Source organism: Mixophyes fleayi, chromosome 4 (assembly GCF_038048845.1).
Source record: "Mixophyes fleayi isolate aMixFle1 chromosome 4, aMixFle1.hap1, whole genome shotgun sequence".
NCBI lineage: Eukaryota > Metazoa > Chordata > Amphibia > Anura > Limnodynastidae > Mixophyes > Mixophyes fleayi.
This window is the reverse complement of record NC_134405.1, coordinates 327,893,089-327,955,512: the sequence shown is the minus strand read 5'-3', so window position 1 is coordinate 327,955,512 and position 62,424 is coordinate 327,893,089. Positions and strand designations below refer to the sequence as shown.

The window sequence follows — 62,424 nt, the reverse complement described above, 5'->3', positions numbered from 1 at the left end:
TAATTGTCCAGAACGATTCCTTGTGTGATAAATGCACTTTTTAAGGTGTGTTTAAGAGATCCAATCACCATTGTACTCAAGCTTCACGTCATGCTCATCTGTCTGTACCATTTTGTGTAGATCATAGCAGGAGAGGAGAAGACCTGTCTGGTAAGAGGGGGCTGCATGTGGTTTAGTGCCATGATGTGAGGAGGGGGTAGAAGTGTTCTATACGAGTAGGAGCAGGGTCCCTTCCTGCATTGAGTAGTGATGTCAGGCCCCTGGCAAAATGATGCCGGAAGATTGTGGTGGCAAACGCACCTCTATATGTAATGAAGTTCGTACATCCAACTTTTTGAAATTGCCTAAATAGTAGTTTATCCTACAGGAGAAATGAACTAACATTACTCTCCTTTCATCCAATATGGAACCTCTGCCTCAAACCTCTGTTTTCACATCTTTCTCTGTGACACTAGATTTATAAATGACTGTTGGAATCCAGCACATGGAACACATACAGATTTGCAACAGTGTTAGACAAGTACAATACAACCATCTTTAGCAAAACATTCCTACAATAATACCCATCCTGTATACGGATGACTAGAAAATGCTTGTAAAGGTCACAAACTTTTTCTGTAGCCAACAGTCACCCCCGGCAGAAGGTGAGCAGACACTGCGCCCTATCTGCAAAATATGTTTTATAATTATATAGGAACTGATTCATCAATGAACGTAACAAACTGTTGTTTTTTTTTTTTTTTTAAATGGAAACAAATTCTTCAGATCCGCTTGTACTTGAATACAGGTGATTCAAGGACAAGCGGATCTGAAGAATTTGTTTCCATTTGAATCTGAGTATAAGTGCGCTCTGACTGTGTATTACTTGCTGTATGCAGAAAGACACAACACAAGGGAGGATACGCACATGCAGATGGCCAATATAAAGTTTCAGCAGAACGCACAGTAAGAAAAAAATATTAAATACATTAACAGCTGTTATTACTATAAACATTAATAAAATACATGTAAAAACACTATTTTTCAACATGAAATACATATATCTGGAATGTTATTAATGTCTATTGTACATAAAATGTATTTTTACAGCTACTCCTGGTTGCAAACACATGTTGTAGCTGCATACACAGCCGTCATCATAGTAATCAGCACTTACACCCGACCTGTAACTGGTGCAAGTGATACAGCCGGAAATCACGTACCCGAGAGATGCCCAGAGCTTGAATCGGACGTATGTGCGTGCACGTGACCTTGGCACGCCCTTAGTGTACATCGCCTACATGCATACGCCCCATCCCCTCACCCATTCTGCCCTTCAAACCGTACACAGGCAGAAGCGTCACTGGCATTGGAGCCCCAGCAGCACAGAGAATATCAGGAGATGAGTGATGTGTCAGTGAGGACAGGGCTGCATGTGACAGGGGCAGTGACATGATGTGAGGAGGGGAATGGAGGCAGCAGGAAGCCACAGACTGAGAGTTATATAGTGGAAGGAGCAGGGTCTCCCAGCAGCACAGAGTATATCAGGAGACGAGTGATGTGTCAGTGAGGACAGGACTGCATGTTACAGGGGCAGTGACATGATGTGAGGAGGGGAATGGAGGCAGCAGGAATCCACAGACTGAGAGTTATATAGTGGAAGGAGCAGGGTCCCCAGCAGCACAGAGTATATCAGGAGACGAGTGATGTGTCAGTGAGGACAGGGGCATGTGACAGGGACAGTGACATGATGTGAGGAGGGGAATGGAGGCAGCAGGAAGCCACAGACTGAGAGTTATATAGTGGGAGCAGCAGGGTCCCCAGCAGCACAGAGTATATCAGGAGACGAGTGATGTGTCAGTGAGGACAGGGCTGCATGTGACAGGGGCAGTGACATGATGTGTGGAGGGGAATGGAGGCAGCAGGAAGCCACAGACTGACAGTTATATAGTGGAAGGAGCAGGGTCCCCAGCAGCACAGAGTATATCAGGAGATAAGTGATGTGTTAGTGAGGACAGGACTGCATGTGACAGGGGCAGTGACATGAGGTGAGGAGGGGAATGGAGGCAGCAGGAAGCCACAGACTGAGAGTTATATAGTGGGAGCAGCAGGGTCCCCAGCAGCACAGAGTATATCAGGAGACGAGTGATGTGTCAGTGAGGACAGGGCTGCATGTGACAGGGGCAGTGACATGATGTGAGGAGGGGAATGGAGGCAGCAGGAAGCCACAGACTGACAGTTATATAGTGGAAGGAGCAGGGTCCCCAGCAGCACAGAGTATATCAGGAGATGAGTGATGTATCCAGGGCTGTGCAACAGGGGCGATTCCCCAGGGTGCAACGCTGAAGGGGAGCACAATTTAGGAATATTTTAGGTTCATTTGGTTAAAATTTAGTGCTAGGGGGGGGGGACGGCATTTGTCTTTCTCGCCCTAGGTGCTAGAATTCTACGTTACGGCTCTGGATGTATTAGTGAGTACAGGGCTGCATGTGACAGGGGCAGTGACATCATCAACATTTATTTATATAGTGCCAGCAAATTCCCTAGAGCTTTACAATTGTGTGATGTGAGGAGGGGAATGGAGGCAGCAGGAAGCCACAGACTGAGAGTTATATAGTGGAAGGAGCAGGGTCCCCAGCAGCACAGAGTATATCAGGAGGTGAGTGATGTGTTAGTGAGGACAGGACTGCATGTGACAGGGGCAGTGACATGATGTGAGGAGGGGAATGGAGGCAGCAGGAAGCCACAGACTGAGAGTTATATAGTGGAGGGAGCAGGGTCCCCCAGCAGCACAGAGTATATCAGGAGATGAGTGATGTGTCAGTGAGGACAGGGCTGCATGTGACAGGGGCAGTGACATGATGTGAGGAGGGGAATGGAGGCAGCAGGAAGCCACAGACTGAGAGTTATATAGTGGAAGGAGCAGGGTCTCCCAGCAGTACAGAGTATATCAGGAGATGAGTGATGTGTTAGTGAGGACAGGGCTGCATGTGACAGGGGCAGTGACATGATGTGAGGAGGGGAATGGAGGCAACAGGAAGCCACAGACTGAGAGTTGTATAGTTGAAGTAGCAGGTCCCCCAGCAGCACATACTGATGTTAAACTGATAACAGTTGTGTCAGTTGCATCTCTGTATGATACTTTCTACATTCCTTGTATGGTTTCTGCATTATTAATGTGTATTTCCCAGCCACAGCTGGAGCAGAGCACAGATGCCATGTGTACATGTTATAAGCAGATATAATTTCCTGGTGTCTCATGAAGTGATACAAGTCACGTTTATTTTACAAATAACCCCATATTGTGAGTAGTTTTAATTTAATCTATATATTTATCTATCGTTTTAAATACTAACTTGATGTCTGCTTATGAATAGTCATTTTGATGTTTAGCAGAAGCAATAACCTGAATGGTCTCATTAACAGTAATGTCTCCAATTCCACACAGACATCAGTGATAGTGATAGTGATAGTTATATATATATATATATATATATATATATATATATATATATATATATATATATATATATCAGATATAGGAACACATCCCACTGACGCCTGGTGCAGTGTGGGAGCCCAGGGCACGCTTGGACTTGTAGTCCCCACCAGTCTCCCAGCAGCCCCCGCTCTCACCCAAGATGGCGGCGCCCATGCTGCACGTTCTCCGGCCCATCTCCCGGCTCTGCCGGCCCCACAGCCGCCGCCTGTCCGGCTCCTCCGAGCCGCTGGTGTCCGGGGCCCGGCGGGGGCTCTTCAAGGACGTGTTCCCGGCAGAGACCGCCGGGCTCCGGCTGCCCGAGCTCCTGGGCTCCGGCCCCCAGACCGTCTACTGCGGCTTCGACCCCACGGCCGCATCCCTGCACGTGGGGAACCTGCTGGCCGTGCTGGGGCTGCTGCACTTCCACCGGGCCGGGCACCACGTCATCGCCGTCATCGGAGGGGCCACGGCCCAGATCGGGGACCCCAGCGGCCGCAGCCGGGAGAGGGAGCCCCTGAGCCCGGGGCAGTTGGAGGGGAACGTGCTGGGGATCCGGGACACCCTGCACCGGCTATTCGGTCACCACAGCCCGGCTCGGCCCGGGGCCCGGATCACGGTGCTGGATAACAGCGCCTGGTACCGGCAGCGCTCGGCCGTGGAGTTCCTGGGCTCGGTGGGAAGACACTTCCGTATGGGCACCATGCTGGGCAGACACAGCGTGCAGAGCCGGCTCCGCTCCCCGGAGGGCATGAGCTTGACCGAGTTCACCTACCAGGTCTTCCAGGCCTATGACTTCTACTACCTGCACCAGGAGTATGGCTGCCGGATCCAGCTGGGGGGCAGCGACCAGCTGGGCAACCTCATGTCCGGGCATGAGCTCATCCAGAGGTGAGAGGGGAGCATGGGAGATAGTCCATGGGGGTCATGTGTGTGTCATCATGGGCATAGTCCATGGGGGTCATGTGTGTGTCATCATGGGCATAGTCCATGGGGGTCATGTGTGTGTCATCATGGGCATAGTCCATGGGGGTCATGTGTGTGTCATCATGGGCATAGTCCATGGGGGTCATGTGTGTGTCATCATGGGCATAGTCCATGGGGGTCATGTGTGTGTCATCATGGGCATAGTCCATGGGGGTCATGTGTGTGTCATCATGGGCATAGTCCATGGGGGTCATGTGTGTGTCATCATGGGCATAGTCCATGGGGGTCATGTGTGTGTCATCATGGGCATAGTCCATGGGGGTCATGTGTGTGTCATCATGGGCATAGTCCATGGGGGTCATGTGTGTGTCATTATGGGCATAGTCCATGGGGGTCATGTGTGTGTCATTATGGGCATAGTCCATGGGGGTCATGTGTGTGTCATTATGGGCATAGTCCATGGGGGTCATGTGTGTGTCATCATGGGCATAGTCCATGGGGGTCATGTGTGTGTCATCATGGGCATAGTCCATGGGGGTCATGTGTGTGTCATCATGGGCATAGTCCATGGGGGTCATGTGTGTGTCATCATGGGCATAGTCCATGGGGGTCATGTGTGTGTCATCATGGGCATAGTCCATGGGGGTCATGTGTGTGTCATCATGGGCATAGTACATGGGGGTCATGTGTGTGTCATTATGGGCATAGTCCATGGGGGTCATGTGTGTGTCATTATGGGCATAGTCCATGGGGGTCATGTGTGTGTCATCATGGGCATAGTCCATGGGGGTCATGTGTGTGTCATCATGGGCATAGTCCATGGGGGTCATGTGTGTGTCATCATGGGCATAGTCCATGGGGGTCATGTGTGTGTCATTATGGGCATAGTCCATGGGGGTCATGTGTGTGTCATCATGGGCATAGTCCTCAGGTCATGTGTGTGTCATCATGGGCATAGTCCTCAGGTCATGTGTGTCATCATGGGGATAGTCCATGGAGGTCATGTGTGTCATCATGGGCATAGTCCATGGGGATCATGGGCATAGTCCATGGGGGTCATGTGTGTGTCATCATGGGCATAGTCCATGGGGGTCATGTGTGTGTCATCATGGGCATAGTCCATGGGGGTCATGTGTGTGTCATTATGGGCATAGTCCATGGGGGTCATGTGTGTGTCATTATGGGCATAGTCCATGGGGGTCATGTGTGTGTCATCATGGGCATAGTCCTCAGGTCATGTGTGTGTCATCATGGGCATAGTCCTCAGGTCATGTGTGTCATCATGGGGATAGTCCATGGAGGTCATGTGTGTCATCATGGGCATAGTCCATGGGGATCATGGGCATAGTCTATGGGGGTCATGTGTGTCATCATGGGCATAGTCCACGGGGGTCGTGTGTGTCATCATGGGGATAGTGTGTGGAGGTCGTGTGTGTCATCATGGGGATAGTCCGTGGAGGTCATGTGTGTCATCATGGGGATAAACCACGGAGGTCATGTGTGTCATCATGGGGATAGTCCACGGAGGTCATGTGTGTCATCATGGGGATAGTCCACGGAGTTCGTGTGTATCATCATGGGGATAGTCCACCCATGTTGTGTATATGTCATCATGGGGATAGTTCACCCAGGTCGTGTATGAGATAATTGTTTTCCCTTCACAGAGGTCAGAAGTGCTGAGAAGTCCTGTATGTAATAGTAAGGATCCTTCTATAGGGGTCAGAGATGCTGGGAATCAGACATGTGATTTTGTGGATCATTTATTGAGGTGCTGGTCACCCCAATCATCAGACTTATTTATAGTTATTGATGTCACAGAATTAGGTATCTATGTAATGTACCATCTGGTAATCCAGGTGCTGTTTTAAGTATTTGCACCTTAGTGGTGATGTGCAACACGGTGGCTCAGTGGTTAGCACTTCTGCCTCACAGCACTGGGGTCATGAGTTCGATTCCCGACCATGGCCTTATCTGTGTGGAGTTTGTATGTTCTCCCCCTGTTGTGTGGGTTTCCTCCCACACTCCAAAAACATACTGGTGGGTTGATTGGTTGCTATTACATTGCCCTTAGTCTCTCTATGGTCTGTGTGTGTGTATGTTAGGGGATTTAGATTGTAAGCTCCAATGGGGCAGGGACTGATGTGAGTGAGTTCAGGGCTGCAAAATTAATGGCGCTATATAAATAAATAGATGATGATGATGACTATCCCTCTGAGCCACTTAGTAAATAAATTACTTACACAAGTAACTGAAGAGATGTGTTCTGGTGATTTGCATTCAGTTTATTCATTGTCTGATTATATTTCCTGCACAGGACAACGGGGGAAGATGTATTTGGGATCATGCTGCCGCTTATAACGAACACCTCTGGGGATAAGCTGGGGAAATCCGCTGGGAACGCAGTGTGGCTGAGCAGAGATCGAACGCCCTTGTTTGACTTTTACCAGTTCTTTCTCCGGCAGCAGGACAGCTGTGTAGAGAGGTGAGTCTGGTGTTTACCGGTTGTCTTTAACTATATGTCATTCCGTGTTGTATGGTGATGTCTGACGACTAAAAATCTTCAGGTGCTGGCAGAGTTAACTTTGAAATGATAAAATATGTTTTGATGCAGTACCTTCTAACTGCCTGTAGGTGGTGTCATGTGCTTTGCTGTATCCAGAATTCTGCTAGTGAGAAAATATCTTAATAATATTATTATTTTTTAGCAGCACTGTGGGGTTACAGAATGATTAACCAGAGGTGGAGAAATTGTTACTTCTCCGCTTGTAGAGCTATAAGTCCCAGGTAGTTCTGCCAGTGAGAGGCTCCCTGGGACTTGCAATTATTTCACTGTTTGAGAGCCACTGTTTACATAAACTAATCTGAACACTGTCACAATACAATAATTGTTATATAATAATTTGCCTTGAGCAACAAAACTTATTTCAATCGAGTCATACTTTCGACCTGACAGTTATTGCAATTTATCTTTGTCTCCTAATTTGCTTTTATTTTGAGATTCTGGAACCTGTATTTAAAAATACTGGCTTTAATTATTATGTCATTGTTATTTAGACACAAAAGTCCTAAATAACAATGACTAGAGGAATTGTGCTCATGGTTGAAAGAGAAAGTAAAACATTCTTTAAATTCTTCTCAACTTTACAACATGACTGTGTCATGCATATAAACCTGTTATAAACTTGGTTCTTTGGATTAATTGCTGCAAGGAATAATATCTCCTTTGCTTCCAGCTATTGAGCTGAACTCTCTCTTTGCATCAATAGGAAACGTTTAATCTATGGAGTTTTTTCCATTCCTTAACAAGCTCGTTAAGGGACACTGACATTTGGACATCATTATGGAGGTGTCCAATGTATTACATTTAATGTGTGTCTGTTTCCAGGTCCCCAACCTAAGAGATTCAGAATTATTTGATTGAATGTTTGATTCATTGGTGACCACCTTGAATTATGTTCAATATTGAAACCTTACCACTATAATTGATGCTATTGTGAGCTTCAGGCACTTGGAAAAAGGCAGGATCAGCAGAAAACTCTGCGCGCCCCCCTCCATTAAAGTGCCCCCTCCGCTCGCCCTAGTCCTTGGTGCTCTGCCCGTTCTGTAATGCATATCAATTAGGCTAAACATCTTTAAATGGAGGAGGGGTCGTATTCTATTGGCCTTTAGTCTATGTAGCCGCATATCATCTGACACTAGAACTCCCAGGTCTTTCTGCTCTGTTGGGGGCAGTGGTGATGTACAGTATCTTGTTTCTTATTACTTTCTTCTGTATTTGTGTTATTTGGAGGATTCGGTTAATCTGAATCTTCTAAATGTATCATGTACATATAGGGGGGAATTCAGTCGGAAGTGATGTGCCGACACACATTACCTCCTATTACGGTAAGGAATCTCACTATCCTGCTCACATCTATGAGCGTCGATACATAGCCGCGGAGAGCCGTCACAGTTCGTTCCACGGCTCAGCATTTCTGATTGAATTCCCCCCATAGTAGCAGAGTGAGGTGAGAGAGCATTTTGCCATTTCCTGTAGCTTGATATGAATCTTCCATCCTCTGTAGCTGTATTGGATGAATATCAAAAGAAACAAAACTGCTTTTCATGGAGTGGGAAAATCACATAGAAAAGTGGTACAATGTGAAACTTAAACCTGATCAAACACGAATGTTCACCAGATCAGTAACAGTCCGATCTCTTGACCATATTACCGTCTTTGCTTATGTGATTTTTTTCTAGGTTTCTAAAACTCTTCACATTCCTCCCGCTCCCTGAGATTGAGCACATCATGCAGCAACACGCCAAGGAGCCGGAGAAGAGGCTACCGCAGAAGAGACTGGCGGCAGAGGTCACCAAACTGGTTCATGGTAAAGAAGGGCTGGAGTCCGCCAAGAGGTGAGAGCGGCGTCAGATCTGTGCCATCTAGTCTAACCCGGTCCAAGTGTTCACCCATAGCCAGAGCGTGTTCACATGACGCGCACACGGGTACCAGGGCTGTAAACATGTAGAGGAGCCTGCAGTGATCTAGTAAAGCACCAATGTACACGAGACCCAACTAGTCCTAATATACTGGTGTCTATTCTCTATGTGCCGTTTTATCATTCCACGGATAATATCAGGAGCTCTGCCATTATTACGTGACCAGTGCTCTCTCCCTCTCCGCGTAGATGCACCCAGGCTCTGTATCATAACAGCATTGATGCCCTAGAAGCGATGTCTGACCAGGAGCTGCAGGAACTCTTCCAAGGAGCTCCGTTTGCCGAACTGATGCTTGAACCTGGCACCAGGGTACTGGACGCTTGCTTAAAAGTATCTGCCATTCCAGACGGTGCCCGTGGGTATGTAGTTTATAATGTATATCATAAAGAGCAATTCTATATGCTAACCCTCAAGTCATTGCAATGAAGGGGGACTCCTGTTGTTGGACTGATGGCCAATTAATACACTAAGGACACAATCCCCCACGCTGCAGTGTTTTACAAAACGCACACGGAGCTGTCTATGCTAGTGGACAAAACAAGTACTAGAGGTTGGCTGATGGGACAGGAGTTCCCTTTGCACCTTACCAACCAATCCAATACTATATTCCTTCCACTGCAAAGTTCCCTTCTGCTATGAACCACCACTGATTAGTCTGACCAAGCCCTCTGTATACACTGACTGACTCTTCATTTTAATTCTTAATCGACTCTAACTCCTGTTTCAGCTATGAAGTCATCAGCACGGGAGGCGTAAGCTTTAATCACACTAAGGTCACCAACCCTGATGAAGTCCTCGTAGTCGGGCAGCACATCCTCCGCAACGGACTGTCCCTCATCAAGGTCGGGAAGAAAAACTTCTACGTTGTGAAGTGGCTGCACCTGTAACCAGCTGGCGTTCTGCCCTGGACAGATATCGTTCTTTATTCTCACTACGTGAGACGTTGCGTTGTAAATAAATGAATCAATGAAAACTTTCTAATAAATAACTGGATCAGTTAGATATTGGTGTCCGAGTTCTAAGGATTGCTTAGTAAGACACAGAGACAAAATGACATGTATGGGCTCATGGACACCCCTCAATATAGCGTAAGTGGCTGCAGCTCACTTACATTCTGCTTTATTAAACTAGATCTACTGAGCCCTCCTGCACGGAGATGCTGCAGGTATCAGTGGGGATATCCCGCCCCCTCATCGAGAGGAGAGGGTACTGTGTTGGGATAAGAATCCCACCCAATGTTCCAATGGCTAATTCAGCACCAACATGCCAGAGAGACTGTCACTTCATTCCTTGCATCCCCCTTCGTTACAGCTAGGTGATGATAGCATTAACTTGGGCAGCTCAGTGGTTAGCACTTTGACCCCAGTACTGTGAGAGAGGAGTTCAATTCCTAACCATGGCCTTATCTGTGTGGCGTTTGTATGTTCTCCACGTGCTCCAGTTTCTTCCCAAAACATACTGGTAGGTGAATGGGCTGCACACATACATACACACAATGTGGCAGGGACTGATGTGAATGCGTTCTCTGTACAGCGCTGCAAATTTTGTGGCGCTATATAAATAGTCTGTGGATTATCATCACCACCTGATTTGTGTAAGGAAGATAATCTATACATAGGATGGACTCTAGGGGGCACTGTTCCAGAGTCAATAGCTGAATATTCAGACACATGGAGTGAGCATGGTATACTAAGTTGGGAGAATATAATGTACACATTGCTGCTCGCAGCAAGCAGTTACATTTGGGTCATTTTGTATTGTGTAAATACTTTTATGATCTAACAATTATTTAATAACCACAGTGGCTTAGTGGTTAGCACATCTGCCTCACAGCACTGGGGCCATGAGTTTGATTCCCGACCATGGCCTTATCTGTGTGGAGTTTGTATGTTCTCCCCGTGTTTGCGTGGGTTTCCTCCCACACTCCAAAAACATACTGGTAGGTTAATTGGCTGCTATCAAAATTGACCCTAGTCTCTCCCTGTATGTATGTATGTATGTATGTATGTATGTGTGTCTATATAAGGGAATTTAGACTGTAAGCTCCAATAGGGCAGGGACTGATGTGAATGAGTTCTCTGTACAGCACTGCGGAATTAGTGGCGCTATATAAATGATGATGATGATGATGTAAACTTGACATACAAGGGTAGATCAATGCAAAGCACTATCAGCACCTGGGTGTGATGTCTGCCCTGAAAATATACACTTTGCTCATTTTTTGCAAAAAAAAATTGAGATTCCTCTATTGTAATAACCAGAAGTGTACGTAGGAGCACACACACTTGAATTCCCCATATATAATATGAGATAGTGTAGGCTTAGGCATATTGGTTCTGTAGCTGTTGCTGATAGAGCATTCTGTGACTTCTAGTTCCACAACAGCTGGAAAGCCAAATGGTGACTGAAAATAAATGAAGTCGTTTCTCCTCCCCCCCCCCCAACTAGACACAAACTGCTGCCCAGGTCCGGTGAGCAAGTCAGAGAGACAGATTTCTGCAGCACCAATTTATTTACAATGATAAACACAGACATCTCAGAACATACATTATGTCTCGGTACGGAGGACGAGCGGAGCGCGCTGGACCTGGCTGCAGGCGGTGGCTCCCCTCCAGCACGCACACTTGGTGCAGAAGCAGACATATCACAAAACATTGAGTGAACTCCTGATCTGGTGCAGGTCCCTTTATTGTATTACACAACTGTCAACACCGCTGGAGGTAAAAAAAATAATAGACATGTACAACACACAGAACTTGCTCGGCGATAAAGCTTTCTTGTGTGAGGTGAAAGTTTCATTACAAGTGACGTGTTTAAATTCTTTACCCAAGACACGAAAAAGAAACTGTAGGTGCCCTCTCTAACTTTTACAAATGCATGTGCAGAAAAAACAAGATGGCCGACACCTGACAGGAGGCAACTTCCATCTTGGAGATAATTTGCCTGACTGAAAGTTTTTGACACTAGCATTGGGGTTAACGTTACAATTCTGACAGAAATATGTGCCAATTCCATATTCAAAACAAAAAATGTGGTAGACACTGAAAGCACAAAATGTGACATATTGCATAAAGCCAGAATTTTTTTTTTTTATGGTCTCTATATAATTGTGTAAAGCTGAGTCCTCTTGACAATATAATGAGCACATACACTGGGGGCAGCCATGTTATGGGCTAAAGGGGCAAATATGGGAATGTAACCTCAATTCACATCACTGCGGCGCATTGAGGTATGAAGTAGCTCAGTGATGTCATAGTACATTGACAGACTATGACATCACTGGCTTATTGCTGTGTGAGATCACAGCTCATTACTAACTGACCTAGGAAGTGGATGTTATTCGACTGACTTTCACCCTATCCAGGTATTTAATGGGAGGGGTGGAGGGGATGTTTCAAATATTACTACATGAAGGTCAGTGTAAATATTTCAGTGCGATAACATGAAACTCCAGGTAGCTGCATAAACCTACATCACCTATATACAGCCAGTCAGGTGAGCGACTAGGGATTTCCCAGCATGCTTTGTTCCATGGTCACAACAGTGGGTCAGCTTGAATCACAACAGGAAATCGGGATGGGGAAATAGTTGGACGTAATATTTATTGTGTAGATTGTATAACGATTCCTCGCTAAATACAGCAGTTTCCCTCCGGGACATCTGTTCTTCCCGTACGTATAATATACGGGTAGAGGTTGTATTTTTTATAAATATAATTCTGCTAAATATACGCTGCCTGGCAATCTCCTCTATCAGTTTCAAGTTGTGACTTTTCCTCAAGCTCTTAGGTTGTCTGTGGATCCCCCGGTCACCACAGATGCGTCTCCCGGATTTCAGCGAGGATCTGACTCGCTCTCTGTAATGCCTGGAGGACAAGACGGACGTTATTTGTACGTGAAAGAATATATATATATTTTTTTTTAGAAACAATTTCTAACCTTCACAAACATGTATTACGTTAATTAGAGGTACTCCCGAGACATAGGGCCAGTAAGCAGAGACCAGGCAGGCTGGTGTGTAGCTAGTAACATGTTATTTTAGGGTAGTCTGGTACTAGTATACCTTCAACATATCTGCGGCCTCCTTCCTGCGCTGGGCCATGTCCTCGGACTCTGTGAGGAGGTCTTCCAGCAGCATGGATTTATACAACTGACCCACAAGCTCACTCTGTAACGTGTCCTTCACGTGGTTCACTAGGAAATGCATGACGGCCTTTGGCACACTGTGAGGAGACAACATGCGTTCATTAATCCCCGAAGGTATGCCAGAGGTACACAGTGCCGTCATTAATCCCCAGAGGTACACAGTGCCTTCATTAATCCCCAGAGGTATACCAGAGGTGCACAATGCTTTCATTAATCCCCAGAGGTACACAGTGCCTTCATTAATCCCCAGAGGTATACCAGAGGTGCACAATGCTTTCATTAATCCCCAGAGGTGTACAGACCCTGCCCGGCAGCTTCATCTCACCTGTCCTGAATGTTCTTCCTCACGATTAGGAAGTACGATTTGATCAAGCGCTCGATCACTTCGCAGTCTCTCTGCTCACGAGCGGAAAGTTTTCTGGCAACGGGCACAGGCTGGAGGGAGAGAGAATAAAATCATGATCTGGAAAATGCTTGGTGAAAGTGTCGGACTACAACGGAGATGAATGTAGGGCTTAGGCTGCCGCTGCCAGTTTGTAGGTTATTAGAAAAGGCAAATTAACCTAAAATTATTGTTTTGCTGTTTGTGCTGAGTACAGGGATAGTGCAGGCAGATTATTTGTCATCTCTCTACAAAGGCTATAACCAAACTTAGGGGTCTTCATCCATCACCCTGTTCCTGCTGTTGGTCATGAATGAAGATCTGAAAACATGACAATATCACATCACTCCCCAGGACGATCCCGCAGCATTACGCTTTATTGTGGGACAGTAACAAAACATGCACAGGACAGTCAGGAGGGCTATGGGAGGAGCTAAGGGGCAAAGATTAACAACATGACTTTGTAGGAAAGATACATTGTGCAAACAGACTTAGTAACACCTTTATAGAACCTAAGAAAATCTCTGCAACATTATCATTATGATACATTCATCTCACACACGTGACATTGGGGCCTAGTGTGTTGGGTCCTTGGAGACTCACCACATCCAGCAGATTTACAGCGTGACCCCTCTGTGGGCTGGACAGGGCAGGGGGTGCTGGTCTGTACTTCTCTTCTGATAACGGGTCATCTCCTTTGGAGGCTTTCAACATCCCCCTCCAGTTCCCAGTTCCAGCATCCGGGACGTTGTCTCCAGCGGCCGCCTGTGACGACTGTAAACAGGAGAACGTGTGAGAGGAGACAGAAGAATGGTAATATAGAGTGGTACATTAGTTATGGATGAGCGCTTTATAGAAGATAAACACGTCTGATGGTGCGGTTCCCTTGCAGTAGAATGTAATATAAATGGGAAAAAACAAACTACAAAAACAATGAACAATAATCACAACAACCACTGTAGATCAGTCTTCCAAAAGGCTTCCAACTATTCTTAGGCCAACCAGCGTTTATCTGCCCAATACAGAGTAAGTATCTGGCTGGTTTCTGCCGGAAAGTAGTATAATATGCTGCTACATCCCTCACCATCACCGACCCGCTGAACTGGGTTATACCGTGTACTAAATCTCTAATCAGACACCGAGAATTAAATCTAGGCCGCAATAATCAGCCAGGTACTGAGCAGCTTTCCATACATGCAGAATGAGAAGGTACACTGAGAATTGCACACAGAACAAGAGAAGTGGTACTGAGTAGAAACAGACTGAGAATTGCATACAGAAGAGAAGTGGTACTGTGCCGTTGGTTTCTGCACCTTGTCAATAATGGGACCCGTTGTGGAATCTTACAAATAGACTAAGAAGGGGAACAAGACTTTAATGAAACTCTAGGGGCTCATTACTGTGCGGTAGGATAAAGATGGGAGTGTGGAAGTTTTTGCTAACAGTCCCGATTTTCGGTGGCCGAAACTTTTCTGGCCTGTCTAAAGTGGACGGAGGTTTAGAGGAATAACTGCATGGCTTAATTGCTTCTATTTGTGAGATACACTTTAACAGGGCACCATGTCCAGCCCGGATCCCCCAGTATCTCTCCTGTCCCAGTCATTGCATGCTCGCGTCTGTCACTTTGAGGGAGGAGTCACTGGCGGAACAGTGTCAGCGAATCAGAATGAATCAGCCACACTGATTTGCTGGCCAACCGTTACTCCCATACACTACCGCGGAGCTCCTAGTCTTATCTAATAAGATGAAGCATCACACAGGGCTACTGCTGCCACCCGGCCACCCCTGGGATCCAGCTCACAAGCAACACAGGAAAAGAAAATTAATCTTGTGGCTAATCCACGTTCTATTTGTGGTTTAGGTGGCACATGCATGCGAAGCACATTAACAGCGACACGAGTGCGAAACACCAGCCCGGGTTTAGGATCACATCTGGGTTGTCAAAGAGCTACAGATTATTAGAGAAACACTTTTCAAAAGTGCATTTTTACATTAACATCAAATTACTATTACTAGAAACATAATTAAAGTTGACCCATCCCCTACAAACAGTGGAGGCAGCCATTGTGTGTGATGAACCATTAATCTTATATATAAAATGATTGGCCCGTTTGTCTGTCCGGTTATGTATTCGGACATTCCTGCACCATTTGGGATGCAATCAACGTGAGTTGGTCCAGTTGGATCCTGGCCAGGCTTATTTTTGGGGGCGGGGGGCAGGGGGTTTAGGGTCCCGGACGGACCTCTGTTGCTGTACGTTGGGCAGAACTGTGACCCGGGCAGTCTGTTCTGGGCCTTCCACTGGATGGATTTGAATGAAAACTTCAGAGGGGTTGCAATTGGTCTGGGATGCCTAATGGGAGTGGTTTGGGTGCCAGTCGGACCCCTCCCATTGGTGTACGCTGGACAGAACTGACACATGGAGCCTGTTCTGGGCCATATGCTGGATGGATTTGGATGACATCTAAGCTGCTAATTATTTTTAAAATGTTGATAATTACATCCAACCCACTGATAACTTAATCACTTGAAGATTTAAACCCGGGCAGTGCCGGGTACTTCAGCTGGTCACCTATACAGGAACTAATGACATGACCTAAGATACATATGAATATTGGTTTAAACCACAAAAAGGCTGCCTCCACAGTGTGCCTTAGTAATGTCTAGTGAACTCATAGGCCGCTTTGAATAGTGGCTCAGTCCACAAGATGGCGGCCTCCAGTGAGCTCAAGGGACAGATGCTCTATAAGACACTTTATACAATATATTTTATCATAAAATAACCTAAAACATCTCAATATATTGCAGAAGTCTGCACTACTGGATTACACAACACTCATGTTTATGTTAGTTATGCAGAGGTCAGGGGTCAGACAGCCTTACCTCTGCCGGCACAGAATAGGAGACACAGAGAGAAGCATACAGACCAAACACAGACACAGACATCATGCTGCTAGTAACATGCTAATGTAGTGTATCATGCCATTGCTGTCGCAGCGGGCACAGACCTTGCCATCAGTCTCAGCAGAAGAAGCAGGGGCAGGCTCCAGAGCGTCAGCTACCAGAGGCCCTGGAGCTTTAGTGGACTAAAGGAAGAAAAAGAACCAGAAGAGAAGCAGAATTTACTAAGAATACAGAGTCCGGAGGAGACTGTCCAGCTTAGCAAACACTTCAGAGGCCTCCATTACACTCCTGTCATCCCTGACTCTGACTAAGAGGAGGATGGTTAGAGGGGCGGGGAGCATATGACATGACCACTGAGTCACATGACAGGATGGGCCAAGTCACTGTTCTATCCAGGACAATCACAGCAAGACCGAGCACCAGCAGAAACAGTCATGTATCCTACTGACCCCCATCATTCTGATATAATCAAGCACACAGCCCCACAACTGCAATGCACGCTGCTCCATGTAATAGATTGTCACTCAGACAGAATATATATCATACATGTTACATTCCTACATAGTACATCGGTGGACGCGTCACCTGCACACAGTGGAGGCAGCCGTTTTATGACCTGAACCCATAATCATGAGAAATGCAGGTAATGAATGAACTAGGAAAAAGCAGCATCACTGAGGCGTGCAGTGCCTCGTGCCTCAATTTCAGCACTAGTTCTGAGAAAACGGATAGACTAAAATGCCTCATGCCTCAGTGCAGTGGTTCCCAAACTGTGTGCCTAGGCGATCTCACAGGGGTGCCTCGGCCAGGGCCAGTGGTAAGCAAGAAAAAAAAAAAATGATGGAAACCCTAAGGGTGCCTTGAACTGAAAGTTTGGGATCCACTGCCTTAGTGAGATCACTGGCTCCTAGTAAATGGATAGGTGGATATACCCCATACCTAGTGCCTAAATTATAGGCTGCATTGCCAAGAATAACAGCTCAGACCACAATATGGCGGCCTCCACTGCGTGCGGGGGACATGTACACAATAGGATGGAGATGAGGTAATTCATAGATGGATGAATCCACAGCTTGCCCTGTCCTCCCCTCAGTGACACCTGTAGTCTACATGCAGGGGTGCGGTGACTTATGGATGGTCACACAATCAGCAGGACATAGAGGTCAAACAGCACAACCTAGTTGTATCGGTCGGTGAACCAGACCTTACACAATGGCAGCTCCGCTTGCTTAAAATTCTTGTTTTGCTTCTTTCGTGTGGCTTATATATGATTAAACAATTGCCGTTCATGACGGTTGTCACTCAACAAATAACCCAATAAGACCGTTTTATTGCTATCATCTATGACTAAGGGATTTAGCAGTTATATAAAGCAGCATTACAGGTTAATACATAAAGCACTGAAGCATTTACGAATAACCTACAGTATGTCTACGCCCAAAATCACAAACTCTGTAACCTCAGCTGAGCCAGGGACACAGGATTCCACATGTTTTACTAAGCGCTAAATTGGTAACAGTGTAACTAAAAATATTTTGATATGTTGTAGAGGAAGGGCAAAGACACTTTTTGGTTTTTCCTTAAATGTCTGATCAGCTCTTCACTCAAAAAAACATTCAAAAGGTTGCTCACGGACTGCTGCCATACTGAAAGTTCAGCAACCCGCCACTTCCAATCGATAACAGCCCAGATACCAACAATGTATTGTATGTAGGTTACATCAGTCTTCATATATAGGAATATTATAAGCAGACTATGTTGGCAAAGTGTTTCACTGTAGAAGGTGCGTTTGCAGCGCAGTTGTACACTCACCTTATCTCTAGGCGCTGCGGGCAAATCTCTGGCTATTCTATTCCGCCTATGTTCCTGTATATATAAATACACATTATTATAGTCTTCTATATCGCTGTCACTGTGAGGGACAGGCAGGAGTGTATCTTACCTCTATGTTGTTGTTCATTACTCCGCAGGCGTCGGCAAAGTCCGGGTGCTTGGTGTTGATATACGCCAGTTCGATGGCCACCAAATTGTGTACCTGCACAATAATCCACAGACTTACACATGGGGTGATAGAGTCATAGCACAGATCCAATAGTGACAGAAGAATCATGTAGAGTTTTCTATAGACAATCGATACACGATTTATATTTATGCCATGCACAGCTGGTACGTGACCGATCGCACATGGTCAGCAATTCCACATCACAAAACACTCCCTACTTTAACCATCTCTCTATTTTTTAGATTTTTGCCAACACCAACCCTCACATTACATTTACCAGTCCCTCAATGCACTGTGTCCCCACAGACAGAGCTCCGATATCTAATGTAGTTATTACAGGTGAACTCTCCACTATGTTGGAGAACAGAGGAAGTGGCTCTAGAGTAATATAACGTGAGATAAATCATTACTCACATGATTCCTTCAAGAAATCAAACAAAACAAACCCCCAAAAACTGTCCAGTCCACACCCCGATCCCCCCAATTCACTGTGGTCAGTCCAGTAATTTGACAAGTCACGTCCTTCACAAGGAGATGAGGCCTGTAATGGTGTATGATAATAATGGTAAATAGGACTTAGTTTTACTACTCCAGAAGAGGTGATATTTGGCACTTACAGTGGATTATATTCCACCCCTAGACATTGGGATTGGGGCTTCGCCTCGCTCCTGGGGACAGGAAGAATGGTGCCAATAAGGCAATAGGAGCCCATCCCTCCAAGGTTGTTTTATTAAAAGCAAATAAAACAAACATGACAGGGGGCAGCTGAAGTGACCAGTTCCTGTGCTCACATCTTATGTAGGCACTAAGGGCAGTTATGTGAATATTATCCTCCCCCACCCGTACACCCCCCCAGCTGCAGGAGGAGACATGGAATATAGATGTCAGGTACTTTTTTTTTTTCTGCATAAAAATACTTTCTTTAAACATTTGTAATGTTTATTTGGATGAAAGCCCCCTACCATCTCGTTAGTCACCGGCAGGCGCTTACGGAGTAGACATGTGACCACCTCAACAATGGCATCGTGGAGCTTCGGAAACCTCAGGAGCTCCTGCAGGAGAGGGGATGGGAGGTCAGTTAGTGCATATATTACAGAAACAGCAGACAGCAAACAATCAGAGACCAACATTATCGGTGTAAATTATTTGTCCGCACAATCTGAACCAAACCGTTTTAAATCACCCAAAAAGTTGTATTTCTCAAGCAAAAATTGTTGCGATCAGTCACAGTTACCAACAAAGATACCAGAACATCTACCAGGGACGAAACTGTATTATTACCTGCGTGCTATAATTACTACAGTGTTGGATAATCCCGTGTAGTATTATTACCTGCGTGCTAATCCTGTGTAGTATTATTACCTGCGTGCTAATCCTGTGTAGTATTATTACCTGCGTACTATAATTACTGCAGTGCTGGATTATCCTGTGTAGTATTATCACCTGTGTACTATAATTACTGCAGTGCTGGATTATCCTGTGTAGTATTATTACCCGTGTGCTAATCCTGTGTAGTATTATTACCTGCGTACTATAATTACTGCAGCACTGAATAATCCTATGTAGTATTATCACCTGTGTACTATAATTACTGCAGTGCTGGATAATCCTGTGTAGTATTATTACCTGCGTACTATAATTACTGCAGTGCTGGATTATCCTATGTAGTATTATTACCTGTGTGCTAATCCTGTGTAGTATTATTACCAGCGTGCTATAATTACTGCAGTACTGGATTATCCTGTGTAGTATTATTACCTGTGTGCTAATCCTGTGTAGTATTATTACCTGCGTGCTAATCCTGTGTAGTATTACCTGTGTGCTATAATTACTGCAGTGCTGGATAATCCTGTGTAGTATTATTACCTGTGTGCTAATCCTGTGTAGTATTATTACCAGCGTGCTATCATTACTGCAGTGCTGGATTATCCTATGTAGTATTATTACCTGTGTGCTAATCCTGTGTAGTATTACCTGTGCACTATAATTACTGCAGCGCTGGATAATCCTGTGTAGTATTATTACCTGTGTGCTAATCCTGTGTAGTATTACCAGCGTGCTATCATTACTGCAGTGCTGGATTATCCTGTGTAGTATTATTACCTGCGTGCTAATCCTGTGTAGTATTATTACCTGCGTGCTAATCCTGCGTAGTATTATTACCAGCGTGCTATAATTACTGCAGTGCTGGATAATCCTGTGTAGTATTATTACCTGCGTGCTAATCCTGTGTAGTATTATTACCAGCGTGCTATCATTACTGCAGTGCTGGATTATACTATGTAGTATTATTACCTGCGTACTATAATTACTGAAGTGCTGGATAATCCTATGTAGTATTATTACCTGCGTACTATAATTACTGCAGCGCTGGATAATCCTGTGTAGTATTATTACCTGTGTGCTATAATTACTGCAGTGCTGGATTATCATGTGTAGTATTATTACCTGTGTACTATAATTACTACAGTGCTGGATAACCCCGTGTAGTATTATTACCTGTGTACTATAATTACTGCAGTGCTGGATAATCCTGTGTAGTATTATTACCTGCGTGCTATAATTACTACAGTGCTGGATAATCCTGTGTAGTATTATTACCTGCGTACTATTATTACTGCAGCGCTGGATAATCCTGTGTAGTATTATTACCAGCGTGCTATAATTACTGCAGCACTGAATAATCCTATGTAGTATTATTACCTACGTACTATAATTACTGCAGTGCTGGATAATCCTATGTAGTATTATTACCTGCGTACTATTATTACTGCAGCGCTGGATAATCCTGTGTAGTATTATTACCTGCGTACTATAATTACTGCAGTGCTGGATAACCCCGTGTAGTATTATTACCTGTGTACTATAATTACTACAGTGCTGGATAACCCCGTGTAGTATTATTACCTGCGTGCTAATCCCGTGTAGTAGTATTACCAGCGTGCTATAATTACTGCAGTGCTGGATAATCCTGTGTAGTATTATTACCTCCGTACTATAATTACTGCAGTGCTGGATAACCCCGTGTAGTATTATTACCTGCGTGCTATAATTACTGCAGTGCTGGATAATCCCGTGTAGTATTATTACCTGTGTACTATAATTACTACAGTGCTGGATAACCCCGTGTAGTATTATTACCTGTGTACTATAATTACTGCAGTGCTGGATAATCCTGTGTAGTATTATTACCTGCGTGCTATAATTACTACAGTGCTGGATAATCCCGTGTAGTATTATTACCTGCGTACTATAATTACTACAGTGCTGGATAATCCTGTGTAGTATTATTACCTGCATACTATAATTACTGCAGCGCTGGATAATCCTGTGTAGTATTATTACCTGCGTACTATAATTACTACAGTGTTGGGTAATCCTATGTAGTATTATTACCTGTGTACTATAATTACTGCAGTGCTGGATAATCCTATGTAGTATTATTACCTGTGTACTATAATTACTACAGTGCTGGATAATCCCGTGTAGTATTATTACCTGTGTACTATAATTACTGCAGTGCTGGATAATCCTGTGTAGTATTATTACCTGCGTACTATAATTACTGCAGTGGTGGATTATCCTGTGTAGTATTATTACCTGCGTACTATTATTACTGCAGCGCTGGATAATCCTGTGTAGTATTATTACCTGCGTACTATAATTACTGCAGTGCTGGATTATCCTGTGTAGTATTATTACCTGCGTGCTAATCCCGTGTAGTAGTATTACCAGCGTGCTATAATTACTGCAGTGCTGGATAATCCTGTGTAGTATTATTACCTGCGTACTATAATTACTGCAGTGCTGGATAACCCCGTGTAGTATTATTACCTGCGTGCTATAATTACTGCAGTGCTGGATAATCCCGTGTAGTATTATTACCTGTGTACTATAATTACTACAGTGCTGGATAACCCCGTGTAGTATTATTACCTGCGTGCTATAATTACTACAGTGCTGGATAATCCCGTGTAGTATTATTACCTGCGTACTATAATTACTACAGTGCTGGATAATCCTGTGTAGTATTATTACCTGCGTACTATAATTACTGCAGCGCTGGATAATCCTGTGTAGTATTATTACCTGTGTACTATAATTACTGCAGTGCTGGATTATCCGCTGCATCTCCTCGTGAACGAGCTCCACACAGCGCAGACTCGGCTCTTCCAGACGTTTCACCTGTCTCTTTACCAGCAGCTCGAAGGAAACCTCTGGGACAAACAGGGCCGGTCGGGGCCCCTGGACACAGAGGGAAGAAAGTGACAAATCAGGAACACAATATAGAGGAAATGGAAAAATGACAAAAGCTACTTAGGACACACATTGTGCTTTTATATCTTTACAGAAACCCATAGAAGTGATCAATTGCTATCTGCTTGACAAGTTTTAATTGTGTAAATAAATGGATTATATCAGGTCTGGAAAAGTTATTCAAAAATCAGGAGCTTGAAAGTTAAAGTAAAAGGAGTTTTTCAAAAAAACAAAAAAAAACCAAACAAACAAACATTAAAAATCTACAAGTGGACGGGGGGGGGGCTCCAGTAAATAATCCTTCTTCTTCTCCCCCTGCTATTGGTGGTTCTTTGTCAATAGTTGCGCCCTGATTGAGTGTTTATGTCGGGTTTTCCAAGACCTAGGCCAGGTCTGGTGAGTTAGTTTAAAGTTCCACAGTAAACTGAATACTATAAATTGTATACTGTCTGTAACTTGCAAATGCTATATTGGTGTGTTCGAACTCCCCCCCCCCCCCTTTTTTTTTCTTCTGTACCCCCCATTTACTTAAATTTTTTTTCAATAAAAACGATTGATGATAAAAAAAATAAATCTACAAGTCCTGTGCCCCCCCCCCCCCCCCACAATACACAAGTCCTGTGCCCCCCCCCCCCCCCACAATACACAAGTCCTGTGCCCCCCCCCCCCCACAATACACAAGTCCTGTGCCCCCCCCCCCCACAATACACAAGTCCTGTGCCCCCCCCCCACAATACACAAGTCCTGTGCCCCCCCCCCACAATACACAAGTCCTGTGCCCCCCCCCCCACAATACACAAGTCCTGTGCCCCCCCCCCACAATACACAAGCCATGTGCCCCCCCCCCCACAATACACAAGCCATGTGCCCCCCCCCCACAATACACAAGCCATGTGCCCCCCCCCCACAATACACAAGTCATGTGCCCCCCCCCCACAATACACAAGTCATGTGCCCCCCCCCACAATACACAAGTCATGTGCCCCCCCCCCCACAATACACAAGCCATGTGCCCCCCCCCCACAATACACAAGTCATGTGCCCCCCCCCCACAATACACAAGTCATGTGCCCCCCCCCCCCCACAATACACAAGTCCTGTGCCCCCCCCCCACAATACACAAGCCATGTGCCCCCCCCCCCCACAATACACAAGCCATGTGCCCCCCCACAATGCACAAGCTATGTGCCCCCCCCCCACAATACACAAGTCATGTGCCCACAAATGACCCTACCAGATGTTCCCTATGATACCTGTCCGCACCATTCAGCTGTGGAGGTGAAGAATACCCGGAAGGCGGACAGAACACACATTTCCTCGTCACCGTGCCGACCAGGTGATGGGTTCTGTCCAGCCCAGGATTACATACAGACAATATACAGACTACAGTCAGGTTATGGAGACATAGAAATGACAGAAGACTCACGGTTGCATTCCTGATAGCCGTCAGGATGTCTATCGTGGTCAGACCACCCAGCGGGTCTACGGACTCCAACGTCCTCCCGAACGTCTCATGGAAAATGTAGCAGATTCTGGCTCCTCCGCACCTGGAAAATAGAGAGAGTTACTGGATGGTCGAATACGCAACTGTCTGCTGTTGTCATCAGCTACTGTGGGGGTTAAAACACGGCCACAACATTGTTCATTGTGCCTCTTCTTCCCTCTCTTGCTGTTCACTGTAGTGACACTCTCTGAATGAGTCACTTTTCCTGCACCCGTGGCACATTCAGGCAGAGAGCAGGCACCGGTGTTCAGAGCGACCGCTGGATGAATATGGGGATGCAGAATGTCCTCTGGTCCTGCCCCATGGTCCATCCAACGCTCACTCTGACTGTTCGTGTGTACAGCATTTTCTTAATTAAACTTAAATCTACATGTCATGAAGAATTACTTATCAGTGTGAGTGCGGGTACTCACAGCTCTGACGTTTCTATGTACTTTGCGGTTCCTTCGATCGTGTTACAGTATTCTGTGGCGAATTTAGTAATGAGTTGGAGCAGTGTGGCGCTCTGGTCTTCCACCGGTTCACCGTAACTATTCAGCAGTGTCTGGTACTGAGACGCCAAGACATTGATCCTGGTCTTCAGCTCCGGCAAACAATCCCTAATGTGGTGCATCAGGAGCCTATAGACAAAACACAACTTTGGGTTTAAGCACAAGTTTGGGAGCCCAAGTCAGCCCGTTAATACTCTTGGACATACAGGCCCTTCCTCCACACTGCAGAGATGTCGGCTCAACCATAGCTGCTTCCATACATAACTTTAGTAGTTGACCACTGCACCACAGAGGGTACTCACCTGTTCAGAGTCCGTGCCAAGTACTTGGTTCCGTTTCGGTTGGCCAGAGATGGATATTTCTTTTGAAGAAAAGCGTATTCGTCTCGGATCGAGTCTCCCACAATCTTCTTGTTATTAATATCCAGCTGACTCCTAGAAATCAGAACACACAAAATTCATCTTTAACAGAGAAATTTAGTGGATGACCCTTTACCAAGTAACCCCCAGTCCTGGAGTAACCTGAGCTAAATAATATAAGTGAACGTACAAAGAGTTTAGTTTGAACAGACTCTACGGAGGTAACAGGCAACGCGCAGAAGCACAAGGTCTTCTTGAACATTACACTCTTACACCTGAGTTTCATATAGAAAACAGACTTTAGAGTTTATCTTTTAAAGATGCCCTTTAATAAATGTTTGAATGCTCCACTATGTATACACCTGACATTCTACAGAGCTCGTCCATTGTACACAACTGAGGGTTCTACCCCAGTTGGAATAAAATTAATTCCAGTCAGTCTTTGTTAGTGGGGCCCCAAAACAAATGCAGAGTATTTAATTTTACAGTATGAAAATAAAACTAAAAAGCATTAATATCCATGAAAATATAGTAATTGCGATCCATGGCCTATTTGTTTGGCCTTTCTATACAGAATACATACATCTATAAAAGCTTTACAGGCAGGTCCTACCTGTTGACCACTCCAATGATGCCCAGTTTGACAGGTATGACCCTTCCCAGAAGAACATCCATGGCGTCCGTGCCGGCGTCCATGAGGTCCAGCTTGGTGATAACAGCGAGCGTCCGCCGACCTGCGTGAGAGGAGGTATTAGGAGGTATATGTTAATGGGCTCCTCTTACTGGTGCACTGGATTCTGGGTGCCAGATATCACGCAGCTTATTTACATATTTGTCTCTAAAGGTTGTTAAAACTTTTTTCCATTAGTGAGACTTCCTCTATAGTACTTTCACATGCTGTGAAGAAACCCCTATCCTATACTAATGAGCTCTAACAAATGGGAAACAGTCTCTCTGTAGGTGGGATCCTGATCGGTGTCAGGATCTGAAAGCCAAGTTGGCACAACGGTAATAGCCACCATGCAAATGGCATTTCCCTGATGTTCTTGCCCAAAGCTGGAGTCCCTTACTTATATCCTTTACTACATGTTATAAATCCCACCTCCACATATAAACTAGCAGCTAGGGCACATTTACTAATACAGTACTCAGGTGCAAAATTTGAACTGAACCAAAGCAACCAATCAGCAATTCGCTTTAATCTGTTTAGAGCACGTCAGACAATGAAAGCAAGTTTATGATTGGTTGCTATTGGTTTTGCAGCCTTGTTTATTTGTTATGAGCTCTCATTCCAGTTAAAGAAAAAAAACAACAACACATAAAACGCCCAGGTTAATGAAATGTAAATAGGCGAAATAATATCTCCTTCATTTGTCCGGTAAATAAAATACACCAATTGGCTTCATTAACAAGTGGCATTTGTGTGTATTGTGTGTATTGATCCATCCATTAGACTGCTAGATGTAAATATAGAATATCTTAAACACGAGAGGTTGCTTTGATATAGAGATCAATCAATCAATGTCCAGTAGACACTCACCATCCGGATCGCACTCCCGGGCGATCTTCAGTGCTTCCGACGTGGCCATATCGGTGTTGGCGGCGGTGACAGCCAGGATGATAGAATTAGGATTACTGATATACCGAAATATAAGCTCCCTGATCTGTAGTTCAATGTCTTTAGGCTGGTCCCCCACAGGTACCTGATGGACGAAAATGAAGATTTTATTATTAATGTTTATTAATATAGAACAGCCAAATTGATTGCATGGTCGAAATAACATTAAGTAAAAGCCCTAGGGGTAAATTTACCAAGCTGTGGGTTTGAAAAAGTGGAAATGTTGCCTATAGCAACCAATCAGATTCTAGTTATTTATTTAGTCCATTCTACAAAATGACAGCTAGATTCTGACTGGTTGCTATAGGCAACATCTCCACTTTTTCAAACACACAGCTTGGTAAATTTACCCCCTAGACTCCTATAAAATAGTGCCCCCCAATGACCAAATTATGGTAGGATACTTGCATACAACTAACCACATTTTACTCAGTAACCCACCGTTATAAATGACATTTAGGACAGCCTCATGGAGTTGATTTAGAACGCTGCACTTTTCCAGCCAGAACAGCTGTATAAAGCTCTTGCAGTGACAGACAGCAGTGATGGGGAAAGATTTACAGCGGAGAACACAAGATTCCGGTGTCTTCCTGATGAATCACTTTCAAGCTCCTCCTACATCTATGGCTGGGAAAGCAAAACATCCTAAACCACCCAAGTTACTCTATTATTTGTACTAGAGCTGTAACTGAACTGTTAACTACAAATTCTACCATCTTCCAGTGGTAAATAAATTATATACACATACAGAATGATAATACAACACACTGCTGGCATTACCTTGGTCATGCCTGGTAAATCCACCAGTGTCAGGTTGACCACATTAGGGGAGAAGATCTTCAGGTGGATGGGTTCTGGACTAATGCCCTGGAAGAGAACGGAAACATCAGCTGGAACCTCTCATACACTCAGCTCCCTGATAACAGAGACAACCAACTCTACAGACAAACATTAGTCATCAAAACGTGATACAATCACAGCAAACTACCGCGATACATGGAAACATCACATATCACACCAATCCTAGCCCTAAAGTGATCCTAAACCCAGAGAATGAAAGAGTAACAAACTCCATGTAAGCAGAAACAGTTAATGGGCAACGTACAGGGCCCTGGAAACGTATTCAGCAGCTCACATTGTGATGCTGCAGATTCTGATATGGAATAACTGGGATGTTTGGCCCTGATCCACAAAGTATTATGTACATATCACCATAGCAACTGAGATAGACACTTCAACATCTGTCAAAAATAATTCATACTACCTGTAATTGGCAGCTGAAATATATTATATATATGCGTGTGTGTGTATATATTTTCATGAGGTTGAGAACCCATATTGGTATGGGCTGGCCGTCTTATTTGCAGTAGTGTGCTCTGAAGGAGGCAGACACCTACTGTAAATGATTATTGAAGTCAGTGACTGACTTATTACATGGACTTGCAATGAAATATGGCAACATGCAGTGCAGAACATATGTTCTCTGTACCGCGCTGCTTAATTAGTGACGCTATATAAATGGTGATGATGAATGCTTTTCCGAGAAAACAGAGCGAGCATGTATGTATGTATGTATGTATGTATGTATGTATGTATGTATGTATGTATGTATGTATGTATGTATGTATGTATGTATATATATATATATATATATATATATATATATATATATATATATATATATATATAGACACACAAGACCGTACCATCCTCTCTCCTCCACCACATATTGTCGAGTAAACCATTATAACATGAACCATAAAAAAAGAGGATTTATGTACTTACGTTAAATCCGATTCCGTCTGGGGGACACTGCTTACCATGGGTTGTGGAGGGGAGCTTGGGAGTTGGCACCTAACTAGTTAACTTTAGTACTGCTGACAGACCCCTCCCCTCTACAATCTCCCCGCCTCTTCCTGTCCAGTTAGTTTTAACAAGCCCAAGGATAAAAAGGGCAGTCACACAAGAGCACACAGAAGAAAACCAGAAGGGAGGGATCGCAGTGTCCCCCAGATGGAATTAGAGAAACGGATTTAATGTAAGTACATAAATCCTCTTTTCTCTTTCATCTGGTCTGGGGGACACTGCTTACCATGGGGACGTTCTAAAGCAGTCCCCTAAGGGTGGGACTACTCTGAAAATCCCGCTCGTAAAGCACTACGAGTGAAATCTGCATCAGCTGATGCAAAGACATTAAACTGATAAAATTTTGTAAAGGTGTGGACAGAGAACCAGGTGGCTGCCCTGCAAAGCTGGTCTGCAGAAGCTCCATTCCTTGCTGCCACGAGGCCCCCACCGATCTGGTGGAATGGGCTGTAAGTCTCTCCGGCACAGGACGGTTAGCCTTTATATATGGTTGTCTGATGGTAGACGTAATCCATCTAGCGATGGATTGTTTTGAGGCTGGCCAGCCTCTATTATTAGCGTCATAAAGGACAAACAGAGAGTCAGTCCGTCTAATCTGGGAAGTTCTTTTAACATAAATGCGGAGAGCCCTAACCACATCTAACTTTTCCATCGATTGCTGATCCGCATGAGAAGTGGATGAGAAAACCGGAACTACCATTTCCTGGTTTAGATGAAAAGCCGAAACTACCTTTGGAACAAAGGAAGGAAGGGTTCTTAACACCGCTCTGTCCTCGTGGAAAACCAAATAAGGTTCCCGACAGGACAGGGCTCCTAATTCAGAAACTCTACGAGCAGAAGCGATAGCCAAAAGAAAGAGAACCTTCCAGGTCAAACACTTTAAATCTGCCTCGCTCAATGGCTCGAAGGGAGGCCCCTTGAGCATGTCCAGAACAAAGTTGAGATCCCATGGAGCCGTAGGAGGGACATAAGGAGGCTGTATATGCAGAACTCCCTGGAAAAAGGTCCTAATATCTGGCAAATCAGCTAATTTTGTATGAAAAAATACTGAAAGAGCTGAAACCTGAACCTTTAGGGAGCCTAATCTAAGGCCTGCTTCTAGGCCATCCTGGAGGAAAGCTAACAAGCGAGGGAGACGAAAGGAGGACGAGTGGCATGTCCTATTTTCGCACCAGCTAATGTAGGCCTTCCAAATCCGGTGATAGATGCGAGATGAAGCTGGTTTCCTAGCTCGCATCATTGTTTGTATTAGACTGGAAGAAAACCCTCTAGTCCTCCAGAGGCTGGCTTCAACGGCCATGCCGTTAAATTGAGCCGAGCTAAATTCTGGTGATGGAATGGACCTTGAAGAAGAAGGTCGTCTCGATACGGAAGGCGGAATCCCGGACCTTCCGCCATAGATATTATTTCTGCGAACCACACACGCGGTGGCCAGAAGGGAGCTACTAGAATTACTGGCAGAGAGCCCTGCCGCACTCGTCTGAGGACGCGAGGAAGCATGGGGATCGGAGGAAACAGGTATCCCATCCTGAATTCCCATGACATCGTCATGACGTCCACTGCCACCGCTAAAGGATCTCTTACCCTTGCGCAGAACCTGTGAACCTTCCTGTTGTGTCTGGAGGCCATGAGGTTTATGTCTGGAAGACCCCACCTGTGGACCAGAGATTGGAAGACTTCCGGGTGTAGTGACCACTCCCCCGGCATCATTTGGTTTCGACTTAGATAGTCCGCCTCCCAGTTTTCTATTTCTGGAATGAAAATTGCTGATATTGCCGGAACATATAGCTCTGCCCAAACCAATATTTGGGCTGCGATATCCATCACTGCTGCGCTCCTGGTTCCTCCTTGTCTGTTAACATATGCCACGGCCGGGGCATTGTCGGACTGGATTCTGACCGGGTGGCCCTGAAGAATGGACTGTGCTCCCCAGAGGGCCAAAAGAATGGCCTTCAATTCCAATACATTTATTGGGAGAGCAGACTCCTGAACCGACCACCGTCCCTGGAGCCGGATGTGCAGGATTACCGCCCCCCCCCCCCCAACCTTTCAAGCTGGCATCTGTCGTGGCTATAATCCACGACCATGGTGCGAAAGATCTGCCCACATTCAAGTGATCCTGGCACAGCCACCACTGAAGAGATATTCTCGCCCTCTGAGATAGAGAGATCTTTTGAAGTTCCAGGTGTAGGTGTGATCCTGACCACTTCGACAATAGGTCCCACTGGAAACATCGAGAATGGGCTCGACCGAAGGGAATGGTCTCGAAGGAGGCCACCATCTTTCCGAGTAGCCTCATGCACAAGTGCATTGAGGGTTTGGGGGAAGGCAGAACCTGAGTAGTTACCTTTTGAATAGAGGTGACCTTCTCTACTGGGAGAAATATCCTTTGCTTGCTGGTGTCCATAATGAGTCCCAGGAACACCATGCGCTGACACGGAACCAACTGGGATTTCCTTGAATTTATAAGTCATCCGTGGCCCCTTAGGACCGCCTGGGTGAGGGATAGGTGATAGCCTAGGCAACTCTCTGTGGAAGCCTTGATGAGTAGGTCGTCCAAATAAGGAACGACCTGAACACCCTGCTGGTGAAGACATGCTGCCATTACCGACATAATCTTTGTGAAAACCCTTGGCGCTGTTGAGAGGCCAAAGGGGAGGGCCCGAAAACTGATAATGACCTGATCCCACCGAAAATCTTAGAAGGGACTGATGGTGGATCCAAATGGGAATGTGGAGATATGCGTTCTTTATATCTATGGACGCTATGAACTGATCTTTCTCTAGGCCGTTTATTACAGACCGTAGAGATTCCATCCGAAATTTGTCCACCCTTAAGTGAACATTGAGGCCCTTTAGGTTGAGGATGGGACGAAAGGAGCCGTCCGGCTTAGAGACTAGGAACAGGTTGGAATAAAAACCTCTTCCCTTCTGGCAATCTGGAACCCTGCAGATGACCTTCTGAACCAGAAGAGAAGCTACACAATCCTGTATAGCCTGTCTTCTTAATGGATCTCGGGGAATGGGAGTCTGGAAGTAACGGCGTGGAGCCGGTCCCAGAAGGTCTATTTTGTACCCTTCTGAAATAATCCCCCGAACCCAAGGGTCTTGGGAAGACGCTGCCCACTGTTCGTAAAACAGAGACAGACGTCCCTCCACTGGCGTCCCCTGCAATACAGGGTGGTCGTCAGGACGCAGGCTTCTCCTGGGTCTTAGGGGCCTGGCGCTTAGATGCAAACGAGGACCTCCCCCTGGTAGAGGAGCCTCGGGAATAGGATTGCCTGCCTTTAAAGGACTGTCCCCTATGGGAAGAGGCCCCACGAAAGGGCTGACGAAAAGAGCTGCCCCTCGGGGCGCGGCTCCTGTTAGCATATACTGACAAGGAAGTGCTTTTGCCCCCCGTTGCCTGAGAAATAAGGGTATCTAATTCCGGGCCGAACAAACCTGCTGCCGAAAAAGGAATAGTTTCAACGGACCTTTTTGATTCCGCATCACCTTCCCAGGATTTCAGCCAAAGCGTCCTCCTAGCTGAAATGGAGGCCGCCTGAATGGAAGAGGAAACCGCCGCTGAGTTCTGGGCCGCCTCATAAAGATACCCCCGAAGCCTCCTTTAAGTGCAAGGCTAGGGGAAGGAATTCGGAGTCCTGTAAGGCCTCTGCCAGCTGGTCTGCCCATGCCTCCATGGCTCTAGCCACCCAGGCTGAGGCAAATGTGGGTCTGAAGGCGGAACCCGCAGCCGCAAATATGGATTTGAGCTGGGATTCAACCTTGCGGTCATTGGCGTCCGGAAGGGACGCTGAACCAGGGGCTGGAAGTAAAGTATGTTTTGCCAAGCGATCGATAGGGATATCCACCTTGGGAATACTTTCCCAGCAAACCACTTCTTCCTGTAAGGGATACAGGGAAGAGAACCTCTTGGGAATAGAAAATCTTTTATCAGGGTGTTTGCATGCCCCTTCAGCAATATCTCTAAGTTCTGCGGAAGGGGGAAAACGGCTAGCCTTCCTCTTGGCCTTTTTAAAAGAGACTTCTGTCTCTGGGAGTAATATCTTCCGGCTCTGGGAGATCCAACGCCTGTCTGACCGCTAAAACCAAATCGTTAACAAATTGGCCTTTAGAAATTTCTCCCTGCTCTGAGGAATGACCCTGGTCAGTATCTGAATAAATTTCCCCTTCTTCCTCAGACTCCTCCTCAGAGTCTGAGAGGACCAAGAGGGGATTAACAGATCTAGGTCTCTTTCTTTTAGCAGGCGGGGTGTTAGAGGAGTCAAGCAACTGGTTAAGCTTGTCCAAACCTCTTACAATAGCTGTAGACCATGCCGGATCGTTAGGAACCGGGGCTGGGTCAGTCTGTAATGATGAAGGTCCCGGCAAACTCAAAGCACTAGAACCTGAGGAAACCGGGAGGTGTGACTGCGTACTAGCATTACTAGCCACAGAAGTCGCCACAGTAGTCAGCAACTGGTTAGATTGAAACACCATCTGAGCTAAAGAGCTAACCGACTGGGTCAGGGAGGTAACCCAGGCCGGTTCCACCGACGGTGGGACTGAAACCTGCTGGGTCTGTGCAGTGGAAGCCTCTGCTTCGCATGCCGTGCAGAGCGCCAACGGGTCCCTCTGAGCGCACGGTAATTTTACATTACATTTAGAACATGTGAAATATTTTGCCATAGGGCCCTTTCCCTTATCTGTCATATTTATAAAGGAAGGCACACCGAGCACACAGACTAAATAAAAATCTAGCTGAAAATACAGATAGATAATAGAGAGAGAGAGAGAGAGTAAAGTATGTAATGAACAGAGAAAATACCAAGTAATCAACTGATATATTTTTAAAAGTTGTACTTGAAAATTGTAAACACCATAAATATCTATGGCTAGTAGGAGGCTATAGTGTAAACCTGCTAGCCTAGTATTACAACATCAGATATGTGTGTAATTTAAGGTGATACTTAGCCCAAGGGCCACAAAGGGGAGAAGTCCGACAGCAGTCCTGTGCTTTCTCCTCAGCTCTGTTCCTCTTCCCGGGCTTCTGCTGGCGCCACAAGACTTGGGAAAGACCATCTCTCTCTCTGTAGGGAGGGGGGAACTCTATGTTTTAGTTCTAGGACAGAGGTCTCCGCAGCGGAGATATCCGACGCCCCCCTCCTATGTATGAGGGGGGAATCTTGGTATAGCCCCCTCTCCTTCAGCGCTACTGCCGACATCCAAGATGGCCGCCGCCGTTTATACTATCCGATAACCGGCGCTCTATGCCTGTAATGGCAGCGCCGGTTAACGGGGAGGCTGGAGTGCAGTGGTCCTTGAGACCGCTTGTCACTCCTTTCAATCAGGCACCCTCTTCACTTGCTTCCTGCTGGCTCTCACTGACAGGGCAATGCCTGCGCTGCCAAGCTGTGAGTGTGTTCTCTATAGTAGAACACACGCGCTGCCAAGCTGTGAGTGTGTTCTCTATAGTAGAACACACTCCAGCGCTGCCACCTGTAAAAAAGTAAAAATTAAAAGAAAAAAAAATAAAATTTCTTAAATTTACCCTAAGTACTAAAAAATGCTGCCCAAACTCCAGGGCACCTAAAAAAAACTGAACAGGAAGAGGCAGGGGGATTGTAGAGGGGAGGGGTTTGTCAGCAGTACTAAAGTTAACTAGTTAGGTGCCAACTCCCAAGCTCCCCTCCACAACCCATGGTAAGCAGTGTCCACCAGACCGGATGAAAGAGAAATACTAATTAAAACACAGAGAACAAGTACATCTTATCTGAAATAAATGTTTGTTTGACTTTTTCATGTAAAATGAAAGTGTTTGCTGAGCAAAATTATATTACGAGTCTTTAGCTTACTTTGGAGAGCATTTTTTGTAATATTTCCAAATGTACCCATTGTCTATAGTTGAACGTTTTCACACATTTAGGAGGGAATTCTACTGTCAGCGATGTGGCGCGAGGATATCGTACCGCACATATTGCACATTTACAGTAGAAATCTCTGCTTATTTTCTCTCTGACCCGAAAAATTAAAGATTTCTGTTTAATCTCCACCGCAAGGTGTCTCGGACGTCCCAGAGACACCTCGCGGGTGATTAAATTCCCTCCCAAGAATATATACCAAGCTGCACACATCCAAAGACTAACACGGTCCTAAAGTAATTTCACCTGTCCTGTATTTATCCAATAGGCTACTGTCCTCTCTAATTTGTGAGTCATTATTTTACCTCAGAAACAACATTAAGACCTATTGATTTGGGTCATGTGACCTTTAAGCTGACATCACGCAGGCTGAACCAAATGACATTATCGCAGCTACAGAGCAGGAAGCCGGAGACTCTGCTACGAATGGTCGGAAATTAGGGAAGAATAAAGAGAAACAATAAGCACAAATGACATTCTGAATGATTAATTAGGCTTCGCTCCAAAGGATGTTCCGGCATAAGGACTCGGCGCTGCCAATAATGGTGGTCTGGGACATGTAAGTGTAAGACGAATGATTTCCAGGAGGGAAGAGAAACGAGTCATATGCCCACAAACCAGCGTACACCATTAACCCAAAAGCTGCCAGCTATGTCATCAGTTCTTTATAGGCATTACACAGAAAATAACGTCGACAAAAACATGACGTAAGAGGGGGTTGGCGCCATTATGGATTTGATAAGGCAGATGTGCTTGGGTACCCAATGCTACAGGAATGTCTGAAGGAAAAAATAAAAATAGGGGTTTCATCCTTCCATAATACATCCAGCCCCTGACTCTTGTACCCACAAGATGTGGAATATAAAAACCATCATGTCCTTTATAGCTGTACAGGTTTAGATCAGCACAAGTCAGGTGTGTACTCGAGGCTGGAGAGGAAGTAGATCTCTATACACACACACACACACACACACACACACACACACACACACACAAACATAAATGGCGGGAGTATACTTGTACTATATGTAGTGAGGTGGGGGGACCTGTGGTAACACAAGAGGACAATAGTTATAATCTCCTAACCACAGGTTTCTCCTCGGTCACACTTATCTGACCTTGTTATTGCCAGAAATCCTCTCAGTTTCATTCTCGATTTCTTGACGGATTTCATCAAAGTCTGTGTAGATCTGAAAGGACAACAGAGGTTAGACTCGAATCACAAGGAAGCCGGATATACGTGTCGGAACAGCAGTGACGCTAGTTAGCGATGAAGGCGAGTAGCAGAGAATTTGATGAGCACTCGTCACCTACACACGACGGAGGCAGCCATTTTATGGGAACTAATAACATCAGTACAAGGTGCCTCAGCGGGTTTATCCCTCAGTACCCAAAATGCCACCTGAAGCAAGTGGCAACTCAAGGGTGTTATTATGAGGAGCAGGGGGGTGTAGGGGGCGGCCTAGCACTTCAGGAGTGCTAGACACATCCTAAAGGGGGACATGCGCGCTCCACTTTTTCGGAGGAGGTGTGGCTATATTCCAATTTCCAACATTTTCCAAGACTGGCTGCCTCCAACATTCAAGCACCATACATGGTAATAGTTTAGTAACAGCCTGGACAACATTGGGCTCTCCAGGTGTTGTCAAACTACACGTCCCAGCAAACCCTGCCAGCCATCAGCTGGCAAAGCATGCTGGATCTTGTAGTTTCACAACACCTAGCGAGCAACCACAGGTTATCCAGGCCTGGCCTAGTATCATAGTTACATAACAATGTAATATAGACTAGGATTCCAAAAACGACCATACCTTGTTCTTTGTGTGGAGGAATTTGCCCCATTCGTCAGCTTCGACCCCTGGAATAAAGAAATAATATTAAAATCCCTTGGCTTACACAAGTATGAAATGCTCGGTGTGTATGGGATGATGGTCACCTGACATGAATGCAGCCATAACATTTACACAGAAAATAATGGAGCGCGCTATTGTCTATCCTGTGGTCTCCTCACATGGCTCTCCGTTCTTTCCCTCCCGGCTGAATTTTATAGGATTATCATTATAAAATATATTCTAGGCCCTTTCTATAGTTGAGTAAGAGAAATGGAGAGGCTGGAGCTCAATTACTGCCCATCCCAGATAACTGCCTGTATGCTCCAGGCAGGACACGAAACGTGATTAAATTGATGTCCAGAGAGCAAACTCAAATGTCAAGTATAAATACATCTCCTTGAGGTTCACTACTGAAGTACAGACATGTTATATTGAACAAAGATGAGCACCCAAAACCTGTATATCTTTATTTTACATTAGTCTTCTTTAACCCAAGATTCTCCAGGTTCTGTAGAACTACAAGAACCAGCATGCCCTGTACAAGCCCTCTGAAGGTTGATTAAACCGGATTTAAAAGGTCTGGTAAACCAAAAGGCAAGCTGGCTTCATGGAAAAGGTCTAATAAACAGCCACAAAAATATGACATCTGATTATGATATCTGGATACTGGAGGGAGATTATTCCCTGTGCACAGCAGACTTCCTTCCAGCGATCCCTTTAAAGGACAGTACAGTCCAACAACTCAGCACGTGAGCTCACAACCAGCACAACGTCCAATAGTAACCCGATACCCGTCAGTCAGATCATTATCATACATGTTAGAAACTACGGCCGGAAGGTGCCCGCTATCAGCCATAACTGGCAACCTGTGTGTGTGGCCAAACTAGTCACTGATCCTGTTGCTGGCTCAGTCTCTTAGCTGATAACAGCGGATAAAAAGGCAATCGCCTGTACTAAGCAACACAACAAATGAAAACACAATGTAATAAATCCCAGCATCTGTCAACATACAGTAATTGGTATATACATCTATTTATGAACATTATTAACAGCCAACCTTAGATTAGGTAACGTACTGGAATATACTACTGAAGGCAGCCTAGGAAGGAGGCCAGTGTCCGGATAGGAAGAGGTTACAGGCATAATAAACGTGTTCTGGTTTACGCAGAGAACACAGTATGAGTCACACTTTGCAATCCCAGCAGCCGCAGGCATTTTTCATCTATAGAGGAGCTGAGTCATAGGCAGCGGCTGTAAATGGACCTGATCATCTCTGTACACAGATCGTACTGCACAGATCACCAGCACAGTCATACACAACTTACCAATGACAGCGGGCAACATGATCAGATACATTATACCTAAATAAGGGCAGTGTCGCTTAGGCCGCAGACAAAGTGGCGTCCGATGGACATATTTACCAGTGTTTGTAGCTTCCCGATGCATTTAAACATGGAAACACTATGAAATAGGACCGGTAGGGTTTCGAAAAACACAACAACAATGAAACAAAAGAAATACGCCAACAGGTATGGAAACACTAAACACTATCATCATCATCATTTATTTATATAGCGCCAACATATTCCGTAGCGCTTTCTATGGCTTCTAGTATCGGACGATAACAGAGGCCTTAAAAAGAATCACACTAGAGCTCTGTAGAAGAGGGTTACAAATAACATTCACAAATGTGGAGGGTAAAAGTTCCAGGTGGTCAGAACTGAAGAGATTAGATGAAGTTGTAGTTAAGGGGGGAGGTTTTCTATCTATGCACAGTAGACTTCGGGTCTTCAAGTATACGGAAGGAGATAGGGCGCGGGCCTCTGTGTGCTGCTTGCGCTCCCTGCATGACTAATGCCAAATGCCTCAATCACGTCAGAAAATACTTATTTGTAAATTGTTGGACCCTCTGAAAAGAGGCTGATGGAGAAATATAACTGTAGGAGGTGGAGAGGCAGCCGCTTCCATGAATCCTGATTCTGAGCCACAAGGATCTTGTTTGGGGGTGGGAGAGTCTTGTACAATGTAGTAGTAACGATGAATAGGACTGGTTCTCAGGAGTTCTAGGTCACAGAGAAAACAATTTCTTCTTTTTATGAAGCCAGATTGAAGTTGTCTCACCGAGAGCTGTACCGAGACTAAAACAAACCTTAAAGACAGACCCAGAATCACGCAACACAATATCATACGAGACAGTAGCAACTCCTAGGCCTGAGAGTACCGCTGCTCACCAAGGAAAAGGAATCCATACAGAATGGTGCAGCAAGTCCTGTCTGCAAGACTGCAGGAGCAATGTTAGGTCCTCTAAGCATCTAAACCCAGATCAGTGACTGATCACCATCAGGTTCACACTGGGATCCTTATACATGAGGTCCTGTCAGCAGGACTCCAGGAGCAATGTCAGGTCCTCTAAGCATCTAAACCCAGATCAGTGACTGATCACCATCAGGTTCACACTGGGATCCTTATACATGAGGTCATGTCAGCAGGACTCCAGGAGCAATGTCATCTAAACCCAGATCAGTGACTGATCACCATCAGGTTCACACTGGGATCCTTATACATGAGGTCCTGTCAGCAGGACTCCAGGAGCAATGTAAGGTCCTCTAAGCATCTAAACCCAGATCAGTGACTGATCACCATCAGGTTCACACTGGGATCCTTATACATGAGGTCCTGTCAGCAGGACTCCAGGAGCAATGTCAGGTCCTCTAAGCATCTAAACCCAGATCAGTGACTGATCACCATCAGGTTCACACTGGGATCCTTATACATGAGGTCCCGTCAGCAGGACTCCAGGAGCAATGTAAGGTCCTCTAAGCATCTAAACCCAGATCAGTGACTGATCACCATCAGGTTCACACTGGGATCCTTATACATGAGGTCCTGTCAGCAGGACTCCAGGAGCAATGTCAGGTCCTCTAAGCATCTAAACCCAGATCAGTGACTGATCACCATCAGGTTCACACTGGGATCCTCGTACACCAGGGAAAGCTGCTGAAAGTCACACCAGGAAGCCGACTAAAGCAGAGTTTAACTCTCCACCTGAGACACTTCCCGGTATTACTGTAAAGGAGTCTGTACTAGTTACTACATGTGAGAGGGATATTTACTCTTATGCACATATAAAATTAGAGACAGTAGTGATGTCACCAGTGGCAGCATCACCCGGAATAATGGTATAAGGTGAAGAGGGGAATGCGTTCTCTCTCTCTCTCTCTGGGACACGGTATCCCTCCCTTTAATGGTCAGAATAAATGGATGTAGGTATTGCGCTCAATTGTCCCGATATGAATATAAATGGATATGATATTGGAATAGTGCTTGTATCAGGCAGGAGCATATAGATTTAAAAAAAAAAAAAAAACAACGTATTATTGGTATAACAATCAAAACTAGCATTGGATAAAACACTCTAAAACACGGCACAAAACTAAAAATACTAATAATAGCAATAACGCCACCATCGATAGAATAGGATAAAGGAAAATAAATGAGTGAATAAATAAGCACTAAAACCACCAAATTAAAATGAACAATGACAACTGAGTAGTAAGAAACACAAAGAGGCAGCACAAGACTAAACTTCTCAAACAAAATGTCCAAAAAGCAGTGAATGGCAATGAACAATGATGCAATAAATCCACTGGAAAAAGTCAACCCTACTGTCCAATATGTCTATGAGGAAGGACCATGTAAGTGGGCAGACAGTCTGCTGGCAATAATAACTGGTGATAAATATCCAGGTAGAATACTCAAGGTGTAACCACCAGGCAGTCCGACAGACTTGTACAGGGTAAACTGTGCACATAGGATGGGGTATATTTGCTGCTGGCCGGGTGCGAGCGATCATGAAGACTGAATACCCAGCGCGATGAGATCGGGAGCGTCACCGTAGACCTCTGCCTGATACAAGCACTATTCCAATATCATATCCATTTATATTCATATTGGGACAATTGAGCGCAATACCTACATCCGTCTACACAGCAGGTACCTGTACACGGTTACACCCATGTGTATGGTACAGCACAGGAACCACAATAACTAGCAGCTTCTTCATTCATTCATTTATTTATATAGCGCCACCAACTCATTCACCTCCATATAGAGGATGGATTACACAATGTATAACGCTGTAGACCGCACAGCCCACATTAATAGTGACAGTATTTACAGTAGAGGCAGGATATTAATACAAGACATATGTAATACCCTGAAGTGGTCAGTCCTGTATTGTAGGCAAAACACAGAACAAAGTAGATTTCAGACCTATGAAGCGTAGAAATCAAACAGGGAAGGAACAGGCAGCACTTTACTATGTAGATTACTCTGCTCTGTCCGTAGTATCCCTATCAATGGATCATCAGACGATTGTGGCCATTGTCCAGAAAACTGAATTTTCAGAACATAAATCAACAGCAAATATCTGAGTAGTATCTACCAGTAACTCCTCTCACTGCCGCTGAAAATATGGGAGTTGATCAGTCTCAAATGTGCCTCTATTTCATTACCCCTCTTATCCAAACCAGCTGGGTAATGAGCCCCACTGACAAAACATTGGATTATCTCATTACGTCGTCTCAGGTGGCTGCTTCTGATACCTGTAAGTTTTCCCGACGGCTTGTCAGGTGCAAAGTGCCAACCTATTCAGTTTAATAGTAACTGAATGCGCTATAATACACAGTACTTTGGGTCCTCTAGATTGTAAGCTCCTATGAGCAGGGCCCTCCACCTACACCATCTATGTCACCAGTGCACTAGGTCTTCTCTCCTTTCCTCAGTGGCTCTGCCCATGTGTACTGTGCCCATCCTCCTAGGTACACCATCAGCTTGCCCCAATTCACTTCCTATATTGTCCCCCTCTCCTCAAATTATACTGCGGCTACACCCCGCCAGGCACCCAATTGATGCTGTTCAGGTATTCGCTGATGTGTATTACACAGATTTGTCTATACTGTAATGTTATGATGTACAATCTCTGTGTTGTGCTGTATAAATAAGAGATAATTAGTAGTTATACTTTAATTACATTTATCCTGCTCACCATGGACAAAGGAGGCTTCCTCCGTGCCTGAAATGTCTTGTAAACTCCATTAGGGACAAGATATTAACATGTAACAATCTAGAGGGAGACCTGGTAATAACTATACTCCAACACCTGAACTCTGATACTAGGGGATATTCCAGTGTAGTTCCTGGGAGCCATCTAAGTCTTATGACAATTCATAAAGACAAAGCACCAGCTCAATGACTGAATAATGCTTAGAATTGTCCTCTGCAGCTGCCAATAATCAATGACCCCCAGCATGGGATGTTTTAATCCCCCTGTGTGGGTGCAATCATAGACAGATCACCAATACTTACCACGGATCATTAAGTAGCAAAGATACACAACACAAATCACTATACAAATAGGAAACGTGCAAAAAAAAAAAACCCCAAAAAAACAAAAACAGGATTTGGTATGAACCTGCACCAAACAAAAAAAACATTTGGAAATTAAGAAAAAGAAAAACATAGTATAAAAGTATACAAAAGCAGAAAGCATTTATAAGAGTGATACAACGCGGGATTCTCCAGGCACTACATGAAGCAGTGAGGCCGCTGATGGACACCCAGCAAGATGGGACAGTGACAGCCGGTGTAGGGACTGAGCGCTCATGCAGGTAAAGGGAGAACAGCGATAATGGGGAAACAAACAACCTTTGGATACAGATCTTGGATTTTTCCAGGTGTCCAGGTCTGGAATTAAAATGGAAAAACGTGGAAGGAAAGAGAAGCAGAGAAAGAGTTACTTAGTAGCAGATTATCTTCTGGGCCATCAACCTCATAAAAGAAGCTACAAGTCAGATGTAGATGGTTACAACACATATAATACAAATACTAAAGAAGTGCTGTTAGATTTCAAGCATATAGTGCAGAACACATGGCTGATGGCGGCCACACAAGCTGCGACGTTGCAGCAGATAACAACTGGTCCTATATTGTACCATGTGTGGCGGTACCTGACCACCAGGCCAGACACAGACTAACACCCACTATTATCGGAGACGCAGCGCTGGATCAGCAACAGAAAAGGCCCGTGCACATGGCCAGTACATTTATGGCAGAGGAGACAGAATCGCACATAAACAATATTTGCGGTAGAGACACCTGAGCAGCACACAGATGTCTTCCCAAAGCAGATGACAGAGGTAGTTTCCCCGCATCCTTGTTCCAGAAAACACCTTGTAAAGACAGTCATGTGCACTACAATAGCATCTGGCAGTGGAGATCTAGGATTTCTTCTGCTCAGCTGTCAAATACGGAACAGAGGAAATTATTACAACCACTGTGCACAGAGCCTAAAAAGCAGAGCGCAGCGGAGACTGGAGAAAGCAGGTAATTTAAACCTTAAGATACATGTTATAGCGAGTCTTCTCCTAGGGAGGTGGCCTGAACAGAAGAGCTATACTGTGCTGTTTATAACAATACAATTGGGAATAAAACAACATTGGTTAGCTACTGCTGTAATTATTATGACCTAGGGAAGCTGGAGCCCAGAGTAACGGTGAGCTCCCACTACACCGGCATTAGCTGCACAAGTACTGGCTACCAATGATATGGAGGGGTTTGTATCCCGTAGGATACACAAGTGATACTAAAAGATATATAACTCATCTAAATGTTATCTGTATAAACAGTGAGTTCTGAGTCAGCACTTCAGCATTCATTGTGCATTATTCCATATAATACACCACTACTATAAATGATCAAATTATAAATACTATAAGTTATTACGACTATTAGATGACACCTTGGATTTCCGTTAACTGCTTAAAAAGGGGTTTAACGGTTAAGTACAAAAATCCCCTTTTCTTATTTAGCAGCAGCAGCGGCCTCAGCAGGAGGGGAGCCCTAAGAATGGACAGCAGTACAGAGGACCACCCCACTAAAGGCAGCCTCCGCGGAGGTGGGAAGGTGGTTGGGAATGTCCCATCACACGTCTCCCAAGAAGGGTGGAGTACACTGTCAGCCCACAGGGAACTAGCACCCAAACCACAGAATAGACCTTTCATACTGTCCTGATGCAGCTGGATCCCTTCTTATGTCTAAAGAACAAAGAGGACGACCAAGCGTCATAGCTCCTTGGACAGACAGATCCACAAGTCCTGCACATCCAAGCTGCACATCAGTGCCTGCTAGGGAGAGGGCATAAGTACCACTAGTCCTGTACACTAAGAATGATGCATAACACACCGTGTCCAGGGTCAGATCCACAGTACCCACCACCCTCATACAGTATCAGATGGCAGTGCACGGGCTGGTTAAATTGGGTATATAAGCTGCTGTAGAAACAAATCAATCCTGACGGAGGAACATATAGTAACAGACACCCTAATTTGCTCCTTTGAAAGGCATTTCCTAAAAGAAATAAAAAAAAAAAAAAAAACAGATTTTGAAAGCAGTGTCCTTGTTTATCCTCATTCCCAGCCCCAAAAACTCCTCCCTTGAAATGAAAAATAGCAGTAAAGATTTACTAAACTGCAGGTTTGAAAAAGTGGAAATGTTGCCTATAGCAACCAGTCATATTCTAGTTATCATTTATCTATTGCTTTCTACAACATGACAGCTAGAATCTGATTGGTTGCTATAGACAACATCTCCACTTTTTCAAAACCGCAGTTTAATACATATACCCCCAGGACCTTTGAGCTAAAGGACTCTTCTCACCACCACTGAAAACAGGACGTACATACAATGAGACAGACAAGGTAGACAAAATAAATGCAGACATGAAAACCCTTTGCAAGCCCCTGTTCGTTATATCTGTCATGTTTTCCCCACTGTACGGCGCTGCGGAGCACTGTGGCGCTTTACAAAGCTATGATAATAAACAGAACTCCCTCCTACTACTTGGATGGCTGTGCCATGTTTACACTACTGGAATGGTCCTGCACTTTCTAAGCAGGGGTCTGCGGGGGGACCCCTGGAGACTCTGCAGCCTCCACATCCTATGCACAGTTTCTGTTGGCCCCCACAACGCGTTTTACCAGCCTCCAATGCATTGTGTAGGAAATATTGTCTGGAGAGAGTAGAGATGGCTATTAAACATCAATACAACACACAAAAAAACCTCCCAAGAAAAAATATTTTCCTAGGCATAGGGGTCATGTTTGAGCGTTCGTCTCCTGTTGAAGTGAATGGATTGTGCCTTGGGGGTATCGCACGTCAGACAGCTGACAGCAAGCTGCAGGCGGTGTTGAGAGGTTAGCTGAAGAAACCGCTCTGACTAAATACTGCGTCATACAAGAAAATGTCTCAGGATTAACCAGCTGCTGAAATACAGCGAGGAATCTATGGGGCACTTTCCTGACACAGAGAGATGGTTTTCCCGAACTGTCCTTGTGCTGTATGAAAACATTTTGTGACACCATTCTTAGAAAACAAAAGAAAAAACTAACTTTTACGACTAGACAGGAAAAAAACATTGGTTTTATGTACTAAATAAACGGAAACAACTTTACATCATTCTATTAAAGACATTTTAACACCATTGTGAGATTCCTGCAATTTCATAGAACACCCCCTACAAATGTATCATCATCAGCTATTTATATAGCGCTACTTATTCCGCAGCGCTGTACAGAGAACTCACCAACATCAGTCCCTGCCCCATTGGGGCTTACAGTCTAAATTCCCTAACACACAGACATACACACAGACTGGGGTCAATTTGAAAGCAGTCAATTAACCTACCAGTATGTTTTTGGAGCGTGAGAGGAAACCTGAGCACCCAGAGGAAATCCACGCAAACACGGGGAGAACATACAAACCCCACACAGATAAGTAACTGTCATCCGTGGAATGTGTGTATGTATAAACGGACAATTACACAATGTCTTGTCTCCTCTGGGTGGATTTTGGAAGGATCCTGACGTACTGGCTGCAATTACTGAATAATGACTTCTGAGCGGAGCACTTACTGGAAGTGGAAATAATGTTCTCTCTGCAGCTGTGACATTGGCTTTCTGGTTGAAAAATGTTCCATCAATTAGGAGAAACACACAAACAAACAGGGAATAATGGTACAATCCTGAATCCAACCTCACAGCTGTCAGGCTGCTGCTCCCATCATACAGAATGATGGAGTGTGATCCTGTCCTATGCTGGCCCTCTGCTCTACTAGTTTATAATATAATACACAGGACATGCTCTCTATACCGTACTCCAGGCACCTCAGTACACACAGTTTATCATCACCCTGCATGGACAACGCTACCTGAACCTCTTTATCCTGATCGTCCTGATGACCCAACCTCACTCTACTTTCCAATCTATCAGCCTCACACACGGGAAGAATAAGGGCACGTTCATACTAGGATTTGTAAATACATTTTAAACGCGGTGCGGACAAGACGCACCGACTTCCTCTCTGCCACATGTAACACGCACACAGTAACCAGGCCGACACACCTCACTCTATATGTCACAGTACAAGGTACGGCCACAGCACCGGCTGTACTGTATAGAAGACACAGAACACATCCATGACACATGTCTTACCGTTGTCTTCCCCAGAGGTCTTGCGGCGATCATCCGTGGACACGTGTACCAGCTGCAGGATCAGGGGCCTTCTGGTCACTATCCCAGTGCCTCGGGGGAGCAGATCCCGGCCCACTAAGCTCTCCAGGACTGAGCTCTTCCCACTGCTCTGTAGAAGAGGGAACGTACAATGGTTATTACAGAGCCAGGGTGACAGCATGTATCAATCATAGCGTTTATTTACAGAGCGCCACCATCATACATAGCGCTGTACAGAGAATATCTCATCTTCACGTCAGAACTCAGGTGCTTTATGTGTCAGCAGCCGCCTACCAATGTTTTTGGACTGTGGGGGGAAAACCGGAGCACCTGGAGGAAACCCACGGAAACACGGGGAGAACATACAAACTCCACACAGACAGCCCCAGGTCAGAATCAAACTCATGACACCAGCGCGGTGAGGCAGCAATGCTAACCACTGTGCTGCCCAGTCACTTTCAGGACATTTGCGTGAGCAGCAGCAATAGTCAGCTATCACTAAACCTAAAACCCAAGGTGTCCTGTATGTAAGAACCAAAGACATCTGAGATAAAACTGACTGTGGGGAAAATGTATTTATATAGCGCCACGTATTCCGCAGCGCTGTACAGAGAACTCATTCACATCAGTCCCTGCCCCATTGGAGCTTACAGTCTAAAATCCCTAATATAGACACAGAGAGAGAGAGACACTAGGGTCAATTTGTTAGCAGCCAATTGACCTACCAGTATGTTTTTGGAGTGTGAGAGGAAACCAGAGCACCCAGAGGAAACCCACGCAAACACGGGGAGAACATACTAACTCCACACAGATAAGGCCATGGTCGGGAATTGAATAATAATAACATTACACACACATACCAGATTTCTTGCCTTAATTGTGAAACTGACGAGGAAATACATAAACACATAATATAATAAGAATGTCCCTTCAAATGAAGCCTCTGATCCCATACGAGAACTACTTAAATGGAATTTGCTTTTTGTTTTTTGACTTATACCTAGCCAGCAGTTCCAGCACCGACCGTGGATGACAGACACAGGAAACCTTTCCGCCCTTAAGCCTGCGTGACGTGTTTACATACCTGTGCTTCCATGTTGCTCTCCTGTCTCCTTGATACACTGTAATGTGCTATCTGTGGTAGTGTCAGGTCCCACCACTGTGTGCTATCGTACAGTGCACATTACAGTGTGATGTGGGCAGATAAGGAGAAATACTCCCCCCAACCACCACCCCATACCCAACTAACAATGGTCATGTCCAAGGCTTAATATGCTCCTGTATGTCTGTGACTTAGATGTAGATTTACTGGCCCTTTAAACGTGAGTTTTCTTTCCACATTATTTTTATGGCTCTATGGAAGCATCTACACAAGTCAAGTTATACATTTAAAAAACAATAATAACCATTAATTTATAGACTAATGGTAGATCGGATGAATGCAACCTTCAGTGTGAAGTTAATATAACATATAATGGTAGTGTTCTAGATTCCTTACAATGACCAGCAATAAAACAGATGAACAGATTGGGTGCATTCTGGATGAGAGGAAGAGCTAGTTATATCTCTGTGATTTTGGTTTACAGACGGCTGCAGAAAGTTCTGGTTCTCAACAAAACCATCAGACTGGTCACAATTTAGCTGAAACTACTTCTTAACCTTTAAAAAAAAAAAAAAAAAAATTTCCATTAATTTTTACACTTGTCAAAAATACACATTTTCATTTAGGAATTCTGACTTGGATCAGAGCACCTGGAGATGAAGCGGGTGGGGCTTGAAAAGCCTGTAGCCAATCAGAGAATTAGTATGTTCACAGCAGCTCAGAGTATTTCAGCTCAGCCAACTCTTATCTGTCCGTGTATTGACAAGTGTGATGTGGAGAACTTTAGACAAGATGTGGCCAATCACAGCATCTTAACATTAACAATACCACAGGGGAGCGATTTGAGGCTCCAATCTAATTGGATGGACGAAAATTGAGGTGTCAAACACACCTCTCTATTAAGGAGTAGCTTAAATCCAACTTCTTAAATAAGATGCTGTGACCTGTAATCAATCTTAATCTCCTGCTCATCAGTTTTGAAGTGGGTGGGAACAGAACAACTTGTACCCAATTAGATCATGAGAATGCTCACAGCACCTCAGAGCATTTCAGGAGCAGTGTCTGTTCACTCCTATGATTGTGTCAGTGAGGACAGGGCTGCATGTGACAGGGGCAGTGACATGATGTGAGGAGGGGAATGGAGGCAGCAGGAAGCCACAGACAGAGTTATATAGTGGAAGGAGCAGGGTCCCCCAGCAGCACAGAGTATATCAGGAGATGAGTGATGTGTCAGTGAGGACAGGGCTGTATGTGACAGGGGCAGTGACATGATGTGAGGAGGGGAACAGAGGCAGCTGGAAGGCACAGACAGAGTTATATAGTGGAAGGAGCAGGATCCCCAGCAGCACAGAGTATATCAGAAGATGAGTGATGTGTTAGTGAGGACAGGGCTGTATGTGACAGGGGCAGTGACATGATGTGAGGAGGGGAACGGAGGCAGCAAGAAGCCACAGACTGAGAGTTATATAGTGGAAGGGGCAGGGTCCCCCAGCAGCACAGAGTATATCAGGAGATGAGTGATGTGTCAGTGAGGACAGGGCTGTATGTGACAGGGGCAGTGACATGATGTGAGGAGGGGAACGGAGGCAGCAAGAAGCCACAGACTGAGAGTTATATAGTGGAAGGGGCAGGGTCCCCCAGCAGCACAGAGTAGGGATGTGAGGCTCCTATATAAAAAAAAAAAAAAAAAAAAAAAGGGAAAATCGGAACTGTGCTGTGAAACACACCTCTATATAAAAGGTCCTACATCTAACTGGTTTTAAAATAGGAAGTAGAAGGGACAGCAGAATTCATTGATCTATTGGCAGAGGTCCCATGCACATGCCGTCAATGCTTCTTTGATACCCTGATACCAGCATCACGTCTGTACAATAACAGACAACAATCATACAACTTAATTGTGTCTAGTCCAAGTTAGAAGCACACATTAGTTGCTAGTTTGTGCAGGCGATGGGCACATTTAAGGTGAAAGCTGCGAGAAGTGGACTGTGAATACTAAGTTTTTCTCCCATCATATTTTAATGAAAGGATGATGCTTATAGAACCTCTGACAATAATCAGCTCTGCCAGACACCAAGTAATGACAGACAGTGACTCTCGCAGTCCTGCTCTGAAAGTGCAGGTGAAAAATATGAGGATTAACACTATAATCAAGAACACAAAAAACAGCCAGAACTGGGAGTGAAATTACATTATTAAAAGACGCTTCATTTCAGGACTGGGCACACGACTGGTATGTGTACGGGAACACAGCTGGTACACTATGTACATGGCATAAGCTGGTATGTGTACAAATGGCTGGCATTCCATGTACAGGGCACAAGCAGGTATGCGTATGGGCACACATGGCTGGCATACCATGTACAGGGCACAAGCAGGTATGTGTATGGGCCCCTCATGGCTGCCATACCATGTACAGAGCACAAGCTGGTATGCGTATGGGCACACATGGCTGGTGTACCATGTACAGGGCATAAGCTGGTATGTATATGGGCACACATGGCTGGTGCAGTGTGTAGGGACACAGGCTAGTACAATAATCTGTGCATATGACTGTACTGGATTATTATAAACATGCTCCATTGCTCGCTCTAAGAAACTTAACAGGAATAGAAAATAAAACCAGTATAAGAGCAGAATGAAATCCAAGCATGGATTAAAATAACAAAACTACAAATACAAACTGATTACAGATGCCATTATTAGTAATAATAATGATTGGTCACACACTGGGCGAGAGCTTATAACCTTGTGAGGGTCATAAGTAGTGTATCTAATGAGGAATCCTCCCGTCACTCAGTCTGCAGGAGGCAGCAGTTCCCTGCTTATCAGGAAGGCGTCCAACAGCCTCTAGGGTTTGCTGGAGAGGTCTACAGTCCAACCAATGCATCCAACCCAGGACTCCAAAACCCATGATCAACTGAACTATCAAACATAGGCAAATGCTGCAGCAGAAAATATAAAAATGCTGCCATCGCCTAGCTACACACAATGGAGGCAGTCATTGTATGGGCTTTAGCAATATTCAGTCCATCAATTCACTAGTAACATCACCGAGGCACGCAGTACCTCACGCCTCAGTGATGTCAGAAGATCGTAGTGAATAGACACGACTGCTGCCTCGTGAATATGTATGCAACAAACACTCTTTAAAAAGTAGAAATATAAATCAGCACTCTTCATAAAATCCATTAATGGATAGGGGTCAATTACATTTCAAAACCATATTATGTAAAATGTTGCCTTCTCTCACCGACTTTCAATGGAAGGTGTGATTCGTTTAATTAAGACAGAGTCACTTATACTACGTTGTACATTAAAAAAGTACCAGACCTGCCTGTTCTTTTGCAACCATCCCACTTTGAAAGAGCTGCTTTATATGAGATTAACAAGTTTTATTTAAATGTCTGTACAATGAGGATCGTTTACTACCTGTAATACTTGTGCAGCATATGGGCATCTGTACAACTTCACCTACTTTCAGGGGTTCACCCACTCATAATTACACACCCCTTTCTATACTCATCCCTTCTTGGGTTTTGCTGTTAAAAATAGGGAATAAACTATAAAGGAGAAATGTTCACCATCTGAAACATTGAGATAGCATCACACAGTACAGAATACGCTTTAATTTCAACATTGCCGGTATTCTCCTAATGCTTATTTCATTCGATATCTACTGCAGTTTAATGCATTAATGTAAGGAGAGATTAAGGCTTTCACTATATTATGTATAAAACATATAGCACTGTGATGCATTGCACGGTGTACTTGTGGCTGATTCTTCAGATTACTTTCAACTTGATGCACATTGGGACTTCTTCTATCACAGGTTTTTGGGAGTGGGAGTTTCAAGACCACTTGCAGGTCCAAAAAAGCATTATGGTGTCCCATAAAGGGAGGCAAAACTTTAAATATACCCAATTGACAACCCTTTACGCTCACTAAATATCTGGTGCAATAAAACAGGATCTTATATTTGCAGATCATTAAGCACATGAAGCACCTGACTCCTAGCAGCAAGCTCAGATCAGTCCATCTCAAGGCTCAGGATTTGCGCATCCTGTACGGCCATCGTAACCTACAAATCCATGTGCTGCTCCATGTTATTTATGTGCACGGCCTGTAAGATGCTGCTTATTGACATCATTATGGCATTTTATGGTCCAACACACTATGGGTCGGGGTTTGTAAAACAAACCCAGCTGTACTCAGCACCGTACAGCATATACGACAGACAAATAGCAAATAACATCAAGTGCAAACATTTGATTGTGATTTAAGATTTTCCTGCACTGAAGAGCTAACAATCTAATAAACATAAACATATAGGTACAGGTGTAATGTTTAAAAGGTGTTTATAACAGGTAAAATAATGAGTGCAAAGGTATTATGTGTTTTGCACATAGATATCAGACATATTATATACAGGCATGTTATTTTCCAGTAATTATAACACACACAGACCCCAAATATATACTTAACAGACGTGCTTTGAAAGATATCGGTCGGGCTCATTGATTTCATCAATAAAGCTGGGTACAACAACATACGACCGCTCGTTCAAGTCGGGTCAGTGTGTGTAGTGACACGATGGTCGAAAGTCTGCCCAAATGGACGATTGTCGGCTCATTTGGTTGGTCGTACCGTTTAATATTTTCGTTCCAATCTCGTTTCCGCTGTGTAGTGTGTATAAAATTCCAACCGATCCACAACAGTGAGTACGAAATTACAGTCATTGCTCACGACAACATTGCTGTAAAAAGTCGCTAAAGGGACGTCCGCTCTTCCCTTTATCGTCCTAAACAAGGCTAGTGTGTATGCAGTCCATGGACCGAGCGATCGGAACATCGATCGCATGTAAAATTAATCGGCATAAAAAGTTGGTGGAAAATTCTGTAGTGTGTACCTAGCTTATCCCCAATATCAAACTGTCAAAATGGTGGTGTGTGTATGTATATATATATATATATATATACACATACACATACACACATAAACACTGTGGACTGGACTGCTATTTACTATACATATATTATATATACAAACATACATAAACTCTGTGCACTGCAGTGTGACCACGCATACAAGCACCATTTTGACAGTCTGACATTAGGGCTATGCAGAGGGAGGTGTAACAGGTGAACACACTGACATAATAGATGGCCCCATGTCTTCAGTGACACACAGCAGCAGATCCCGGGGTACCTGCCCCAGACTCACCTGGGTCCCCACCACCACGATCTGGGGTAACTGCATGACATCAGCCCCCACCGTGTTGAAGACATCCTGGAGCTTGTTGATCACTGGAATGAGAGCCTCCATGTCTCAGGCCTGTGACGGGCAATGAATGGAGGGACTGGAGGGGGGGGGAGCGGCCACTGCTCACCACCGCCGGCACCACAACTAAGCAACCATTGACCTGGCCCACAGGCCTTTGCGGCAGTGCGGGCGCGGAAGACGAGGCGCGCATGCGCAACCCGCAGGCGCCGCCGGGAACTGTAGTCCCCACACACTAGCGCGAAGACGCAGCGGCCATCTTTGATTTGGGCAAACGCAGATATTTGTCACGCAGGTAATCGTTATTTGACACTCGCTTTCTCTCTTTCACTATGTAATTTATTCCTTTAACTGTATAAAAGGCGACATCCACTTCACAAAATCCATAGTAGGCGCTATAGGCAATAACAACAAAATTAGAGCACTACTCTATCTACGTGTGCAGGCTCAATGAGTGATAACGCCTTGTTATTTACAGTAATAACTGCTATGAATACGCTCACAGGTCTTTTAGTTTATATAAAAATGCATTACTAGATTTTTTTTTTTACCACACTAAACATGGCCGCCGCTGTGTGACAGGTGACCGGAAGTACGTGACATGATAGGACAACCAGGAAGCATTAAAGGTCCCTGACTGTGACATTGAGAGATAAGAGATTGCTATAAAAATGCAGAACGTGATTGTGTGGCATAGATTGCATTCCCTACTAAGTTATAACCCCTAAGACACTATAGATAGATAGATAGTTAGATAGATATAGATGCAGACATACACAGTATATAGTATTTTAAATGTTAGAGTAATAAAATATCCTACTTGTATTTATGCAGTATGTATAAATATATGTGCATTTAATAACAATTGAGTAAAATCAAACATATTGTGTGCAGATGATATATTTGTATATTATTTGTATTGTATTGCATTTGTATTTACTATGCGGATAGATCATATTCTGGGTGGAGGGAACATAAGGGGACTTTGGGTACAAGTTACTATGTAAAATGTACTTAATCCTAAATATTATAGGTCCTCTTTAACCCGCCTACCCCCCAAACTTCTGAATGTCTTCCGCGTTAGATTGGAGTCAGAATATGTAGATGTGATTGGCTTCTAGATTAGAAGTTAATTGATTTGGTGCACTAGAATTCCCAAATTGAGTATAGTTGAAATAGTAAATAAAACATTATATGTATAATATATAACTTTTATTAAAATCATAATAAAATAGAGTTAAAATTAGCGAAATAATTAGTGATAATTTGTGAACAATGTGAGTTAAAACTCTGGATGCACTGCTGCTTTACTTCTATTATAATAGGAGAGAACAATAACTATTAATAAGGTCAGAAATAGAATTGGGCATAATATAATGCAGAGTGGTTCTATAGATATCTAAATATATGCCCATATAGCCAAGAAGATCTGATGTGATCTAATGCTAGTATAAAACTATCATATATTGGGGGGTATTCAATTGACGGCGGGATCGCAGAAAATCCCGCACTCTAAAAATATTACCGTTAATACAGTAACCCTGCGCGTAAATACCGTTAATACGGCAATTTACTCGCTGGATTTCAGCTCGCAGCTCAGGGAGCCGCGAGCTGAAATCCAGCATGATATTACCATATTAACGGTAATATTTTTCGAGTGCGGGATTTTCGGCGATCCCGCCGTCAATTGAATACCCCCCATTGACTCTCTTGTTCAATGCCCTATGATCTGACTGATCAGTACTATGTAACAATGTATAGATGTTACTGTTCTATAGTGTGGTAATCTTATCCACGTTGCCTCATATTTAGTGTAAGGCATTAATACAGCAAGTTTCGCTAAGCTTTTTCAAGTCCTTGATAAAGCTTAGCGAAACGCGCGTCGGCGGTATTCTGGATGCTTGCACTACTCACTTAGATTGCTTTATTATTAGAATAGACCCTTTGATTGCGGTCTTGCTGTATTAATGCCTTACACTAAATATATGTTCTATTTACTATTTCAACTATACTGAATTTGGGAATTCTAGTGCACCAAATCAATTAACTTCTAATCTATCCTTCCCTTTGTACCCCTCTTATATCTCAATAGAACAAGCTGTGATTAGGATATTAATGAGGGTATTTCCCATAATCAGTGCGATAGAAAAAAAATCTTCTTTTTCTAGAACCTATTACAGTCAGATTGATCTGTCAGGGCGGAAAATGTTGCCAGCGTGAGGTCATCGGCCAATCCAGAAGTGGAGGAAAGCCCAGATCAGCCAGGCGTACAGCGCACCCAGTTTACGCAGGATGGTGTCTGAATGGCTCGATCAGTGTGACCACCAGAGGTGCTCGAAAAGTTTGAACCAGTTCAAAATTTGATAAAATTTCCCCTGTTGAATAACCCCTAACATGTTCATGATACAATTGGCTGTGGACCTGTTTGAAATTTGCGGTTTGCATTTGCCTCATTCAATGTTTGAGTTAAATTTAGTGTGTGGGGGAGCAGGGGGGTTTCTATTGTTTTACTTTAATTTTATTGTTCTAGCTGGTTTGCCACATGTGTGAAAACAGCTCCCGCAAGTGAGGATGGTTCGCGCATGGTCAAACCTGTTTGAATTTCTTGCTCTTTCTAGAATCTGAGAACGCCTGCCAAATTTTAGAACCAATTCACCGAACCGGATTGAAAATTGAACTGCGATCGGATTGAGCATCTGCAGTGACCAGGAACGTGTGAGGCAGCCGTCCATTCAGCAGTCAGGTTAAAGATACGTATATAGCTTTACACAGCAAATGATACAGGAAAGATCTCTTATCGATAATCTACATATCTCCCGACAAATGTACATGATCAGGAAATTGTGTGTTGGATCACACATTTCAAGCAAGAGGCAAGCAGATGTTTGTGCAGGGGAGAGTCCGGTGGCATAGTGGTAGCACCTCTGCCTCACAGCACTGGGGTCATGAGTTCAATTCCCGACCATGGCCTTATCTGTGAGGAGTTTCTGTGTTTGCATGGGTTTCCTCCAGGTGCTCCGGTTTCCTCCCACACTCCAAAAACATACTGGTAGGTTAATTGGCTCCTATCAAAATTGACCCTAGTCTCTACCTGTCTGTCTGTGAGTGTCTATATTAGGGAATTTAGAGTGTAAGCTCCAATGGGGCAGGTGTGATTGAGTTCTCTGTACAGCGCTGTGGAATCAGTGGCGCTATATAAATAAATGGTGATGATGATGATGAGAGTATTGAACAAAATAAGCTTCTACTCTTAGACCGCTGAGATATTTAAGTAAAGAACAATTAGGTAAACCATCTCTTTAAACTCCGTACCCAAATTTAAAGAAATGTTACACCTTTGTAAGATTCATATAGATGATACTGGCCAGCAGAGGTCCCCAGTGACTCTCATTAGTTAGGGCTCCTGCTGAATTAAGCAAACTAGCAAACTAGTATAGGGTCAGTGGCTGGCTTTTTTGTTAATTTCTTTTTATACTGTCTGTGTAACTGTAAATAAATAAAGTTGTTGACTGTTGTATTTCCCTGGCTCCTAATGGCAGTGATCAACCAATATATCATCATCATCATTATCACCATTTATTTATATAGCGCCACTAATTCCGCAGCGCTGTACAGAGAACTCACTCACATCAGTCTCTGCCCCATTGGGGCTTACAGTCTAAATTCCCTAACACACACACACACACACACACAGTCAGACACACACACAGACTAGGGTCAATTTGTTAGCAGCCAGTTAACCTACCAGTATGTTTTTGGAATGTGGGAGGAAACTGGAGCACCTGGAGGAAACCCACGCAAACACGGGGAGAACATACAAACTCCTCACAAATAAGGCCATGGACGGGAATTGAACTCATGACCCCAGTGCTGTAAGACAGAAGTGCTAACCACTTAGCCACCATGCTGCTCTATATATATTTTGTTATTTGCTATAAAGTCACAGTGCAAGCTATTAAGCTGTGCCAAATCTCTTTATTGCGCATAAATACAGCGCTATTGCAGTGCGCCTGTCCTTTTAGTAGAGTTACATATAACTACCACAGGCCTTAACATAAGACATGTTAGTGGTGTTTCATGTGCATGTGAATCAAACAGCTGCACAATTAAGGACAGCTCTTATGCAATTACTAAATATGGAGCTGAAGAAAGAGTGCTACCCAAATGGGTGAGATATAAATAGATTAAAGAAAGACAAGGGAACACCCAAATTATATTTAACTCAAGTCACACGTGTAGCATCAAGTCACATACAATATATACATTTGTATTAAAAGTATATAATAGGAATTCATTATCTATTGTTATAACCGGTTCTGGACTGATGATCAGTGAAGCGTAGTTTATGACACTGGCCTGGCTCTCAGCTAGCTTAAGCAATACTGACCAATATTATTATTTTTTCAAACAGCTGACCAATTAGCACAGATGTAGCTAGTTTCTATTCTTTCCAGCTATATCTTGGAATTCACTCTAAGGGGAGATGTGTTGGGGTTTTTCAACACTAAAGCTAGGTACACACTGAAGAATTTTTCCGACCAACGTGTTATCTAAAAAGATTATACCTACAACTGAAGGTCCGATCAGTCTGACGATTCATCCATACACGCTGACACAATTTACCTTCAGATCTGTGCTCTTCATCTGGTCCTTCATCTGGTCCTTCATCTGGTCCTCTAGTCCGGAGAATCACAGCACAATATTTATTCATTCACTACTGTCTCATTGTCACACTGATTAAAACCGCCTGGTTATAGCTATCCACATGTCCTAACGAATTTCGTTAGCATATGTGACTTTGAAATGAAATATTCTGTCTCAGAACGAACAAATGAATTATTCCTTCTACAGCACTCTCTACATTTATTCACCAGGACATTCAGTGCTAACATCGGCTGAAAAGAGCACGACTCTGTAAACTATGGAGATCGAGAGCATGATTGCATACACACTGCATGATCGTTAGGCGATTGATCGGAAAATATTAAACAATATGACCAAACAAATGAAACGATGATCGGCACTTTGGGACGACTTTAGATCATCGTGTCACTATACACACTCACACGATATCTGACCAAATGGTCGGATGTCGGTTGATTTGTGCAATTATTGGACGAAAATCCTGTAGTGTGTACTCAGCTTAAGTGTAAGGAAACGTACTGTTAAATTACAGAGTGGAACTAACAGGGAATAATTTTTACTGTCTGCCAATAACTAGCTTCACCTGCTGCAGCGTCTGCCAATAACTAGCGTCACCTGCTGCAGCGTCTGCCAATAACTAGCTTCACCTGCTGCAGCGTCTGCCAATAACTAGCTTCACCTGCTGCAGCGTCTGCCAATAACTAGCTTCACCTGCTGCAGCGTCTGCCAATAACTAGCGTCACCTGCTGCAGCGTCTGCCAATAACTAGCGTCACCTGCTGCAGCGTCTGCCAATAACTAGCGTCACCTGCTGCAGCGTCTGCCAATAACTAGCTTCACCTGCTGCAGCGTCTGCCAATAACTAGCTTCACCTGCTGCAGCGTCTGCCAATAACTAGCTTCACCTGCTGCAGCGTCTGCTAATAACTAGCTTCACCTGCTGCAGCGTCTGCCAATAACTAGCGTCACCTGCTGCAGCGTCTGCCAATAACTAGCGTCACCTGCTGCAGCTACCAGTACAATTCTTATTACATGTTCCTGGACATTGTAATTCTATCTTTGTTTTCTCTCTTTATTTCCCAGCTTCACTCTCACCTTCCAGCTTCTCAACTCCTGCTGTCCCTCTGACCCTTTTACTTACTACTTCTGCTTTCCACAATACTCACTGATTAGTACTCTCTCACCACTTCACTCCTGTCCCTATCTCTTCACTGTTCTCCTGTCACTAATTCTACCTTTGTCATTTATAAAGCAACGGGCATGGTGTTACAACCCCTTAATCTAATCCATACCTGAACTGTATTCTTTAGCCATGTTGCTATCAGGAAGTATCAGTGATGTAACTAGAACATCTTTTTTAAAAAGTACTTCAGGGATTAAATTTCACCTCCACAGGGAACACTCAGGAGTTGAGTGAATTAAGCTACCATTGTTATTTCTGTTTGCTCCCTATTGTCCACTAGTTAGATGTACAGACAGCCAGGAGCCTGAACCAGCAGGGGTCACCTGAGGGAAGACACCTGGGGAGGGGGCTGGATTGTGTAAACTGCCCACCAATCGAGACCTTTTGCAGCTCCTCCTGGGCAGGCAGATCCCAAGGTGGGATTAGGAGGTGATAAAAGAGGCTACCCTGGAAGCTGGACACATGTGTTACTAACTTTTGGCCAAGAGGTGATGCTCTGCCAGAGATGCGGTGGAACATATTTCACAGTATTTATTGATTTCTTCACTTTTTGGACTTGCTATTGTTAAGGGGGTCGTGCTGTATTTAATCCTGTTCTGCAGAATAAATCATCCTTATATTTTTCCTTTAATACCGTGTCTGAGTGATTTGGGAACCACGTATCTTCACACCCTAACATTGTGTGCCAAAATATTACCTTGCTGTTGTTATACTACTTTGTATTACTTTGGCACTGTCATACCTCCCTTGCCACCATCTGGGCTTCTACACTACCTAGGCCCAGTCACCATTATGGTCCCTGAACCTTCTAGGCCCCTGTACCATCCTTGACATTGCCCAAATAGGCCTCTGGACCACCCAGGACGCTGTACCACATTGTTCTTATCAGTACGTACTTTTGTAATCTTGTGGTACGTTCTAACTCCCTATGGAAGCCTTGTGATGTCTTATAAATAAAAGAGAATGATATATATTTCTGTAGGAATCAGTGCACATAAAGGTGTCTCTCCATCTTTCTAGGCTCCCTCCCAGGATAGAACTATATTCCTCTGTATGATAGAAAGAGCCGCACAGTTATTAGTGTCGGAATTCTCTGTAAATGCGGGTCAGATACTGACTGGAACATAACCGGGCACCAGGAGGTCCTCTGCATGGACTACAACCAGCCAGAGGAAGAGCTCAAACTCCTTATTCATGATTGGGTCTCAAATGGCGAAATAACCTAAATTTCACGCATGGTACATCAAGAACCAATCACAGAAGTCATAGGGTCCTGTCCTCGGACCTTCAATCCAGCATAACGTGTTCATACCCAAGTGCTAGATGCAGAATTGTCATTTCTATATAACATCCCCTGCACCTTCTTCAAAGGGATGAAGACCAGATACCAAGCGTGCCCACCCCCTTTACAGAAACATGTCCTGTGTGACAACATACCCACACATTTCATTTTTACCCCAGTTAACCTTATTGATGCAGATCCGGAGAGCAGATTTTAGTAGAAGATTAGAAGTCACATGCCAGCAATCAATGAGGAGGTGGCAATCCACCTATTTACCTAAAGATGACTAAATATAATTCAGTTTGCATTTTTTTTTCAATCCTTCATTTAAATATTCTGTATTGATGCTATGTTGTGTAGTACTATAGTACGGCCAGCAGTTGGCACTGTTGCTTTTTTTGTCCTTGTGAAAAGTGATTATTATTATTACCATTCATTTATATAGCGCCACTAATTCCGCAGCGCTGTACAGAGAACTCACTCACATCAGTCCCTGCCCCATTGGAGCTTACAGTCTAAATTCCCTAACACACACACACACACACACAGACTAGGGTCAATCTGTTAGCACCCAATTAACCTACCAGTATGTGTTTGGAGTGAAGTGATAATGCAAGTATTAGACTGGGATTAATATTGATTAGCGATTCTGTAGGTAATTTACTAAAGTAGGTGGAGAAAGGACAAATACCATCCAATAGTGTCTCCACGGGGTGCAGGGAATGTGACTGTTAAGAGGTGCAACATACAGTTCTAGGTGAGCGCAGTTCCTTCCCATCTTGAATTTTATTACTATTATGTAATATTTATGAGAACAATGCAGGAGAAGTAAAACCAGGACAACATTTGGCTGCTATAAATACAAATACATTCTATATAGGACTTTATAGGGTGCCACAAATCAGGCCTATTGGGGGACATATTATGATACTACAGGTCATCCAGCCCCATTATCTATGCTACCATGTACATACCCCATCCATGAGTGCCCTGGTTTTTTGCAGCGGCTTTTTATCAGGATGCTATGGGCAGCACGGTGGCAAAGTGGTTAGCCCTTCTGCCTCACAGCGCTGGGGTCATGAGTTCAAATCCCCACTATGGCCTTACCTGTGTGGAGTTTGTATGTTCTCCCTGTGCTTGCGTGGGTTTCCTCCGGGTGCTCCGGTTTCCTCCCACACTCCAAAAAAACATACCAGTAGGTTAATTGGCTGCTATCAAAAATTGACCCTAGTCTCTCCCTCTCTCTCTGTCTGTGTGTGTGTGTATGTTAGGCAATTTAGACTGTAAGCTCCACTGGGGCAGGGACTGATGTGAGTGAGTTCTCTGTACAGCACTGCGGAATCAGTGGCGCTATATAAATAAATGGTGATGATGATGATGATGATGCTATGATTTTCAGTCAAAACCTTGTATTGCCTCCAGCTATGGATGACTGTGGCCGGAACCCCCTTTGCCCCACCCCCCCCCCCCCCCTGCCATCTATTGCAAGACGTTTTTACCTAATGTCTGGTGCTACAGCACCTTGAGGGGTTAACGAACTATGTTGCTCAATACAGTGCATGACATGAGGAAAGGGCAGAGTGCTCATACATGTTTTAGTTAGAAGAGAAACACTTGTGGGTTACATGAATGTAATTTAACACATTATTTATGTGCTGGAAAAATGAAATGTAAAATATATTTAAAGAGTTTAAAAAACCCACTGAACTAACCCTGGTGGTCTGGAGGGGTGTAGATCAGGCAGTTTTGTGGTGGCAGAGTGTTCCCCCAGACTTTCCTCTAGTCTTCAAACCTTCAAGCGTTCTCTGAAAACCCACCTCTTCAGACAAGCTTATAATATTCCTCAACCACCCTCTTAATTTCCCTAGGTTACCCTATTACCACCCTCTACACAGATAACACTAGACGAATACCCTCTGACCAACATAGTTGTGCGACTGATCACACAGCCCACTAAATACTTTGTAACCTTTGCATTCTAGCTGCACCAATATGCAGTATGATGTAGCACTTGCCCTTGTGTATCAAACTCCCATTGTCCCATAGATTGTAAGCTTGCGAGCAGGGCCCTCTTACCTCTCTGTATGTATTACCCAGTATTGTTTTATTACTGATTATTCCCAATTGTAAAGTGCTACAGAATCTGCTGGCGCTGTATAAATGTTGATGATGTATGTAGTTTAGGCATTTAAGTCTAGTACATCCAATGGTGCCTGACCTTCTGTGGACTAATATGGCTTAGTTTGGATGCTATGGGTAACACATACTACTATGCAGCCTTGGAACTGTCTGTTCTGTCCCTGTTTCCCACTTTAAACTTCATTTTGTGTTACCTTCTCTGCTGGTGTTTGTTCAGTGCATGAGGGTTCAACGAGGTTCATACAAAAGGCATTTCTGGGGTTCCAATAATAAAATAATAACATGGACAATTAATGGGCAAATATTAGCTTCATGATATATTATTTGGAGATTGAGTTATCCTTTCAATACACAACATCTTATGAACAATAAAAAAAAAACATAGTACAAAAGTGAGAATTGCATTTTTAATTTACTAAAAAGAAAAAACAAACAATATATTTAACTGACCAGCTTTGGAAATTTTATTAATCATCATAGCCAAACAAACAGTTTACATCAAGACAACATTCAACTGATTTGAAGATATTTATTTTACAGAATATAAATTTGCAGCTATTTAACAGCAATTAAAGTGCTTATTGTCCTATATAACACATAATAATTCTCCTGGTCCTCAATGCAAAATATACATATATTACAAAAAAATATTTACAACTTTAGAAATATTCAACGTCTAAGCGATTAAATCGGGCGGGTAGAAACCGATCACTTTCTTTTTCCTTTAAGATGGACAAAACGTTAACAAGCGAAAGGTTTTTGTTCTGTAATGTGCAGTTTGTGCACTTTTAATACTTTTTGACATATACAGGAAACCAGGGTCAAGTTAATGTCCATAATTCACCACATTTTTCTGCTTGTCTTTGACGTTACAAATCCAGTTTTACCGTGTTAGCCATTACTAGATGCAGGATACAGCATGCCCTTTTATTGCCTAACTAGAATTAAATTTCCAATTATAATGCCTGAAGAGACCTAATTCGTCTTAAGAGCTTGCAATTTAAATTTACTCAGCCAATAAAGGAATTACACCATGACTTGAAATCCATTTTTTCCCGCCAGTTCACACTTAATATTTTCATTAAAGAATGTTGATCATATTCA

General features: G+C 44.2%; 3 protein-coding genes across 9 annotated transcripts in view; 1 reads left to right on the top strand and 2 right to left on the bottom strand.

Moving 5' to 3' along the window:
• Positions 1 to 3,544: 3,544 nt before the first annotated feature.
• YARS2 (tyrosyl-tRNA synthetase 2) lies at positions 3,545 to 9,865 on the top strand. Its single transcript, XM_075210331.1, has 5 exons — positions 3,545 to 4,348; positions 6,699 to 6,866; positions 8,624 to 8,779; positions 9,052 to 9,222; positions 9,591 to 9,865. Exons 1-5 carry the CDS (start codon positions 3,621 to 3,623, stop codon positions 9,748 to 9,750), a joined length of 1,383 nt encoding a protein of 460 aa, XP_075066432.1. The 5' UTR covers positions 3,545 to 3,620; the 3' UTR covers positions 9,751 to 9,865.
• A 1,491-nt stretch (positions 9,866 to 11,356) lies between these two features.
• Positions 11,357 to 52,251, bottom strand: DNM1L (dynamin 1 like). Of its 3 annotated transcripts, XM_075210326.1 has the most exons (20): positions 52,018 to 52,251; positions 45,675 to 45,822; positions 41,832 to 41,870; positions 36,105 to 36,151; positions 35,412 to 35,483; positions 27,306 to 27,392; positions 26,448 to 26,610; positions 25,521 to 25,641; positions 24,851 to 24,982; positions 24,471 to 24,677; positions 23,980 to 24,100; positions 22,386 to 22,541; positions 19,259 to 19,348; positions 18,237 to 18,329; positions 18,107 to 18,160; positions 16,399 to 16,476; positions 13,994 to 14,164; positions 13,334 to 13,443; positions 12,926 to 13,085; positions 11,357 to 12,728 (listed from the first exon to the last, which is right to left on the bottom strand). In XM_075210326.1, the coding sequence occupies exons 1-20, from the start codon at positions 52,117 to 52,119 to the stop codon at positions 12,672 to 12,674; spliced, it is 2,208 nt and encodes a 735-aa protein (XP_075066427.1). In that variant the 5' UTR covers positions 52,120 to 52,251; the 3' UTR covers positions 11,357 to 12,671. The 3 variants fall into 3 exon arrangements, with proteins under 3 accessions (XP_075066427.1, XP_075066428.1, XP_075066429.1); XM_075210327.1 differs by lacking the exon at positions 41,832 to 41,870; XM_075210328.1 differs by lacking the exon at positions 16,399 to 16,476 and having other exon boundaries at positions 52,018 to 52,250.
• A 9,509-nt stretch (positions 52,252 to 61,760) lies between these two features.
• Positions 61,761 to 62,424, bottom strand: part of FGD4 (FYVE, RhoGEF and PH domain containing 4) — a 114,052-nt gene continuing 113,388 nt past the window's right edge. For all 5 annotated transcript variants that reach the window (XM_075210320.1, XM_075210322.1, XM_075210323.1 and 2 more), the window contains exon 17: positions 61,761 to 62,424. This exon is cut by the window's right edge and continues 4,820 nt beyond it. The gene's annotated coding sequence lies outside the window, so the exon portion shown is untranslated.

Bases quoted from the DNA above. Each gene is read 5' to 3' on its own strand.
- YARS2 (XM_075210331.1), top strand. From the start codon at position 3,621: ATGGCGGCGCCCATGCTGCACGTTCTCCGGCCCATCTCCCGGCTCTGC. The intron at 8,780-9,051 runs GTGAGAGCGGCG...CTCTCCGCGTAG, and splicing joins GGGCTGGAGTCCGCCAAGAG to ATGCACCCAGGCTCTGTATC. The intron at 9,223-9,590 runs GTATGTAGTTTA...CTCCTGTTTCAG, and splicing joins ATTCCAGACGGTGCCCGTGG to CTATGAAGTCATCAGCACGG.
- DNM1L (XM_075210326.1), bottom strand. From the start codon at position 52,119: ATGGAGGCTCTCATTCCAGTGATCAACAAGCTCCAGGATGTCTTCAAC. The intron at 36,152-41,831 runs GTTGTTTGTTTC...TCTTTATTCCAG, and splicing joins TCCAAGATCTGTATCCAAAG to GGGTCGAAGCTGACGAATGG. The intron at 27,393-35,411 runs GTCAGATAAGTG...GTTCTCTTCCAG, and splicing joins GGATTTCTGGCAATAACAAG to GGCATTAGTCCAGAACCCAT.